General features: G+C 36.7%; 1 protein-coding gene across 4 annotated transcripts; it reads right to left on the minus strand.

Annotated features, from left to right (window-relative positions):
• Positions 1–1,351: 1,351 nt before the first annotated feature.
• On the minus strand, positions 1,352–50,133 carry LOC110699561. 4 transcript variants are annotated; one of them, XM_021877058.1, is made up of 5 exons: positions 49,489–50,133; positions 47,296–47,339; positions 45,347–46,603; positions 45,002–45,199; positions 40,558–41,242 (listed from the first exon to the last, which is right to left on the minus strand). In XM_021877058.1, exons 3-5 carry the CDS (start codon positions 46,589–46,591, stop codon positions 41,024–41,026), a joined length of 1,662 nt encoding a protein of 553 aa, XP_021732750.1. In that variant the 5' UTR covers positions 46,592–46,603; positions 47,296–47,339; positions 49,489–50,133; the 3' UTR covers positions 40,558–41,023. The 4 variants fall into 4 exon arrangements, with proteins under 4 accessions (XP_021732749.1, XP_021732750.1, XP_021732748.1 ...); XM_021877056.1 differs by having other exon boundaries at positions 46,758–47,339; positions 49,489–50,132; XM_021877057.1 differs by lacking the exons at positions 40,558–41,242; positions 49,489–50,133 and adding an exon at positions 1,352–2,046 and having other exon boundaries at positions 46,758–47,883.
• Between the last annotated feature and the right edge of the window lie 14,518 nt (positions 50,134–64,651).

Here is a 64,651-nt window from a genome sequence, read left to right on the forward strand (position 1 = left end):
CATTTGAAGGAGGACCAAAAATACAGGGTACCGCCTAAGTTGGGGGCATATAAGCTCATCAAATAGTCTGTTATATTTTGCGTATTGTATTAAGGTAAGTCCCATCCCATGCATGATTATTGTTTTCAATATTTATTATCAATTTAATTAATACTTCTTCTATTTTTATTTACTGTAGTATGAGTGATTTTACACTTGTCGATGTATTAGTTTGGCTATTTTTTTTTGAAACATACTTTGGCTATTAATATATCTAATTTTACTTTTTTTAAAAAATATTAAAAATTTGATATTAAAAAATTAGATTTTGAGACGAATTTAAGTGATCCCACATGACTATGTTTTTTCTTATGGATAAATTTCCAAAGATGGTCAAAGAAGATTATGTGATTGAATAGTGTTAAAGTCTTTATGGTGCAAAAAAAAGAAAAACGGAGGAAGTATTATATATTTAAATAAAGGAAAATTTGTGAAAAACGACCTTTTAAGATAGCGACTTTGTGAAAAAGGACCTTTTAAGACAAAATTTGTGAGAAAGGACCTTATAAATTGTGTGAGGTTGTGAAGAGGGACATTGGTTGGTTTTCCGCCTAGTCAACGCCTGATTCTAGTGTTGATTTTCACGTACCTAGCATATGACACTGAAAAAAGACCCCCAATTACTTTTTTTCCGCACGTTTCCCCTCATGTGCCTAGCATGGGATTGTTTGAAATCGAGGAAAATGTGGGAAAAAAGTATGAAAGGGTCTTTTTAAGTGTCATGAGCTAGGAGCCTGATAGTCAACGACGGAGTCACACGTTGACCAGCCTGAAAACCAACCAAAATCCTTATTCACAACCTCACACAACTTATAAGGTCCGTTCTCACAACTTTTGTCTTAAAATGTCCTTTTTCACAAAGTCGACCTCTTAAAAGGTTCTTCCTCAAAAAAATTCCTTAAGTAAATATTATGCACAAATTTGACTAAAAAAATAATTATTTTCTTCTCTATGTTATTGTATTTACTAAATGGAACATGAAATGCAGGAATGACGGAATATCATTGAAAGATCAAAATGCCTCATATACCTTGTTTGAGGAATGTATGAACTTTTTTTTTTTTAGCACGAGTGTAAAACTGTAAGGTATGTAACCTACAATTACACTGTTGCTCTTCAGCAACTGAACCTTAACAAATGACTGTACAAGTCCAATCGAGAGATGCTAAAATGTTAAAACTGATATATCTAAGTATTCTTTCACTTAGTCCATATATATCTTGTGAAATGTGACTGAGTCAAAAATCAGTTATTCATTGAAAATATTGCAGCCCTGATGCTGAGAATTTTCCATAACTTTTCAAAATTCCTGCAAATTATTAGCCTGATGTACTGTAAAAGATGTTGACAACTCGTTCAAGGGAGGGACAGGGTCGTTTGGCTGCTTGTAAGTTGTAACACATTCGCATATGAGGTGCAGTACTCCGTAATTCTTATTCAATACACTTGTACACTTTCAGAAAATTTCATTATCATTTCAGACCAAAATGTGAATATTTTGAAACTTTCTCAGCTTCTCGATTGGCAGCAGGATCCTAAATATGATGACAGTTTCAACAACATTTGAGAAAAACACCTAATATTAACAACTCGTTCATAATCCCCTAATAAAATCAAATAAGAAGATGGAATGAACTGTCTATCCAACATTGTTCCAAAAAAAAAAAAAAAATATATCTTGTATAAGGAAACCTTCTAAAACCAAGGAAATACAAAAACACCAATATAATAGAAGTGAAGCTCATAATACATAGATCTTCCCCATTATTTGGGAAAAAAAGGGGGAAATCCAATTCGATTTCATCCAGGCCTTACGTTCTTAACAAAACATACATTATTCCCATCAACCCTCGCCTTAGAAAATAAAGTCGCTAGTTCTGTATCGTCTTCATCTCCCCACCGATTCTCAAGGGAAACTTCAGTAAGTGCATGCTTCCAGCAGTAGATAGGGAGAGATTTCCAACAACCACATTTCTTCTTGCCTTCCACTGGTTTCTCGTATGTGAACTGGAAAAAAAAAGACAAGACCATAATTATCCTCTCGTTCAAACCATGCTCCCCAACGTAACCCCAATAGGCCCATTTCCTGTCTTTTTCTTACCAACAAAACATGTTGAATCATTATAAGATTGACAAGCATACAAATTGAATGTCAGGAATGAAAACACAACACAATAGATCGATTTACACATTTGCTTGAATGAGACAAGATTCATCAAATTTATTAGGAAGTATGAGTCTTTGTTACCTGTGCTAGGTGCAAGAGACATACTATTAATGGTAAGGAGGATCCTAACTAGACCTCAACCCTCGTGATTTTTTGAGTCTAATATTTACGGGTCAGCCACTTGGGAGTAGAGGGGGGTAAGGAAATCTCTACCTTCAATTACTCTCACTTTATAAGATTTGAACTCCACATCTATAGGATCTGAGATAAGAATTTTACCGGGCCAAGTGAGCCAACACTTTGTTGGTATATACTCTTTTGCTTTAATAAGATCGAAAATGAATCACTAGGAAAACATCCTCACGGCTACAAAGAATCGTTAGATTGTCTCTCCAACAAGGCTGTATTTTCCAGCGATATAAGCGGGAGATGTTCCACGGTGCAAGATCTACTCGACGATCGTAGTTTTTATGAAGAAAATTTTTATTTGATTCAATATCTTATGTATTTGTTAAAGCCGAATTTCATTTATAGATGTCGTATGACTTTTTATTAATAAAATTTTACTAAAAAAAAAAAAAAAAAAAAAAAAAAAAAAAAGAGATCGAAGAATCTTCTCCATAAAGCCATAAGCCCACAACTTGCCCAAATAATTCTCACCCCCACAAAACAAATGCAAAACAAAAATCCAGGGGTGGGGAGAACAAGAAGCCTAGCAAGTAGCAACAAGAGAAATGACATCATACTTCATACTTTACGTCGACATACGCAAACAAATCCCAGAGAGCACATAGAGAAGGTATGGTGAACCTATAGGTATATATTAATGCCGAAGCTAAATATGTGGTGACTGCTCTATGTTGATGTACAACTAAAAAAAAGTAACTATTTTTGAAAGGAAATAGTTGGCTTTTAAGTTATTAAACTAAAATGTTTGAAATGTCCTGTACAGCCACATCCGAGACCCATAGAGGACTTCCGTCGCGACTCTTAGACTCCATAAAACATAGCTAACAATAAACATGAGTTGAAATAAGCCTTTAACTATAAGTATAATCAGTGAAGATCCTTCTTAAGAGCGTAACAAAGTAAAGAAATGTATGGATGAAGTTTATTACTTTATATCCAGTAAAGGCAGAGAAAACAAGGAGGAGGATAGTTTGGCCCGCAAACAAGGCTCAAGGAGGCTCCATAAACAGAAATATGTGTAGATCAAGCATTTGCCAAGATAGAAATAACTTAAGATGGAGAAACTTGCAGACTGGAAAACAAATGTTATTGATAGATTGAGACTCTAGGCACGGTGCAAGCCAAAGAAGAGCCTGAACAAGTTCGACTTGAGTATACTTTAGTAAGAAATATTCGAGATGCACCACCAATGCTTTGACTCCATGAAGGGGTGGGCGGGATTTCATCCTCACTGATTCAAAGATCATAAATTCCTTGTTTTTCAAATATCATGCCAAATAAAACACCAAAAACAAAAAACCGAATCAGCTAATTAATAGATAGCACTAGGGGTGGTTATTGGGTGTGTCAGTGCGGGTCGGTGCGAGTCATTAGCGGGGCGGGTCGGTTGCGGGTCATGATGAATATTTAGCGGGTCAGGGTCGGGTCAGGGTCAATGTGGGTCAGGGTCTAGGTAAAAGTGAAACGGGCCATTAACTTTCTGCTATTAGATTTCAAGTGCTTTCAGTTGGACAATTCCTTTCAAAAAGAAACACAGTATGAATTGGGGGCAGGGGGGTTTCTATGGTTGATGACATTTGTTAAAACTTCTACAGTACATACTAGCTAACTTACACTGACAACACAAGAGAACACCAGGCATAATCTTCTGCCAAAGCAAAAGATTTCACCCACAATACAACTCACAGAGATCCATGCAAACTACCCAACACAAATGAACCCCATGCCTTTCAAACTAATCAATTTTAAAATAGCATACTCAACAACATAAACAGGAAAAAACATCCAAAGAAATATCACTATAAAGTCCAATATCAATGTTATAAAGTCCATTGTTCATCGTTCAGCTTTTTTTGGTATAATATGATCAAGTTCAAGTGATTAAGTGCAATTTAAGAATATCCGATGTATCAGCAACAAGCATAATAAATTTCAGAAGTTCAGAACCTCAAAGCCGCAATAGGACATAAAAATGTTACATACTAAAGAAAACAAAAGAATTTCAGTCTAACATTTCATGTAATATATTTTAGTTTACATGTCTGACAAATCTTATACTACTGCAGGTTTTCTTTGCACTTGCAATGGCAGCAGTAGGAATATCGCAATCAAGCTCTTTGGCTCTGAGTGCTTCATGAACTCAGAACAACCTCCAGCAACAGCAGCAGCTACAAAGCACCTCCCAGCCACACCAACACAAGCAACTGCAGAACCAAAAGGCCAGCAGCACACAGAAAACAAGACCAGCAGCCCCCAGCAGAAAAAAAAAAAAAAAAAAAAATACAGAAGCCAGACAAAATCTGCTCCCAGCAAGGACAGAAACAGCCAACAGAGCAAATCTACACACTGCCAAGCAAATCTTTACTACTTTAATGTAATGTGACTAAAAAACAGAATTATAAGTAGAGAAATGAACAGGAGAATATTACCTAGTAGAAAGGGTCTGCATCATCATCCTCTTCTTCTTCAATGATTTCATCTTCAAGTTCACTATCAACCTCTACTTGATTGCTTTCACGATGCCAATCTTGCATACATACTAAAGCTTGAATTGTTTTTGACTTTAATGAACTTCGCGATGCCGAAACAATCTTTCCTCCAATACTAAAAGCAGACTTCGAAGCTACAGTACTTACAGGAATAGTCAACAAATCCCGTGCCATCTTAGATACCACAGGATACCTCACAGAACCACTACAACAAAATAAAGCAAGGGTAACAATGAAAAACCATTGCCTATTATAAAAAAAGTGTTGCCTTGCAGCTAAGGCAACGCATATGAGGCGTAGTTTATACCCCCGTTGTCTATTATTTCTAAGGCAACATATTTTTATCCAAAGGTAACAATTTTAAAAGACAAGGTAAAATGTTACCTAAGGCAACAATTTTACAAAGGCAACAATTGAAAACTGTTACAACCTTTAGCAACAATTCAAAATCGTCACCTTCTGTAATAATATACAACAACCTTTCACTTGTTATATTTGCTAGTAATAATACGAAAGTGTTGTCAAATATTATAAAGGCTACACCTTTAAAATTGTTACTTATAAATTGGACGAACTAAAATGAATCCACTATTTTTATTATTTACTAGAGTAGAACGAAAAAGTTGAGCATCAAAATATGTAACAAGCAGTTAACTAGATAATCTCAAACTAGTAAAATTATTAAAATATAATCAAAAGTAATACCAACATGTTTCAACACCAAATCCATCTCAAATTCTCAATACATGTCTTAGAGTGTATTGCAAGCTATTAATTAATAATACTATCCTAACTAGTAAACTGAAGAAAAAAAAAATGAAGTCCAAACGAAGAATAAAATTGGAGAAGCGAGCTAATGCATTTCAAATTAGTTTATGTCGTCACATTCTTCTTCTTTTACTTGTTGTCTTCTTCTTCTAATTCACCCTCCATATATTAATCACACCCTGTAAAAACAAGAAATAAAAGTCGAAAATAAATATTTGTCCAATGCACTAATATAACTTCATAACTAATGACATTATGAAAATTAACAAAAAAAAAAAAAAAAGTATAAAATACTCATTATAAAGGCATGGGAATGGTGATAAGGCGTTGCCATTACCTTTGGATCAGATTAGCTCTTTCTATTGATTTTGAAAATCTGTAAAACATGCATAAAGAAGGGGAAAAAAAAAATGGATGTATGCAAAATCATTTTTCAACATAATATACTTTGTATATGTTTGAACATTCAAATAAAGAAAGCAATGATACTTTAATCTAGCCATAAAGAGGGGGATTGGGGGAAAAAGATTAAGAAGCAACTAACTACCTCTATGCTCATTCATCCCACCCTACTTAAATAAGAGGAGCTTTTTTGGATTTTCTTGGTAGAAGATTTAGCAAAGGATTATATTGATTCTTGTTATATATGTTAGTTATCTTCCCCTTACGCTTGATTTTGAATTATTATCTTATTAGTGTCTATGATATTAATGTATTACAAATTGAGGAGCTTCTTGTCTCTACTTCATAATATATGATGGTGGGTATGCAAGGAAGTCCTAATACATCAATTTTAGACACAAGCAAATGCATAACAATGACAATTTTGTAAATAATGACATTTTGAGATCGAGTACTACTGAAAAGTAATATAGTACTGCTAAACATTATCAATAGTACTACATATGCTTCTAGTAGTATAAAAGACACTCTTAAGATATGCTTGGATTGGGAGTAATATATTAAGAGGGTAATAAAAGTCAAATTTGAAAAAACATAATTAATTAGAAGTTTTATTATAAGAGCTAGGTGTTTACAAATGCCATAAGGTACTTGCTCCATGAGGAAAAGAGAGAAATGGAGGAATTATTACCCTCATAATGATGGTAATATTTACACACCCTTCCCCTAGTGTAACTATTACCCCCAAAATAAGCCTCTTTCTTCACCTCATACCTCACCATCACTATCTCCCCCTTCCCTATTTACTTTCATTTTGCTTAGTTTGACTTTTATTACCCTAGTAATACATTTCCCTCAATTCAAGCATGCCCTTAGTAGTATTTAAAAAGAAATCTCAGTAGTACTATTAGGATTTCCAGTAATATAAAATGTTTTATGCAAAATTACTTGTGTCTGATGGTGATGTACTAGGACTTCCTCGTGAATATACAAACTAAAACATCCCACATATGTTCAGAAAATATAATAAATTAAACCGAAAAAAATAGTGGGAGAAAATTTATATATAAAAACAAATAAAATTACAATCTCTTTTTATCCCATTCATAATGTTTCTAAATCTATTTGCTGATAACTTTCTAAGAATTATTTAATTTTAGCATAATAAAACACCTGCATTGGTAAGTTTTCCAATGTTCTTGACATACCCAAAATATGAAAATTTTCTTCTGGCATGATTGAAACTACCAAGTAATTATAAATTATTTAATCACTATTATGCCAAGACCATATAATATTCCATGAATCTAACCATACTTTTGACCATGCTCAATTTTATTTAATGTAGAAGTAGTTAGATTTCTGGCAGCAACATATATAAGCCAAAGAAAACAAAAATTGAGCCTATAATTCAAGCATAATCTAAATTTAAAGATTTTTTAAATTATATTCAAAGTAAACCAAATTACAGCAATACTTCGATTTCATCAGTCATTAACCAATCCAACATCAACATTAACCAATCATAAAATATAAATTCACTTGAGAAGTAAAGGGGCAATGGTGGCTTACTTGTGGAATTCGGAGATCAACGGTGACTTCGCCGACATCAAACCGAATAAGGAAGCAGTTGTGTAATGTACTACTTTGTAGCCGAGTAAAGAAAAAGTTAAAAATGGGTAACTGATTCTTAGTGGAGGAAAGTGTTGGAGCGAAAGAAATTTTCACTATTTTTGCGCGTTTTGAAGATAAATTCATGATCGAGATCATGGATCTTTGTTTTTATTTTTTGCTTTCTTTTTTATTTTTATTTTTTTGGAAATAAAGGTTTAATTTCTATGTCTTATATTAGCTAGAGTATTTTTTTTATATAACTAGATTAAGCCCCGTGTCGCGCAAAATTTTACAATGAATTATAATATTAATTTAAAATCTATCAAAAAAAAATCCTCATATTTTTGAATGAAATTAAAAAAGTTTGAATCTTAATTTATACTTAGAATTGAGCCCCGGAACTGAATTAGCCCAAAGGGTGAACCAGGTGAAACACCAAAAAAAGTAAAAGATAATAGAATAATATTTCATACCATAAAAGATATGTGAATATGTTATACAATCTGAATTATATGAGATTATGAGTTGGTGAATATTTTTTTTTAAGAAAGTGAATCACAATTATATTAAGTAATGAATATTTTATTAGGAAGTGAATAAAAAAAAATTAAAAGTTTGGAGGAAAAAAAAACAACACCAGAAAGTGACACGTGTCATTCCTAGTGTTTGTTTTAGTATTATGTTATTATTGATTTGTGACAAAATATTAGTTGGAGTGTTAGTCTTCGTAATTTCGTATGACTAGTAAATCCTACAAGGCTACAACTATATATTAGCTGGGCATAAAGCCATAAGGCCCATAAAGGAAAACTCTGTATTATCATTCCTTCATCCTTATTTTTTATTATAAGCCAAAGACTAAAAGTTTCAGAAAATTTTAGTAAAGCATAACCAAGGTACAATATGAAATACTAATTTTTTTATACTCCTTCCATTTGGAATTAAAAGCAATAATGAACATTGCACAATGTGTTGTAATGAATAAAAAAATAATGTTCGAAAAAAGACTAATAAGATCTTACAAAATTAGGATAGCTACATAAGTTCTGATAATTAAATTTAAATAAAGTGAAAAGAATGGACCCTCTATTTGTAACGTACTATATTACGAGTGGTATTGTTAAAAAAAAAAATGAAGCTCACAAATAAGTTTATTCTATTTTGACTAATTCTCTAGAATTTTCACCATTTTAAAATTCAGTTTCCATATATGGCACTTTGAGATCGGATAAGAAATTATGAGATTAGTTATACTTATCTAATCCTTTTTTGAGGAAAATACTTATCTAATCTTAACATAATTATCTTTTCAAAATTAATCTTACCTGAGTATTTGCACCATTAATCCTTTACCCTTATATAGGGCGTGTTCAGCGCTAGCTTTTGAGTAGTTTTTAGGTAGCTTTTAGTGGTTTGACCAAGTTAAACCACTACTTAACAAAAAATATGAGTGTTTGGCAATGTAGTGGTTGGGGTAGCTTTTAGTGGTGGAGTTAGCTTTTATCAAAAGTTAGAAATGCTAGCTTTTGAAATTAGAGGTAGCGGTTGCAAATTTAATATATAGTTTTAATAAAAATATATTGATTTTTATATGTAACAGCTAGTCAACCGCTACTTTGCCAAACACTCATACCTAAATCATCTATCTTCATAGCTAACAGCTTGTTGACAGCTAACAGCTACCTTCACAGCTATATTTTTCCGAACACGCCCATAAACTTATGTGAACTTTAAATAGTAAAAATAAGGTCAATAAAATTAAGTTCTTTTGTAATATTGTTTGACAAAGTTTCATACAAATGTTTGAGTTTTACTAATTGTGAAAGTCAAATTGTATAGATTAAAAAGAAATATATAGAGCATACCATGTAAGTATATATTGTGTAATTATGTTTTGCTCTAGTCCATCCATTCTTTTATGCATTAATCAATCTAACTCTAACTCAACTAGACATTGGTACGATCCAATCATAACTCAACCTGACACTAGTTTGACCTGTCCGAATCAACATGGCTCCATATTGAACCGACTTGTTATTGTCCATTTTTTTTTTACTAAAAACATAATTACTTTGATTCGTGTACCATGTTGTTTCATTAATACTTAAGAACTTATTTTATGAAGGGTGGTGAACAAAACAAATTTTAAATTGTTATGTTAAATAAATTTAAGATATGTTTTTCTTTTTATTTTTACAGAACTTAAGGTTTTTTTTTTTTTTGTTTTTTTTTTTATTCAAGTTCTTATACTAATTGTTTCGGGGTTTTCTGATGTCCTGCGGGAGAGTTACAATTCCGAGACTGGAACCGGACGCCTGTACCTGCAAAATAACGGTGACTCCTGAGAGCTCCGCCTCCAACGGTCAAGTTAGTACCTGATTAAGGAGTAATTAATACGGAAATTAAAGTAATAAGATCTCTCTAGGTGAGAGTGTTTAATGTTGGTAATCTGCGTCGTTAGCGAGATTAGTCGGTTATTAGTATTCCGTAATGTTTCTGTTCTTCTCTTGATTTCTTGATCTCTGGATTCACTGCTTAATTAATGAGGATTAATTGAGTATTTATAACCTTGAGAAGCGTGCCACTCTCTAGGTTTAGGGTAAACCTAGGGCTGACCGGGCCTCTAGACAGGATTGGGCCTTGATGGCCGGTTTTCCCATTTGGTATGGGTGGACACGTGGCGTGCCTCGATTGGTCCGTAGAGGACGTATCTGCGGTTGACACGTGGCAGGCTCCTATTGGCCTTCGTGAAGGACACGTGGCGGAACCTGGTTGGTCCACTTGTCAGACGGTGATTGGTGGATAAAAATCCCCTAATCATTTGCCCCTCACAGGTGGCACGTGACTGGTCACGTGTCGCCTGTGACAGGTGTCGCACGGTGACAGGCGACGGCCTGCTACAGGTGTCACCTTGCAAACGGCCGAGAGATTTTCCCGCCCAAATTTTGAATTTGGAAGCGACCTTTTGCCTTCTCACCTTGCCTATATAAGGAAGTGCTGACTTCGGTCATTTTCACATTTGAGAACTTTGCGAGAACATTCGGACCCCTGAACTTGCTCTGACATTTCGGACCTTTTCTGCCTACCGCCTGTTCTGACAAGCCGACTGCACCGGACTTCCAGAACTTCATCAACCGTCACTCGTTCAGGTAACTCAGTTCTCTTACTCTTAATTTTCTTTTTATTTTTTGAAATGGCACCACGGAAGCACACGACACGACCTAAGTTAGTGATCAGCCGGTCACCGGGGACGGCTGAATCTAGGACTAGGAGTGCCGCCTGCCCTTTTCTGGACCCATCTTTGCCCTTTATACAATGTCCGACTGTATCTGTGTCTATGCAGAACGTGATGGCCAAAACAAAACAGACTGCTATGATATCAAACTCAGACGGCTCTTCCCAAAGGGTGCTCATTAGTGAAACATCTGACCAGGCGCCAGATGTAGAATTGAAACGAGGCGACTGCCAAGCCGACAGTTCTGAGAGAGGGGCCAAGGTGGTCCCTTCCCATCTTTCCGTGGACATGTCTAATTTTCCTCCTGCTCCTTCTAAGGGAGAGGAGGCGGGCCCCTCTGGGAGAGGGGAGGAGTCGTCCTCTTCGGACTCGTCAGAGGACGAGTCCGAGTCCAGCTCTTCTGGCCACAGTTCTTCAGGCTCAGAAGAAAGACATAGCCGCCTACAAGAGGCGAGACTTTCTCATGCAGTTGAGAAGGGGGACAATTGGGCGGAGCCGTCCGCCTCTTACAGAGAGGAAAACGCCCCCTACTACTGCATGGTACCCCGGGGCCGGATCGCAACCATGCAAGACAAAGTGGCGAGCTTTATTGCTAACCACAGAATGGGCCCGGAATTTTTACTGTTCGTGCCGGATCCAGAAGACACCGTCGTCTGGCCGGCTGGTACCAGCTATGATGACGGCTGCTTTGGCTGCTATGTGGCGGCCATCAAAGCTGGACTGCGCTTCCCATTACATCCGGCTGTTCAGCGGATTTTAGATGGGTATGATTTGGGGTTATGGCAGTTAGCCCCCAACTCTTGGGTAAACGTACTCGGCTATGTGGCCGGGTGCGAAATGTACGGGGTGGAGCCAAGCTTTGAGGCTTTCGCCCACATGAACTATCTCAGCCGGACCCCTAAGTCGGGAGGTACCAGCTGGTATCAATTAACAAGCCATAGGGGTTACCTCATGACGAGAGGTAAAGCGAACAAATGGAAGGATTGGCGGAACACCTTCCTTATCATTGAGGGTTCAGACACGGAGCTGAACCAACGGTTTAACAAGTGGAATAGGGATCCGCCTTTTCTCGCAGGCGGCCGCAGCATGCCGCCTGTTCCCCCAAAGGCTAAAAGAGAGATCCTAGACAAAGGACTCTTCAAAGTAGAGACTAGGGTGAACCCTACTTCAGGGGTACGAGAGCAAGTACCCCTAAACTGCGTCCCGAGCTTCAAGTGGCTCTATGACGAGTACTTTTTGGCCGCCTGTGGCCTCAGCAGTCGGTGCTCTAGAGGTAGCCGGCCTGACAAATACTCTGTTTTTTCACGCCTTGTTTACTTGGGATCTTTACTAACTTTGCTGTTTATTTTTTGCAGCTGACGCCATGAGTAAAATAACAGCATCCAAGACTGCGGCGGCCATGTTGCGGGCCTCTCTCATGCAACAGTCTTATGCCGACTCCCCCAACAAGGGGGCACCCTTGGTAGGCTTCGAAAACTCTTCCTCTTTTAGTTGTCTTATGCATATGCTAACTCTTTTTGTTTTCAGTCTAGCACTCCAAGGGCTTCTTCCTCGCAACAGCCGGACCCCAAGGCCCGGAGGACGACTGTTGCAAGCTCTCCTGGGTCTTCCAGGAAAACAGTGGAGGCTGAGAAGCAGCCGGCCACTTCTTCTAAAACCCCGGCGGGGCCGCCTAGAAGTATGGACAATCACTTGTAAAAACTTTCACACTTGCTTCCTTCTTGACTAGGTCTAACTTGCTTTTTTCTTACGCTTGATGCAGCCGGCCCTCAGGGGCTTGACTTGGTTGAGGTAGCCAAGTCCATGGTCAAAGTAGTTCCTCCATCTGAAAGGGAGGCGGTCAGGGGTGCCGGCACCCTTGACCTTGATGGGATTTCAGGGGTCCTTGCTGAGGTATACTTAGCATATTTTTGAGTATTTGAGTTCCAGGACGCCTGTTATCTTTTTTGTTTGGAAACTGACGCCTGTTTTTTTTTTGTACTTAGGCCCTGCTCCGAGTCAACAGCCTTCGCAAGCCGATTGATCGGAAAAACAAAGAGGTAAAGGCCGCAAAAGCTATGGCCGCCTCCAGCTGTGATAAGGCAATGTTTCAAATTGCCCAAAATGAAGTACTGACCATTGATCTTCTTTATTATCAGGCGCAGGCTACCGCCGCTGTTCGGGCTCAGTTAGAGGCGGCCCAAAAGAAGAATGACGAGCTGGAGGCGACCGTCACAAATTTTTAAGGCCGAGCTGAAACCTCTTCGCCAAAAAATGCACTCTTACGAAGCCATGGAGAAATCTTTGGCCAACGTAAAAGAACGCCTGGTGAGCCAAGAGAAGAGTCTTACCCAAGAGCTCTCGGAAAAGGCCGAGCAAGAGAAGAAAGAGCTCGTCCGGGAGATGGTGGAAGACTCCGCTCAAATCCAGTGCATGACCTGGGGCCGACTGTTCCCCAGTGTCGACTTTGCCTCATGGGAAAGAACGTACCGCCAGTGTTCGGAAACATATAATCAACAGATCCTGGCGGCTGCTGAAGAAGAGGCGTTGGAAGGTACGTTGGAGGAGGAAGAGCCGGTTGTGGCGCTTGTGCCACTTGGGGGTAAGGCATCAAAAGAGGGTGCAGCTAAAGCCGAGTCCAGCAAGAAGAGTGCTGACTAGGCGGCAGCTGCTAATACTGAACTGCCCCCTTCTTAAGCTTAAAGTATATTTTTTCCACGGCTTGCGTGCCGTTTGCTTTGTATTTACCCGGCCAGGGGGCCGGGGTTTTGAATATTTTGCTGGTCTTTAATGACCGGCTTATTTTTAATCAAATTTTTGTTTTGATTTAATTTTGTCTAAGTATTCCATATCTAATATCCCATTGTTCACTAGACCGACTGTTGTGTATGGCCGAACGTTGCAGACAGGTACAAATAGTAAGTACGCCGCCTATGCCCCTGGACGACTGGTTGTCTGTTTCCAGGATAGACGATCAGTCGGCCATTTATTCAATCGGTCTGACCAAGTAAATAGTATTACCTAGTCGCCAAGGAATTAAGTAGGATAACAAGCGGCGGGTACCGGTTGTTTCCCTTTATTGCCAATGTTGGCTTTTAACTCGTAATTTGTTAACCTAGCAAGAGTAGTGGTTGAGAGTCCCTGTTTGTTAAAAACAGGCGGACGACTCATACCTTTTAGGCTCCATACTAAGTTTGAGTGACTATTAAGTTAACATAGGAGTTACTTAGTCTTCGTCACAATCTAGATTGAGAAGTAGAGGTACCAGGCGGCGTAGGCCGGCTAGACCCCTTGATTCGCCAATGTTTGTTGGCTATTAACTCAATAGGTACCCCCTGCATTTATCCCAAGTAATACAGGCGGTCATCTGACTCAGATGTCAACTGCTACCACTGGTTTGGTTAGTGATAGAGTTATCCTTGTCTCAAAAACGGCTACGTGGTTGCCCTTGAGGACAGTCGTATAGGTGTCGTGTAATTAGTTTATAGAACAATGTTCCACCCAAAAGGGAGCTGCTCTCTGCGACGAATTTCATCCGGAGGGATGCCGTCGGACGCCTGCTATGATGTTGGGACAGGTCGTATTAGTTTTGTAGATTTGATCAGGTGGCTTGGCGCCTGGTCTGATCATTCGGCCGGTGGCCTTGGTAAGTTCTTGGTGAACGTAGGTGCTAAGTAAAAGAAGGGTAGCCGCCTGTTAGGCACAGGGTCGGCCAGGCCCTAATCTTTTTAGCTAAGTATTGTGAGTAAAATACTCAATGGAGAGTAGCCGACTGTAAAGGTACAGACGGCATTCCCCTCTGAAGATAGAGTGAAAAACTCAATGGAGAGTAGCCGACTGTAAAGGTACAGACGGCATGCCCCTCGTAATACAAAATTGAATAGTAAGTGCAAACTTTATTAAGTAGCTCTTTACTTTACATCTTTCAGAAGAAATATTTTTTAAGGTTATCTACATTCCAAGTTCGAGGCAACGGTTGTCCGTCTGGTGTTTCCAGACGGTAGGTACCGTCCCCGACTTCCTCATAGATTCGGTGGGGTCCTTCCCAGTTGGGAGTTAGTTTGCCAGACTCATTAGCCCTACCAACTGCTTCCATTTTTCTAAGTACAAAGTCCCCTACTTTGAGTGGACGCCTGTGTACTTTTTTGTTGTATGATCTAGTCATTCTCAGGCGATAGATCTCATGGCGCAAAACAGCATTGCCCCTCTTTTCAGGAAGTGAATCTAATGCCAGGCGCATGGCTTCCCAGTTTGCCTCTTCGTCATACAGCATTACTCGAAGAGTCGGCTCGTAGTGTTCTATTGGAAGAACAGCTTCCGCACCATAAGTTAGGAGGAATGGAGTTTCTCCAGTCGCCCCTTTTTCAGTCGTCCTAATGGCCCAGAGAACATGTGGTAGTTCATCCGCCCATAGGCCGCCTGCTCGTTCAATCTTTTTCTTGAGACCGTCTGAGATGATTTTATTAAAGGCTTCTACCTGGCCGTTTGCTTGTGGACGGCCGACAGATGCAAAGTAGTGTGCAATTCCTTGGTCTCCCAACCAGCTTTTGAGAACAGGCGTCTCAAATTGGGGACCATTATCAAAAACCATAGACATGGGAACCCCGAACCGAGTGATGACGTTTTTCCAAATGAATGAAATTACATCTTTCGTCTTGATTCCCTTTACAGCCTCCGCCTCTACCCATTTAGTGAAGTAGTCAACGGCAACAAGTATATACCTTCTGCCGCCTGTAGCAGGCGTATATGGACCCAGAATGTCCATGCCCCACTTAGCAAACGGTAGTGGGCTGTGAATGGTAGTGAGGTCAGTAGCCGGACGGTGAATTAATTTGCCAAACCTTTGGCACTTGTCACATTTTTTCACCATCTCCATTGCATCTGCTTCCAAAGTAGGCCAAAAGTAGCCATGCCGCCTTGCCCTTTGAGCAAGCATCCTACCACCTATATGGGAAGCACAGAAACCAGAGTGAAGATCATCTAGTATCTCTCGTCCCTTTTCAGGAGTAACACACTTTAAGAAGGGTTGAAGGTACCCCCTCTTGTGAAGTTCTCCCTGTATCATTTCAAAACAGGAGGCTCGTTTTTTCAGTGCAGCCGCCTGTTGAGGATCATCCGGCAGTGTACCGTTTGTCAGGTATGCCCTGATTGAATCCATCCAGGTTGAGCTTCTGTCTAGGATTCCAATAGGGTTTTCCTCGATGCTTCTCTTCTCCATTACTTCCCAATAAACAGTTCGAGGAGTATCGGAGGAGGCGGATGATGCTAATTTTGACAGTGCATCTGCCTGGTTGTTTTCTGATCTCGGCACTTGGATCAGATGGAAATCCTCAAGGGAGCCGACTGCTTGTCGGACCGCCTGTAAATACTTGATCATGGCCGGATGGGTTGCTTCGTATTCGCCATTGTATTGACTCACTATCAATTGTGAATCAGAACAGGCGTCTATTTTTCTTGCCCCTGCCGCCTTGCACATGCGGATCCCGGCTAGTAAAGCTTCATATTCTGCCTCATTGTTTGAAGCCTGAAAACTGAAGCGTAGAGCATACTCGAACCTGTCGCCCTCTGGAGATTGACATATGACGCCTGCTCCACAACCATTTGAAGTAGAGCTTCCGTCCACATATACCTTCCAGACTTGGTCTGGAACTTGAGAGTCAGGAGGACGAGTCATCTCTACAATAAAGTCAGCAAAGGCTTGCCCCTTCACTGCTTTTCTAGGCTCGAAAGTAACTTCGAGGCTCTGTATTTCTATGGCCCATTTGATCATTCGTCCTGACGACTCCATGATGGTAAGGGGCCGCTTGATTGGTTGGTCGGTATACACGACGACTGCATGTGCCAAAAAGTAGGGCTTCAATTTTTTAACAGCCATGAAGAGTGCAAGACCAAATTTCTCCACTAGGGGATACCTCAACTCGGCATTTTTCAGTACGTGACTGACAAAGTAGACCGGGAGCTGACAGCCGTCCCTTTCAGCAAGGAGCACAGCGCTTAACGCATGATCAGAGACAGCAAGGTACATGTAGAGATCCTCTTTGGGAAAAGGGCTGACCAGCCTCGGCAAGGAATGCAAGTGAACTTTTAATTTCTGGAAGGCGGCCTCAGCATCCGGCCCCCATTCAAACCTTGCCTTTTTCTTAATTGCCTGGAAAAAGTATAGGCATTTGTCGCCTGATCGGCTTAGGAATCTCCCCAAGGCCGCCAGACAACCTGTTAACTTCTGAACCTCTCGGATGGTACGAGGCGACTGCATGTCAATGACCGCCTGTACCTTCTCAAGGTTCGCCTCTATTCCTCTCTGATTGATAAGGAATCCGAGAAATTTCCCAAACTCAACTCCAAATACACATTTCTTGGGATTGAGCATGACATGGTGCCGCCTGAGTGTGGCGAAAGTTTCTCGGAGGTCCGTCAAATGATCTTTCTGAAGTTTAGTCTTGACAATCATATCATCAATATATGCCTCGACGTTTCTCCCAATCTGATCAAAGAACACTGTGTTTATCATTCGTTGGAAGGTAGCCGGGGCATTCTTAAGACCAAACGGCATGACCGTGTAACAGTATAATCCCTGATCTGTGACAAAGGCCGTCTTCTCTTGATCTTTCTTCCATAAAGGAATTTGATGGAAACCAGAATAGGCGTCCATAAAACTCATCAAGGCATGGCCGGCTGTTGAGTCGACTAGGTTATCAATTTTAGGCAGAGGGTAACTGTCTTTGGGGCATGCCTTGTTTAAGTCTGTGTAGTCTACACACATTCGCCAGGTGCCATTCGGCTTTTTAACAAGCACCACATTTGCAACCCAGTCTGGGAAGTAACATTGCCGAATGAACCCTGCATCAAGTAATTTTTTAACTTCGGCGGCTGCCGCCTGACTTCTTTCTTCGCCATGGTTCCGCTTCTTTTGCCGCACCGGCTTCTTTTTCGGATCCACAGCGAGTTTATGTACTGCCAGATCAGGACTAATGCCTGGCATTTCATGGACTTCAAATGCAAAGATGTCCTTGTATTCTTTCAATAGGTTGTGAAAGTCGTCACCAAGGTTTCTCAGAGCAGTCGTCCCAACTTTGACTGTTCGGTCAGGACGGGAGTCGTCTAAGATCAGGTCCGCATGCTCACCAGCCGGCTGAGGGCGGAACTCATCCGGCCGCTCCTCTGCCAATGATTGCTATTTTCTTGCTTTTCTTGCGGACTCTGTCTGGGACGCCTTTCTCTTTTTGTCGCCTGTTTCTTGAACAGGCGCACTCTCCTTGACATTGTCAAGGTCTGTTTTTTCTCCACTTGACCCAGTGGCCATAACAGTGGGCTTGACATCCGAGAGATATCACTCTCGGGCCATCCTCTGATCTCCCCTTAGGGAGCCGACTGTTCCATTATCCCTCTCAAACTTAAGCAGCATAAGAGACGGGATTATAACAGCCTTGGAATTATTCAGGGTTGGTCGACCCAGAATCATGTTGTAGGCCGAGAGTTCCTCTACTACTAGGAACCGGACTACCATGTGTCGTCCTTCCCCTTTTTCGCCCAGGCGAATGGATAAATCTACTCGTCCCAGTGGGTGGACGACTCCTCCTCCAAACCCTATTAAAGGGTGGGAGGCCGGATGTATGCAGTCCGTCTGATATTTCAGTTTTGACAGACATTTGCTGCTGATGAGATCTGAGGAGCTCCCGGTATCTATGAGGATTCGGCCAACTCTCTGGTTGGCCACTTTACATTCAATAACGAGAGGGTCGTCATGCGGCCCCCTTACCCCTCCTAGATCCTCTTCAGTGATGACAATCTCAGGAAATGTATATTTGGACGGTCGTTCTTGGTGAACGGAATTTACATCTAACCGCCTTATATTATCTTTGTTGCCCCTAATAGTGGGGCCGCCTCCTGAGAAGCCGCCTGCAATGGTGTAGACGACTGCATCATCTGTATCAGAACTGTCGGCCTGTTGATTCTTTTTGGCCGACTGCTTTTTTGAGGAAGTGTTCCCCGTAGATTTCTTGACATAAGTGTCAAGATCACCTTGCTCAGCCAAGCGGTCTAGGTACCGCATGAGACTGATACAGTCATTGGTGTGATGACCAACGTCATCATGATAAGCACAGATTTTGTCTTGGTTCCGGTTGTTTGCAGAACCCTTCATGGGGACCGGCTTCTCAATTGAGAACCGTCCCTTTATTTCTTTTAGGATAAACTGGTTATCCTTGTTAAACACATACTTTGGGGAGTATGGTTTGAATTCTTTTTTCTTTTTCTGGGCCGGCTGTTTAGAGGAATCAACCGCCCAGACCTCTTTTCTTTTCTCATCTTTGTTAGACGACTGTTTCTGTCGTCCGTCTCTTTTGTCGAACCTTTTCCCGTCCGACTGTTTTATCGTACGCAGATCAGTCGCCTGTATATAGGCTTCTGCTTCAATCAAGGCCTCTTGAAGAGTCGCCACCCTTTTTCGAACTAAATCAAATTTGAAGGTAGACCCGTCTTTGAGACCTCTAAAAAAGTCAGTATAAGCTACCTCATCCGGTAACCCTTGAATCTGTATTCTCATCAGGTTGAACCGCCTGATGTAAGAACGAAGCCCCTCCTTCTCGCCCTGCTGAATTGTTCCCAAATCAAGGGTCGTTTTCTTCGCAGGGATGTTCATGGCGAAGTTGGAGGCAAATAAGTAAGCAAGCGTCCTGAAGCTGTTTACACAATCAGTCGGCAGGTTGCCGAACCATTGCTGTGCGATTCCCTTGAGAGTCGCTGGGAAACACTTGCACCAAGTGGGATCATCCAACCCTTGAAGGTACATCAGGTTGGTGAATGCCATCAGATGGTCTTCTGGATTAGTAGTGCCGTCATAGGCGCCTACTAGTACATTTTTTACTTTGGCCGGCTGAGCGGCTTCAGTGATTTCCTTGGAGAAGGCCGACGGCTGTTCACCAAGTCTAAGCAGCCGTAGCTGCCAGTCCATAGGTTGGACGTTTTTTGCTGCAGGTCCACCAAATGGAGGTGGCTGCATAAAATACTGTTGTTGCGGCACAAATGGTAAGTTTGGTACCGCTTGGGCACTATGAAAGCCGGACTGACGGGAGGTGCCGCCTGACTGACTCTCATGGTACGACTGAGTATGCCTCATCGAGGCATTTCGCAAACTGTCTTGAAAATTTGAAGTAGAAGCCGACTCTGACAATCGGTCACTCTTCTTCTGCTCTAGCAGTAGCCGAGCATCTGTGAACGTTTGCTTTGACCCGTCCGCCTGAATATGACGAACCGGTTTCCTATTTCCCGTAGGGTAACGGAGTTTTGTGAAATCAAGAGCAGGTGGCTCCCGCTTCTTGGATTTAGGATGAGGAGTCGCCTCTCGCCCTTGAACTGGCTTCCTCTTCAGTGAAGTGGAAGGTTTTTTGCCGACTGCTCTTTGACTGAAGCAGGCGGCTTTTTGTTGATCAACTCTTGAATCTCTCCCTTGAAGTCCCTCATGAAGGTCATGAGTTCGTTCCTTGTGATGGGAGCAGACCCATCAGTCGGCTGTTGCCGAGCAGGCGGTGCGCCTGCTGGCTCGCTTCCTGTTTGAAGATGCTCCCGTTCCCTCCTTTCGGTATGACGGGTACGTCGGGCCCTTAGGGTCCCGTCTGGAGCTGTATGAGTTTCCACTTCAAATTCACTTTCGGTATCATGGTCCGACTGAACTTGAGGGTCGTCTAGGGGACGCCTCTCTTCAGGAGTCGGTACAGACTTGGATGCCATCTCTGAAGTACTCTCCCCACAGACGGCGCCAAATGTTTCGGGGTTTTCTGATGTCCTGCGGGAGAGTTACAATTCCGAGACTGGAACCGGACGCCTGTACCTGCAAAATAACGGTGACTCCTGAGAGCTCCGCCTCCAACGGTCAAGTTAGTACCTGATTAAGGAGTAATTAATACGGAAATTAAAGTAATAAGATCTCTCTAGGTGAGAGTGTTTAATGTTGGTAATCTGCGTCGTTAGCGAGATTAGCCGGTTATTAGTATTCCGTAATGTTTCTGTTCTTCTCTTGATTTCTTGATCTCTGGATTCACTGCTTAATTAATGAGGATTAATTGAGTATTTATAACCTTGAGAAGCGTGCCACTCTCTAGGTTTAGGGTAAACCTAGGGCTGACCGGGCCTCTAGACAGGATTGGGCCTTGATGGCCGGTTTTCCCATTTGGTATGGGTGGACACGTGGCGTGCCTCGATTGGTCCGTAGAGGACGTATCTGCGGTTGACACGTGGCAGGCTCCTATTGGCCTTCGTGAAGGACACGTGGCGGAACCTGGTTGGTCCACTTGTCAGACGGTGATTGGTGGATAAAAATCCCCTAATCACTAATATTTACTTATTAATGAGATTACTCCATAAGGTCATACGGTTGTATCATTATGTATCATCTTGCTTATACAACTATGATAATCACCAATAATTCAATACAAATAAGATATATGTGTAAAGATAAAATTGATTCAAAAACTAATATGACAAGAAGATGAATTAATATTAACGACACATTATAAAGAATGACCCATGAATGACTAAGTAATAATTAAGTTAATACTCAATAAAATTACTCTATTTTAAAAGTGACATTCTTTCAAAAAAGAAAAAATTACAAATGACTTTATTCGAATATTGAATTTGATCAACCCTTTATCAAAATCATTCAAACCCGAAAGGATTTGATTGAAATCCACTCAATATTGAAGCGAAATTAGCCGGATTGGAATCAATCCAACCCAATGTCATATGATCTAAAATTGAACTTACTCAAAATTGATATGACCTAAAATGAGAAATGAGGTGGATCAACAGGATTTTGACTCATTTTGAATCGTCTAATAAATCGATTTGACACTTCTACCTCTAATTTATTATCAATAACAGATTACTTATATTTTCATCTAACCATGTCAATAATCATATTTATTAAAACAAAATAGATAATACATATATATTATAATTTTTTAATCTTTATTGATATCACTCCAGACAAAAATATATAAAATCGTAGAGGGAATTAACATCATATTTTTATTTATTTATTTATTTTTTTAGAGCCACAAGGGGGTGATGAGAATTGATCCCAAGATCTCTTGAAATCGAGAGGGCAGCTCTAACCACTTGAGCTATCCCTCACTCTCATTATCATCATATTAATAGGTGCATATATAGGTAAACAAACATTTTGAGGATATAATTGTCCTCATACTATGAATAACCGTTTTCTCATACTTTTTAAAAGGCAAAGAAGTAGAGTGAAATCGAATCTAAATTGATATTTATTAAACTTAAATTATATTGACATTTTGAACTTGTTCCTTAAACTTAACTTACGATTTGAAGTAATTAGCCCTTAAGTAAGACCATGTAATTTATTTTAGAATAAATATGTTCATATAATTAAGGTGGTATTCATAATGGTGCTCATTGCTCAAGTTCAATAGACAGTTTATGGCTAAATTAAGTTTGCCTAACTGCCTAAATTTAGAATTATATAAAAATTTCATAACTTCCGTTCAAAAAAATAAAAAATAAAAAATTTATAACTTAACAATGGGCTTGAATTTATAAACTAATCTTATGATTCTTATCCATTTAATAGTTGACTATATAACATTTTTAATAAAAGTAAAAAGTTCAAAAAGAAGTAATCACAAATTCATACGGAGTACTATTTATCTATGTAACAGCTTTCTATATATACTAACTCTAACAAGTACCCATGTGGCTATATTTTCTTAATATAAATCACTAATATTGGTCAGAGTAGGTTAGGCAAAATGTAAAAAGTCTAAGTAAAAAATACTTAACAAAACGAACAGAGTATAACATTTATTAGTAGTACTAATCTGGATATGTTTTTAGGCCCTATCTAGGGGCCTAGGTTGTACCAGGTGAGGGTCGACCCTAATATGAGTCAAAAGAGTGGTCTTTTGATAATACATGAATAAAAAAAAATAAAATTAGATAATATATTTTCTGTAATTTCAGCTTAGCTTTTTTAATTCTTAGTATGTCAGGTTTACGGAGGCATATAAAGCATTGGAATAATTTAATTTTGAGAACAGAGATAATTTTATTTATTTATTATTATTATTTTTAATCACGTCTTACCAAAAAAAAAAAGAAAAAAAAAAAAAAAACCAAGTATCTTATAACAACATATTTTAAAATGTTGCTTAGACAAAAAGTTTAATGTTGTTATTTTTTGGGCAACATTTGATATTAATGTTGCCTTATGTAAGAAATAGGCAACATTTTGTGATATTGTGGTCTTACATACTCTAGTGCAACACATTTTAACTGTAGTATTGTAATGTAGTGTAGAATGTCTAATATCAAGGCAACAAAAAAGGATTGTTGCCTTTTACTACAAAAGATAACAATTTTTAAAGTATTGCATTGCTAAATGTTGCATATTCTCATTTTTTTTGTAGTGAACTTTGATGCCAAAACTCCAAAATATCTAATTGTGAATTGAGATCTAAAGCATCATCATCTAGGTGCATCTCAAGTTGTGACTTTCCTACTTGAGATCTTGCACTAGTACCGACAAAATGGTCATAATCATCAAAGTGGTTTCTAGCTCCGGAAGTACTAGGAGGAGAAGGAGCAACTACAATAGGTGAACTACTAGCATATTGCAACTTATAGTCCTCAAACATTGACTTCATAGGCTCCAACACCAAGTTAATTCGTCTTGAGACCTCTACACTTTCATATAACTTACTAAAACAATATTCCACAAATTTCACTTTGTACCTCGGATCAAGAATGGTAGCACATGACAAGTACAAATTGTAATCCGACCAATGCTTGTCAAATTTTTCAAGCATTGGTTTCACCATTTCCTTTAAATAATCATAAGGACCTTTCTCCGCCTCAAGCAAATGGCGATGCACCATCCATGCACCTTAAAATACACATTAGAAGTAGGATAATTCACCGCCGAAAACATACAAGTAACCTCATAAAACAACTCCAAAAAATTGTGAATCACGCTTGCTTTTTCCCACTCATCCTCAACGGAATATATGATTGAAATGAAGCATGACTAGATCTCAAGTGAAGAAAAACATCTTTGAAGTAAAGAGAAGTGCCAAGCATTTTATACGTGGAATTCCAACGAACATGCATATCAAGGTTCAATTTCCTTTTTACATCAAGGTGAAGTATCTTCTCCGCACAATCATAGAATTCTTCACTTCTATGAGAAGATTTGATGATCAACTTTATAATTGAACGAATTTTATCCAAAATTCCACTACAAGTCAATCCTTTTTGCACAACAAGAATAATAATATGGGCACAACACCGCACATGAAACAATGTCTCACCACAACTTAACCCTCCTCTAGGAACAAGACATCTATTCAAACAAAATATCATTGGATCATTATAAGTTGCATTATCAACGGTGATAGAGAGTATCCTATCATCTAATTTCCATTGGCAAAGAAACATACAAATCTCATTAGCAATACTTACCCCATCATATGGAGGAGCTAAGGCCCTAAACCTAAGAATTTTTTTACGGAGTTTCCAAGAATCATCAACAAAGTGAGAAGTGACACAAATGAAATGTTGTCTAGTATGATTTGATTTCCAATTATCGGTTGTTAAACAAATTCTACCCAAAACATTAGACAACAAATCTTTCAATTTATCCCTCTCCAATACATAAGCCTTCAATAAATCTCTCTTTGTGGTTGCAAGGTCAAATGGTTTAAACTTAGGGGTAGCTCTTTTCATCATTCTCCTAAATCCTTGTTCTTCAACCATAGTGAATGAATGACCTCCCTCAACAATGAAATTAAAAATCTCTTTTCGAAGTTCATTCATGTCAAAAACAAAATTTTCTTCATCACTATCTTCCTCAAATGTAAGTCCTAGAGGCCTATTTGCACACCTCTCTAAATGACGCTTCAAATGAGATGTACCACTATCACGATGTACAGATAAAATAGAATTACAATGTGCACATGTAGCAATTCTCTCACCTTGAACATTCTTCCCTTCAATAAGCTCTCTCCAAATTTTAGACCTCTTCTTTCTCTTTCGTTGCGGGGTGATGTATTCATTATATCCATCATCACGTGCCGTAGAAGTAGTAGTAGTAGTAGTATCATCATCCATATTAATTGTTTTGCCCATGGCCAGCACATTTAGGAGCTCGATCAGGAGAATAGCAAAACCCGAAAACAGAATCTTAATTCTATTACCCTCCTTCCATGTGATTCACATTTCATATCGTTTGTTATAAGGTCATAACAACAGAAAGGTCCTGTGTCAATAACCTTGGTAAATTGGTTATATGGTCTGAACTCTCATTCATAAGTATATGTTATCTTCATTATTTTCAAGTATATATATCTGTTGTGCTTTGCTAAGGTAATAAAATAAATACTACTTGTACTACATAGTTAAATTTTATAAGTGTCCAGCCTCCAATTCAGTGTAGTAGTAGTAGTAGTAGTATCACAACTACACTGAATCTTAACAGTCAACACACAGGTACCACATATGCTTTCTCGTTCTATAATCATGCTAGTTTAGTTAATTCTTATACTACTATAATCAAATCAAGCAAATATCAAATCAAGCAAAAAAACTCCCAAATTATAATTAAATCATACGAAAAACACCAAAATAAATCAGCATTAGCAACACCAAGAACAACAGACTCATAAGTAGCAAAATTACCCACAATCCTTTTATCACTCTCCAAGCTCAAGTAAGTAGCAAAATCACCCAAAAGAAAATCCAATTTGAATTGATTTTCGATCACATCATATCCAAATTCATCAAATTTTCATAAAAATTAAATCGAATCCGCAGACAATCATGATTCTCTAAAACTAAAATCAAGTAAAAAAAATAAAAAAAATAAAATTTCAGGAATTATGCATATCAGTAGCTAATCAAACAATAGTAATTCTTAATATCTTCAATCAGATATTAAAATTACAAATTTTATAATCATATTAACCTATATAACCTAAATCAGATCTTCAATCAGATATTAAAATTGAAGAACAGATTAAGAGAGAGAAAATGATGTTACCTGAGACTCTGAGTGCGCGGCTTCAATGGAGAACTCTGAGTGCGCTTCAATGGAGGAGAGAGAAAGGTGGGCGGAAGAACAGAGGAGAAGAGAGAGAAAATGAAAGTGATGGCAGTGGCTAATCCTTACCATTATTATTGGGCTTTTTAGTTTAATTATTAAATTATAGGGCTATAAAATAAGACCCTATAAAATTATTATACCTCTTCAGAACCAACAAAAAGTTGTAACTTTTCACAGTGACGAAGCATTGCAAAAAACCTGATGAAACGAGCATACCACTTGCCATCTCTGATGTTTGGTTTTATGTCAATGCTTGCTTCAGTTAACTTGAGAGCATGACCACCCTTGGGTTTAATAGTCATAAGCTCACCATTCCAACAACCATTTTAAGGGGTTTACAGGAGAAAAACTCGACATTGACAAGATGTTGATTTGAAACAAAAACCTTTCTAAGCGATTGCAGCGATATAGTTCCAAGTTTTCAAGGACAAAAAGTTTTTCAAGTATCAGTTTAAAAACGTCATCACCCAATTGAGCACCAAGTAATCTCAGACTTCTCATCTTTGGACAGGCTAGCACCTTGATTGCACACGTCTGAGCATTTATATAGTGGTAATTCTCAAAACAGAACTCCAACAAATTAGGTGCCTCGATCTCAATCAACTCAAGGACATCAGTAGATGTCTCAAAATCCATCTTTAACACTACAAATCTTGTCAACTTGTGACATCCAAAATCTCGAGATTAGGACAAACATCAACTAAGCTCCCCATAACTCCATCATCCATATAAACATATTCAAGGTATATCTCTCGTAAGGAAGGTAACTGAGCATCCACAAAACGAGACGAATTTAACTGACATTTTTGCAAGTGCAGTTCTGTGAATGAATTAGCCTTAAATACAATCTTAGGCAAATAATATCTGGGTTTTTTCCATGAACTAAAGTCCAAGTCCAATACTTTGATATGCCGCCTAATTACACATTCAAGCCAATGGTCCAAGCGAGACTCCAACTCCAACTTCAACCCGTAACCAGGAACATAAAGATCAAGCGTCTTTAACTCCGAAATCGAGTCAAGAACCCGATCAAGAAATCCATAAAACGCCTCCCTTTCCCTAAGAATTGCCTCTCTCTCTTCACGCTAGCACCATCATTCACACCATAAGGCAATTTTTCAGCCACAAGTAAGGTTCTAAATTTAAATCCATTCAATTTCAATTTCGGAAGTTCGGTCCACAACCCCCGCCAACTGCTCGACAAAATGCTAGTTTTAACGGCATCAACAGTTGGCAAAAATGAAAGTATGTACCTTCTAATTGGTTCTGGCAAATCAGAAATTCTATGTAAAATCGTCTCTATATTCTTCTTCTCCATGCTCTTGTTCACCTAATGCAGAAATTAACATCAATAAAAATGCAAAAGTGACAATTAAATCTGATTTTGTGCCCAATAAAAATATAAATCTAGATGTTGTGAGAAATAACTTGATAAAAAAATGTTATAAGTAGGGGTGTCAATTCCGTTTGACCTCGGTTTGAATCGGGTCCGGTTTGAAGCGGTTCAGGTTGAAACGGTTTCATTTAGCTGGCGGTTCAGTTCGGTTCGGTTTTGATTAGTAACGGTTCAGTTCGATTTCGGTTTATTTTGGTGTACTTTGAATTTTGTTCGATTCAATGGCGGTTCGGTTTATAAACAGTTCGGTTCATTATCGGATCGGTTTGGAACGGGTCAGTTCAGGGGCAGGTTTGCCCGGGTCAACGGCGGTTCAATTTATAAACGGTTCGATTCATTATCGAATAGGTTTGAAACGGGTCGGTTTAGGGGCGGGTTTACCCAAACCCGGGTCAATGTCGGTTCGGGTTATAAACGGTTCGGGTCATTATCGGATCGTTTTGAAACGGGTTGGTTTAGGGGCGTGTTTACCCGGGTCAATGCCGGTTTGGTTCATATCGGTGTGGGTCATTATCGAATGGTTTGAAATGGGTCATTTCATGGACTGGTTTACCCTGTTCAATGTCGGTTCAATTCATATCAGTTTGAGTTATTTTCGGATCGGTTCGAAACGCGTCGGTTTAGAGGCGGGTTTACCCGGTTCAATGCCGATTTGGTTCATATCGAATTATATACAATTACACAAATCCTTAATCATTCAATTATTCTAAGTCATGTTAATATATTATATTTCAAGTTTGGTTATACTATTGTTGCTGTTTATTAGATATTAATATATTATCATATTAGTATATTAGCCTATTACACATTTATAAGTTATTAATGTAATATATTTTTTCATTATCAATTATTATCAGGCTATCAGCGGCCTATTTGATTGTTTTAGTGATCGCGTCATGATCATTATTTGATGAGTTGCTACTTTGAATACGATAAATCGATTTAGACACCGGATTGTATACAATTACACAAATCTTCATATATTTTATATCATGTTAATATGTTATATTTCAAGTTTGGTTATACTCTTGTTGCTATTTATTAGATATTAATAAATTATCATATTAGTATATTAGTTTATTACAAATTTATATGTTATTAATGTATTATTGTTTCATTATCAAATATTATCAGGCTATCAGCTTCTTGTTTGATTGTTTTAGAGATCGCGTCATGACCATCGTTTGATGAGTTGCTACTTAGAATATGATAAATCAATTCAGACATTGGATTGTATACAACTATACAAATCCTCATTTATTCTATATCATGTTAATATGTTATATTTCAAGTTTGCTTATAATCTTGTTGTTGTTTATTAGATATTAATATATTATTATGTTAGTATATTAGTTTATTACAAATTTATAAGGTATTAATGTATTATTATTTCATTATCAAATATTATAAAGCTATCAGCTTCTTGTTTTGATTGTTATAAATATCGTGTCATAACCATGATTTGATGAGTTGATACTTTGAATACGATAAATCGATAATTGAGGAAGTAAAAGTATTTGATTAGATCGTCATGAAGTGTTTTAAGTTTTAATAATTTGATATGTTTATCGATTATCTGTACATACCAATTATAGTATGATACCAATGGTACCATACATTATTATTTATTACATATAAAGATATACATATACTGATATACATTAACTATGTCATATTGAATCAATTTTAATTTCTAAACATTTGCGTTTCTTACAATTTATAAGTTACATAAGGTTAAAATGTTAAATGGATTAGTTTGTTAGTTTATTTAGATTATTACTCACACTCGGACACTAAATGGACGAAAGTCACGAAAGTGACGAAACCATTATATAGTACAACTGTACAAATGTACAACGAAATAAGAATCGTTTAAGGTTACATTTTGCAATTAAGATAAACTATAAATCGCATTTACCTCGAAAATATCAATAATAATAATAATAATAGAATTATAGGAAATAATATATACTTATATAAATATTTTTTTGAAATAAATATATACATATATATTTATAATATCTTACTTGGTTTTTATTGGAAAATTATGTTGTTTGATAAACTTAAAAAAAATAATAACATTTAAAAATAATAAGAAAAGAAAAAAACATAAAAATAAAAAAATAAAAAAATCAGAAGTTCATAATGGCCATATCTTGAAAAGCAACGGTCATAGTGACCTCGAAAAAAACAAAAAGAATACTACCGTTGGATTGTAAAAAAAAATACTACCGTTGGATTGTAAAAAAAAGGAACTTTCCAAATGATTATCTGCCACACATTAAAAAATTTTAAAATAAAATAAAATGAACGAACGGTTAGATTAAACAAGTTAAACAACCGTTGGATTTCATTAAAAAGTAAAAACAAAACCTAGAGTATAAGCTGGTAACCCTAATACATTCAGCGGCACCTCTTCTTCTACCCTCTCAATCTCTCCCTCTCAATCTCTCAGGTCATACCCTCATATGTTCATACCACCTCACACTCATACTCATTTCATCCATGTTTTATTTTTTTTGCGAATAATCTTTTTCCTGGTTTCTATTAAATCACTACTAGAAATAGGTCGTTTTCCGACGGAATCGTTCCGACGGACCTAAATTCCGTCGGAAAATTTGTACTTTCCGACAGAATTAGGATCTGTCATAAAATTCCATCGGAAAAGGTACGTTACGACGGAAAATCCGTCGGAATACGTGCGACGGAAATTAATTCCCTCGGAACAATAGGCTTCTTCCGTCGGAAAGTTAAATTATCGACGGAATTAAAATCCGTCGAAAATTTCCGACGGAATATTCCCTCGGAAATCCCGAATATTCCGACGGATTATTATTCCGACGGAATTTCCGACAGAATCTTATTTAAAAAAAAAAAAAAAAAAAAAAAAAAAAAAAAAAAATCCTTAAAAATTGAAACCCTAATGCAACTTCCACCCCCCTTGTCACTTTCCGCCTCTTCCTTCTCTATCTTTCCCCTTTTTCTTTCTCTCTCCTTATCTCCTTCCTTCCTTCTCCCCTTCTCCTTCTCTACCCCGCATCTTCCTCTTCTCCTTCTCTTTCCCTTTTTCTTATCTCCTTCTCCTTCTCTTTCCTGCATCTTCCCCTTTTTCTTTCTCTCTCCTTATCTCCTTCCTTCCTTCTCTTTCCCTTCTCCTTCGGCGTTAAGAATAGCGACATCAACAACGGCGCAACAACACGGTTACCACCACCACTGCGCAACCTACACAACCACCTGCGATGTTGTTTTGATTATTTTAAAGGTTTTTTAGGCCAAATTCGACCATAAAAGCCTAGATTTAGACTTTTTATTGCCGAATTTGGCCTTCTTAAACCGTTTTCGTGGTGAAATTCGTAGCCCATTTCAACTTAAGGTATGCTTTAGGTTTTAATTTTTCGTTTTTTTTTGAGTTTTTTTTTTTAATTAAAATTTTTGGGTTTCTGGGTTAGGAGATTCGGTGGTGGTGGTGGGAGTGGCTAATGTGTGTGCGTGTGGTGGGTGGTGATGGGATTGTGATGGTTGTGGGCTTAGGTGGGTTTTTGGCGACTGTGGAGGCGTTGGTGGGGGGTTTTCGGCGACAGTGGAGTTATTTGCGGGGGTTTTCGGCGCTGTGAGGGTGGTGGTTGTATTTTATGGGGTTTTCGTTGTTGTTGGGGATGAGGGTGAGGGATCTGGTTGTGTTGGTGGTTGTTTAGGGTGGTGGACTATGTTTAGGGTAGGGACTCTGGTTGTGTTGGTGGTTGTTTAGGGTGGTGGGCTCTGTTTAGGGTGGGGGCTCTGGTTTTTTTTTTGTATTTTTTTTATTAACATTTCCGACGGAATTTTCCGTCGGAATTAAGTAGATTCCGACGGAATTTACCGTCGGAAGTGGTTTTTTCCGACGGAATTTTCAGTCGGAAGGTAACTCATACCGACGGAAATATTCCGTCATAACCTTGCGACGGACTTCCCAATTAAGTCAAACCTGACTCCGACAGAACAAAATCCGTCGGAAATTCCGTCGGATTATACCGAAATTCCTACAAAAGGTAATGCGACGGTGCCTCCCGACGGAATTCCGTCGGAAAAGGGCATTTCCGACGGAATTTTAGGGTTTTCCGAAGGATTTTTTCCGTCGTTGATTGGTTATTTTCTAGTAGTGAATATGGGTGAAATTTGTTGGGTTTTGCATTGAAAATCCGGTGAAATTCGGTGACTTTAATTCGGTGAAATATGTTCATCTATTTTGTGATTATCATCTATTTTGTGATTGTCTTTTCATCTATTTTGTGATTGTTTGTCCATCTAGCTTCAAACCAGCAGCGACCATTTCAACCTTCAAACTCTAATCCCGAATATTGTGGGCTTTTCCTCGAAAGTTTTAAGGTACACGTCTGAAATTTGTGATTTATTTTTCTGAATTTTATTTATGTACAATGAATTTGATTTGGGTTTTGATTATTGTTGATGTATAAGGGCAGTAGTGTTACCCTTTTATTAAATCCTGTTGTATATTGTTTTTTCAAGCTGCTCAAATTATTATGGCATAGTTGTGTTTATTTTGCAATGAAACTTACAGCAAGAATTTTGTGTTGAACAAAATTTAACTCTTTAATGATGCTTGATTCGTATGGTTAAAGGTTTGTCGAGCCCAGAATTAATTGATTTGTAAGGTTTATAGAGCCCACGTTATGAGTATCTTTACTCTTGTGTTCGAGTTGTATGTCATAGAAAATGTCACTTGTTACTTCCGTTGTAGGCTCGGAGATAATGCAGTTGCTCATTGGAAAAATTAAAATGAAATCTAACAAATATTCTAATAGTTAAAAATAATAAGTAAAAGCTGATGTTGTTTTTTTTGGTAAATGTTGTTCTGATTTCCTTTGTATGTATGTATTGTATAAATGAAGTATAATTTAAATTGGTAAATGTTGTTGTTCTGATTTTCCTTGTATGTATGTATTGTATAAACAAAGTATAATTTAGATTGGTAAATGCTGTTTTTTTTTTTGGTACTTATACATCTGTTTTTCATTTTTTTTTTTTTTTTTTTTGGTTTCAGTCATGGCTCAAGAGTATGATGAATGTGTCTCTGAGAGGCAATCATATTTTGAAACTATAAACTCTCAAGCTAACTTTGCACCAGATGAAGGTGCTCAGAATCCAAGCATTAGGTACGGAAAAGGTAGAATATGCTTGTTGTAATTTGTGTGGCAAAGAATATAAAGCACCTGATAGATCAGGTACTTCAACTTGTAGAACTCATATTAATGCATGCTTGCTAAACCATGGTCTTCACCAAGGTGTAGAATCACCATTTGATCAAAAAACTTTTTTATATATGTTTGCTAAAGCTATAATCCGCCATGCATATCCTTTACGTATGGTAGAGCATAAATATCATAGGAAACTTCTTGTATATTTGAATCCTAATGTGAAGCATGTTTGTAGAAATACTATTTTAAAGTATTGTGTACGTGAGTATGAAAAGTATAAATTCTTGTTGCATGAGTCTTTGGCTAATGTTTCTTGTAGAGTTAGCTTTACATGTGACTTGTGGACTGCATGTAATAACCATGGCTTTCTCACTTTGACTGCTTATTATGTTGATGACAATTGGTCTCCTAGGTCTAAAATTTTAAATTTTAGATATTGTGGCCCTCCTCATATTGGTGTTGATATTGGAAAGTTTGTGTTCAAACTCATCACAGAGTGGAACCTTCAAGGTAAGGCTTTTTCAATGACCGTTGATAATGCTCGGTCAATGGATGTTATGGTTTGAATATTCGAAAAAAGAATTAATGCAAAGTTCTCCTCTCCCTTGTAATAGTAAATTCTTTCATGTTAGATGTTCTGCTCATGTTTTGAATACTATTGTTCAAAGAGGTTTAAAAGAAGTTAATGAAAGTGTTGTAAAATTGTGTGAAGTTGTTAAATATACTGATGCTTCTGATTCTAGATTAACTCAATCTGAGCATGTTTTGTCTGAGGTACAGTGTGCTTTTAATGGTAACTTGGTAAGCTATGCCTTGATGTTGTGACTCGTTGGAATTCCACTTATACAATGCTCTGAAAAGCTTTAGAAGCTAAAGAAGCCTTGATCCTATTTACTAATAGGTATTTAGGTATTGATCATAGACTTGATGCTAATGAATGGGATACCATTCAAAATATTTGTGATTTCCTTCAGCCATTTTATGATACTACTGTGTTATTTTCTAGTGTTGAATATCCCACTGCTAATTTGTATTTTTTTAGTGTTTTAAGAATTGAGTACGTTATTTATCAAGCCCATAAAGACCTTAAACTTGCACCCATGGCAGCAGTTATGCTTAAAAAGTTTGAGGGCTATTAGGAGGATTATTCTTTGATTCTTTCAATTGTTGTTGCTCTTGATCCTCGTTATAAGCTTTATCGAGTGAGAAAAATGTTAAAATTGTTGTATGTTGGTGAGGCATGTGACGAAAAGGTTAAGATGATTAAGGATGCTCTTTGTGAGCTTTATAAATTTTATTCTGCTTCTAGTTCTAATTCAAGCTGCAGAATTACTACCCCTTTCGTTACAGCTCAATCTGAAAATGCTAATCGTTTCTTGGATTATGGAAATGTTTTCAAGATAATTATGTTGTATATTATTAATGTCAATATTTAATTGTTTTTTTAATGTTATAATTGAACTTTTTTAAAAAAAAAAACTATTTCAGTTATGTGAGAGCGATGATGACGAAGATGGTGATCCAACAAGATGCGCTTTGGCTGATCTTGAATCATATTTGAATGGACCTCATACGCGAATAATTGAAGGGCAAAATTTTGATGTTCTTAAGTATTGGGAATCTCAAGCTTCTTCGTTTCCTATTTTAGCTAATATGGCAAGGGATGTTTTGGCCATTCCTATTACATCAGTGGCGTTCGAATCTTCTTTTAGCATGGGCGGTCGTATTCTGAACAAGTATAGGGGTAAGCTTTTGCCAAATAATGTTGAGGCATTGGTTACCACCCAAAATTGGTGTCTTGGTTATGAAGGGGATGCTGAGGAAGACATTCTCCTTATTAGTAAAGAGATGGAAGTCGAAAGTGCTTCATCTACATAAAAGGTATTTCTGTTGCGGTGTTGCCTCACTGTGGCTGTTGTTGTTTTAATTTATCTTGAATCAAATCAGTGCCTTTGTCATTTATGTTGTGATGTCAATATATATGTACTTGCTAGTGTTGCTTCACTGTGGTTGTTGTTTTAATTTATCTTGAATCAAATCATTGCCCTTGTCATTTATGTTGAGACGTCAATATATATGTACTTGCTAGCAGCATTTATCAAGTTTTAGTTAAAACAACTATTGCTCGGTGATGATATGATATTATTAAATCTGAGAGCAATTTATTTACAAAAAATTACTTCCGAAATGCCTATGATGAGTGGTATTTTTGTTGCCTCGTTGTGGATGTTATTGATGTATCATTGTTACTGCTTCTGCCCATAGTCTTCTAACTCTTCTCCACTGCTGCTGCCCTGATTTGTTGCTTTTTCTAACCCTTTCTGCTGCTGATTTACGACTGTTGCCTGTGGATGACTGCTTATTTTCTATGTCCGCTTACTGTTGTATTAATTTATCCTGAATCAAATCGTTGCCCTTGTCATTTATGTTGAGATGTCAATATATATGTACTTGCTGGCAGCAATTTTCAAGTTAAGTTAAAACAACTATTGCTCAGTGATATGATAGTATTAAATCTGAGAGCAATTTTTTTTTTACATAAAATTACTTTTGATGCCTATGATGAGTGTGAAGAGGGATGGGCGACAGGAAATGGTTCATTTTGGTAAGATTATTGCCAGGTTGAAGAAATTGAATTATGGCCTTAGTGTAGATCATTGTGTTCTTGATTTTGTTTCCTAGGAAACTATTGCTGTTTTACTGCTGCTACCCTGCTGATTTACTTTTGTTGCCCTGCTGTTGTATGGAGCTGATAAGATGATTTACAACTATCCAACCTGCCTGCCTGCTGATGACTGTTGTTCCCGAGCCTTTCTGTTGTTGATTTACCTTAGTAGAGTTCTTTTGTATGGAGTTTTCCTCCAGAATCACTATGTATATGTTACAAGATTTACACCTTCCTTGTACATCTTTTTATGATAATTAGGTTGTTTTCATACTCAATGTAATATATAGTCAATATTTTCATTAACAATTATAATTAGGTTGATTTTATGAATTTTTTTTTAATTTTGAAGTAATACAATTTTTTTTAGAACAATTTTTGTTTTCTTTACAACCTTCATAATTATTTCTTAGTAATATTGTACAAGTTAATGATTATAATTACGATTGTATGAACTATAACTATAGTGGGTGTTTTTTTTTTTTTTTTTTGAAGTTAAAAGCTTACAAGAGTTATAACTATATTCCGTGGAATTCTAACAAATTGTTAAAGGTTGTAAATAGTTCAATTTGAATGGAACGGGCTGTAAAAAGTTCGGTTTAAATAGTTTGTAATCTAATTGGTTTAAACGGGTTGTGGTTTGAAAACAGTTCAGTTTAACAGGTTACAACGGTTCGGTTTAAACGGTTAGCAGTTTACAATGGTTCGGTTTAAACGGTTTTTTCTATGGTTCAAACGGTTTTCAATTTATAAACGGTTCGGGTCAATAACGGTTTATAACACATTCGGTTCGGTTCGGATTGGAGCAGTTCAGTTTGTTATCGGTTTACGGTTCTTGACGAGTTAACATTAATCGATTCAGTTCGGTATCGGGTTGACTATATACGGTTCAGTTCGGTTTTCAGTTTGAAATCAACGATTCGGTTCTTGCTGGGTCGGTTCGATAACGGGCGATTCCATGATTCGGTTTGAAAACTGACACCTCTAGTTATAAGAAACTACAAGCCCATAAAATGTCGTAAGCCGCCTCCTTTTCTCTTTTCTCTCTCCTTCATCCTCTCTCCTCTAGGGTTTTAGCGCTCTAGGTCGTTTAGGTTGGAAATAGTTTAATTTCTTCGGAAAATAGACTAAAAAAAATTAGACTATTTTCAACAGTTTTTCTTTAATTTTTTTTTGGGCTTGACTGTTTGACATCGTTTTTTTTTCAGTTTTTTTTTTAATAAAAAACCAAAAACAAGAAAAAGATGTTTTCACTTTTCCGTTGTCAATTTTAAATATTTTCATGATTTCAATAAGTTTGACTGATTTCATATAGATCAAAGATATATGTTGAGATTTAGAAAGATGTTAGTCATACTTCATCACCAAACATGTAATGTACTCTTATAATTATAAATTAATAATTATCAATCAACTCAAGGACTAATTTTTGATTTATTATATATCATATGACTTTGAAAAAACAAAATACAGAAATCCACAGCGATTCCAAACATACTTGGTTTGCTTTTTGTTTTGTTTTGTTTTGCTTTGCTTAGTTCTCTCCATTTATAAGTCTTTTTTTGAATAGCCATGAATAAGAGTCTGTACTAATTTTTTTGGGTTTTTCCAATTTTTCTAGGATTTTGATTCTCAATTTTAGAGTTTTGATTGATAATAATTGAGAATGTGATTTGAATTCATATAGATTTAGGGTTTGACACCAACTCTACGATCAAAGACATCAAAATTCACTATACGAATCAAGCTTGAAGTAGTGGAATATGAGCTATGCATATGCAAATTAGTTATGATATTGATTGTAAATGTTATGTTAGTCAATCAATCAATAACATAATACTAAAATAGACAACAGGAATAACACGTATCACTTCCCGGTGCTGTCTTTTCCGTCCAACAATTTTTTAAGGAAAAACTTAGATTTTTTTTTTAAATAATTTCACTTATACCATATATATCATAATAAAACCTAAAATTGAGTATCAAATTAATTATCTCAATTACATATAATTATATTAAAAGATCACCTATAACTGTCATATTTCAAAAGATATATTTTTATCGATATAACAAGCCAACCATTACTATAATATGCCAAAATATATATGCATTATACTTTGATTCCGTAATTATGTAAGATTTTATATTTCCATTTTAATTTAATATAAACTTTAACTACTAAGATATTTTATGAAACTTTGATATTTTAAAATAAACTTAAACTTCAGTTCATCTTGTGCGCAGCTGACCACACCATGTGCCCGACTAAAAACTAACAAAGTAATCCCTATGACTTTGATTGAGTAACCCCTATACCACTGATGAAATAACTCATGTAATAATGGTCGTGTATCCTCTATAACACTAAGAATTAATTTACCCCCATCATGGTTGGCCACACCGTGTGACCAACCACATATATAAATGTGTGTTTAAACTCTTGTCAAAAATAAAATAAAAATTAAAACTTAGATATTTTATATAATTTTAATATGGAAAATTCACTCATTTTTATAAGTTAAATTATTTTCACGATTATTAGTGCTCATATTTGTTTAAATAATATGTATACTAAGTATATAATATGCTTATGATAATTAGAAATTTATAATTATAAGAGTACATTACATGTTTGGTGATGAACTATGACTAACATCTTTCTAAATCTCAACATATATCTTTAATCTATATGAAATTAATCTATACCAATACCTAAATATTTATGGATTATATATAGTCAGATGTAATCAGTTCATTTAGTTGTATGACAATTATTGGCCTCTCCTCTCCTCTTCTCTCCTCTTCAATCTCTTCTAGGGTTTTTCCAAATTCTTAGCAATTTAGGCCGAAATAGTCTAATTTCTTCGAAAATTAGACTATTTTCGACCCTTCTTCTTAATTTTCTTTAGTTTTGTCATTTAGATTTCAATAAATCTACACAAGTAGTGTAGATATTCGTCCGTCTTCCTATGGTGGAGTCGTTACTTTTTGTTACTTTAGTTGTTTATTTATGTTTAGAGTTTGTTTGTGTGTTATGTTTTATCAAAAAGGTAATCATCTTTTACTATCAGTTCGTTGGTAAAGATTTTTTTCGGGATCACAACAGGTGTCAAATTTTCAAATGCGTTCAAATTAATCAGATGAAAATCATCCTTACGGCTACAACAAATCGTTAGACCGGCTCTCTTTGAAAGGTTGTATATTCAAGCTATGTGTGCGAGAGATGTACCACGGTGCAGGATCTTTTCAACGGTCATAGCTTTGATGAAGGAAACCCTTGATTCAATTTTATGTGTTTGTTAATTTAGATTTCATTTGTAGATGTCGTATGACTTTTATTAATGAATTGATTTGTTTCAAAAAGTTGTATGACAATTGTGTTATTGTTAATGACACAATGCTTAGGAAAAAATATACCACCTACTACCCTACTGGTGGGTAAAATACTCTACTAGTGGGTAAAATAAAATAGTTGTTATTTTGGCTAGAAAAATTGGTGAGTGCGACTGATAAAACAGGTATTATTTATTAGAATGTTGCCTACTTAAGCAAGTGGTCATATGAAAAAAATATATATATAATTTCGGATTTGTTACCCGCTAGACCGCTACTATGGTTATGTAAATAGATGAATCTACTTATGTTATACAAAGTAGTCTTTTTTTACTATAAGTTTATTTGTATTTCAAAATTGAAATTTTATTTAAACTCTGATTCTATTTATGTTAATTCAGTTGTTGTAATAAAAATTAAAATTTTATTTTGTATTAAAGCTCACATAGAAAGATCATTTTGTTAATGTAAAGGAGTCTATCACTCTGTAATAATGGTGCATCGCACGGGCACTATATATACTAGTTTCTTAAAATTTGTGGTTTACAAATCTTTATTATTATTGTCGATATTGTATTGCTATTCATTAATGATATTATTTCCCGTAAAAAAAAAATTGTGAAATACTACCTCTAACTGGATTTCCCACCTAATTTCCAAGCGTTAGACCTATCTCAAAACACCCCCTCGAAACTAATGAAGTACGCGGTCCGGTTTAGTGCGGTTTGAGGTATAACCCAAATCATACTGTAAAATACGGTTTGACATTTTTCCAAACCAAACCATATTAGGTGTCAAACCAAGTCATTCGGTATGCGGTTTAATAATATTCTAATTTTTTTTTTTTTTGGTGATATTTTTTTACTTCTTTCGTGTTTATATAAGTGAAAAGTTTCACTTGTGTACTATTCCAATGCAACACTTTGATTGATAATATCTTTAATTATCAATAAGTAACAAACTAGGAAAAAATTTCAACAAGTACACACAAAAACAATATATATTCTAATGTATATATGATTCACAAACATTAGTCAAAGTGAATTAGATGAATTGTGCAAAAAATCAAACTGTTTCACTTATATTAACACGAAGGGAGTAATTATTAAAGTTAGCTTACCTTGTATCATCAAAGTTTAACTTGACCAAAAAAAAGACCTAAAATAATAATCACAATAATTATATTCTAGACTAAATGTGTTGTTTGTACAACAAAAAATTTGTCGCCATAAAACAATTTTTTTTTTTGTAAAAAAAAAATAATAAGATAAATATTTAAAAGAGGAGGAAAATCTAGAGTCTTACTCCCTTAACAACCCACCAACAAAAGAGAACAAAAACAAGAATTTTTTTTTTCTTTTTTTTGAGAAACTAATCAATAGTCTATATACTAATACTAAAACAAAATATGCTGACATCATCCATTCCTCAAATTGTACACGTGTCTTTCTCACATGAATTTTTTTTCCCGTCAATGATAACATCATTAGTTTTTTTTTTTTTTTTTTTTTTTTTTTTTTTTTTTTTTTTTTTAATAAACCTCTCATATGTTTTATCCTTTGTCCCCACCGATTTTTTTTTTCTATAACTATAACTAAAGTAATAACCGTTGATATCATCTTTGTACACATGTCATTATTTCATTTCATGAGTCTTGATTTAACCTACAATGCATTGTTGCTCCAGCAACTGAACCTTAACAAATTGTTGTACAAGTCCAATCGAGAAATGCTAAAACTGATACATCTAACTTCTCTGCATTCTTTCGCTAAGTCCATATATCTTGTGAAAGTGACTCAGTCAAAAATCAGTGAAATATTGCAGCCCTGATGCTGTGAATTTTACATAACTTTTCAAAATTCCTGCAAATTATAGCATGATGTAAGGGCAGGGTCGTTGGGTTGCTTGTAACAAATCTGCATATGCAGTACTCTGTAATTCTTATTCAATGCACTTGCACACTTTCAGAAAATTAATTATCATTTCAGAACAAAAAGTGAATAGTTTGAAACCTTCTCAGCTTCTCTGCATGATTCTAAATATGAGACAGTTTCAACAACATTTAAGAATTCAGACAGTTAGCTGTAAGTTCATGAGCCTTATACAACCAATCTTTCATAATCCCTAATATCAAATAAAAAGATGGAATTGTCTATTTGTCTACCCAACATTCCAAAACAACAACAACAAAGCCTTAGTCTCTCAAAAAAAAAAAAAAAAAAAAAAAAAAAAAAAAAAAAAAAAAAACAAAAAAAAAACACTTGTTTAAGGAAACCTCCTCAAGTCAAGGAAATACAAAGACACCAATAGAAGTGAAGCTCATAATACATGATCTGCAGCTTTGGTCCAAAATGCTACCCATCCAATTATATCTAAGCATCTTCCCCATTTATATATTCAGGAAAATAAGGGGGAAATCTGCCCAGCATTATCTTCGATTCCATCCAGGCCTCACTTTCTTGACAAAACATACCATTTTCCCATCAACCCTCGCCTTAGAAAAGAAAGTCGCTAGATCTGTATCGTCTTCATCTCCACCCCAATTCTCAAGGGATACTTCAGTAAGGGCATGCTTCCAGCAATTGATAGGAAGAGATTTCCAGCAGCCACATTTCTTCTTGCCTTCCACTGGTTTCTCGTATGTGAACTAAAAAGAAAACAACAGGACCAAAATTATCATCTCAATCAAACCATGCTCTCCAACCCCATTTCCTATCTTTTTCATACCAACAAAACATGTTGAATCATTATAAGAATGAAAAGCATACAAATTACACAACAGATTTACACATTTGTTTGAACAAGACTAGATTCTACAAATTATATATATATGAGCCTTTGTGACACATGCAAGGTGCAAGGGACATATACTAGTTTAATAAGAAAAATCTCCTCCAAAATGCCTTAGCTTAACTTGCCCACATTTTTTTCACCCCCACAAAACAAATGCAAAACAAAAACCCAGGGGTAGGGGGGCAAGAAGCCTAGCAACAAGAGCAATGATATCATACATCATACCTCACATCGATGTACACAAACAAATCCCAGAAAGCACATAGGGACATCATAAGCCAAAGAAAAAATTAGTAATTATTTAAGGGAATCCTAAAACTAAATATTGCAATTTGTAGCTTTGTATGTACAAGCAGGTTCCAGACTGGTTATCCAACCACAACTGTAGATAAAAAATTTCTCATCCGTCATTAACGTACAATGGATGGCTACGACGCCATCCAGGTTTTCAAGCTGTCTTTAAACACAGCCTTAATTAAAAAGTGACAAACGATCTGCATAAATAAGTACATACTAGATGTACTCGCCAAAGACATAACAATGTGAGGAGGTGTGGTGAAACAGTAGGATTCGATTTAAGGATTAACACTAAATGAGTATCACACAACTAAGGCCAAGCACAAAGTAACAACGAATTTGCGGAGCCCTTAGCAACTTAAAAGTTAAAACTCCCACAACCTGAGACATGCAGCTTTCTTCCCTGTTATCCCCAGTGTTCCAGTTTTATATGCACAAAAGAAAGCTTCATTTTCTCAGTCCTTGTCCTATGTACCATCATAACTCAAATCATAAAGCACATAGCTAAATATGTGGTGACTTCTCTAGGTTGATGTACTACTAAAAAACTATCTATTTTTGAAGGAAAAAAGCTGGCTTGAGTTATTAAACAAAAATGTTTGAAATGTCCTGTACAGCCACATCCGAGATCCATAGGGGCAGTGGCGGTTCCAGTATGGGTCCAGTGGGTTCTGAACCATACTGGATTTTGGGAAAAATTCATAAATCTGATGAAGAAAAATTAAGTTAAAAGCAATTGCAAGCTGCAATATTAACTATACAATTCCGTGGTTCAGTGGTCAGATGTAGAAATGAATAGCACATACTCAAGCTGACACGCGGGTTCAATTCCCCTGCCTATCATATTTGGGTCTGTTTTTTTACATTTTACATTTAATAAACTACTAGTATGACTTTTTTGGGCTTGATTTGATTTTTTATGTAATATTATTTTTTCCTTTTCTTTCAAATCAGAGCATATAATTTTTAAGAAAGCCAAATTTTATTTGAACAAGCTTTATCAAAATATATACATTTAATATTTAATTCATTTTTGGATTTTATATTTGTTCATTTTTAATTGCAATGTTGCATTTTTAACGTTTGTCAATGCACATTTAATATTATCAATATATATTTTTATTCATAGAAATAGTTTATCAATATATTTAAGTATACATTAATTAAGGAAAAATGAAAATTAAAAATCCAACCTTTGCACTTTCTTCTCTAAAAAATCCAACCTTAAGTTTATTCCACAAAAATCCAACCTTTATACCCCATCTTCATCTAAAGATCCATTACTTGTTGGTGACTGGTTTTATAAGTTATATGCCACGTGTCAGCTTTTTATAGGTCTATTATTTTTTAAATTATTAAAAAAAAACAAAAAATAATTAAAAGAAGAAAAAAAAAAAAAAAAAAAAAAAAAAGCACCCAGCCCCCTTTTACAGCCTAAATGACTACCACTTCGCTGCCGTCCCAATCGGAACGGCCCACCGCCTTCCCCTCCCCATCCCCACCTTTTCTTCCCCGGCAACCCTAGAGACCTCCTCCCCGAAAGCACCACAATAATCAGCTCCAAAATAATCAGCTATTTCCCCTGTTTCTCTTGGCTGCTTTGCGATCTTCACCACTCAACCATCATCATTATCACGAAAATCGTCCAATTTCATTAATTCCGAACAATCTAAACTCGTGGTTGTGGTTGTGCGCGGGACTGGGATTGGTGGTGGGTGGTGAGGTTGCTGTTTTGTGGGCGATGAACGGTGCTGGTGTTGACGGTGAGGTGGTGGAGATGCGAGGTAATTGCTACAGTTGTGATTTGTTAATGTGGGTTGAAGTGGGCTGAATTGGTGATAGTAAGTTGGGTATGGGCAGCAAGGAAGGGAAGGAGGAGTTGGTGATGCAGGGGCTTTGTGTGGGGCAGGGGCTAGATGTTTCGGCGAGCGGCAGGAAGGTGGGTTGGGGGTTTCAGGGCGGCAGGAGGGTGCTGCTATGTGTTTCGGGGCGGCAGGGGAGTGGGCTGGGGGTTTCAGGGCAGCAGGGGGTTGTGGCTAGGGGTTTTAGGGGGGGCAGGAGGGTGGCAGCAAAGGGGGGAGGGGCAGTTCAGGTGGCAAGGTGTTTTTGGGGTGGTGGTTATGGTGGGCATGGAAAGGGGATGGGGAGGTAGGAGGAGAGTGAATAATTAAAAAAAAAAATCCATTTTAACCTGTTTAACAGGTTTCAGGTCAAATGGATCTGTTGGTGAAGATGGGGTATAAAGGTTGGATTTTTGTGGAATAAACTTAAGGTTAGATTTTTTGGAGAAGAAAGTGCAAAGGTTGGATTGAAGAGAATCTAACAAGACTTCAATGACTATATTTTTCCTAACACATAAAATACAAAATGCGGTACAAAAAGTGTACATAAATAGTGCAAAATTTCAAACGTTGTGAATAAAAAGAACTGATGAAGTATATCTAATGTTCGAAACTCTGAAGAGTCCGAACCCATATGTCCAAATTTCTGGAACCGCCACTGCATAGGGGACTTCCATCTCGACTCTTAGACTCCCTAAAACATAGCTAAGAATAAACAACATGCTCAAATAAGCCTTAAACTATAAGTATAATCACTGAACATCCTTCTTAAGAGCGTGAACAAAGTAAGGAAATTTATGCATGAAGTTTATTATTACACATCCAGTAAAGGCAGTAAATTTGAATAAATTTCTTAAACCATATAAACAATGAAAGTAATTAACCAAAATTCTTGTGGGGCTCTAAGTAATTTAACCTACAGCAAGGAGACATGTAGAAGAACAAATGTGAGCTCAACTCTGTGCAGTTCAATTAGATGAACAAATGCAAGTTAATTTTCTGTCATTATCGACTTTATCTTCTTAGCTAAATCATTATATAGGCAGCTGGACATATAAATGCTTTTACAAGGTTTATTACAAGTAAAAAGTCATTAATTAACCTCAAGTAACTGAAAAAACTTCAAATAAATAAGGCCATCTAGTTATATATTCTTATCAGAGTCACCACAACTTGTTTTCTGATTCGAAATGCCTATGCAACAATAGTAGCAATGCAGGACAGTTTGATTTTTACCAACTCTAATGTATAACTTAATCTGGATAATTGTTTGTGGTGGTCAGTTCCTTTTTATACTTCGAATTATTTTGCAATGTTACTGGAATACTACTACAGAAACATCTTTAAACATGAATTTTTACACAAAAATTCCAAGTTATGATTGTAATAAATATAGCAATATCAGCCTATCAGGACAAACCACCTAAAATAAACAGAAACATGAGCAGATTAAGTATTTGCCAAGATAGGAATACCTTAAGAAACTTGCAGACCGGATTAGAGTCGTTATTGATAGATAGAGACTCTAGGCATGATGCAAGCCAAAGAAGAGCTTGAACAAGTTCGACTTGAGTATACTTCAGTAATGATGAACGAAGCTGCACCACCAAATTTTTGACTCCATGCAGGGGAGGGCGGGATTCCATCCTCACTGATTCAGGGATCAGAAATTCCTTGTTTTTGAAATATCATGGTAAACAAAACACCAAAAAAAAAAGGTAGAATCAGCTAATAGATAGCATGATGGAATTAAATTAAAAACTTATCATGCAACCAAAAAAGAAATACAACATGAAAGAGAAGGAAAAACATTATTATACCTCTTCAGAACCAACAATAAGTTGTAACTTCTCACAGTGACGAAGCTTTGCAAGAAACTTGATGAAACGAACATACCATTTGTCACCTCTGATGTAGGGTTTTATGTAAATGCTTGCTTCGGTTAACTTGAGAGCACAACCCTTGGGTTTAATAGTCATAAGCTCACCATTCGAATATTGAAAGGATTTTAAATTAGGAGCATCAATTTCAACCATTTTAATGCGTCTACAGTAGGAAAACTCGACCTGGACAAGATGTTGATTTGAAACAGAAACATGTTCTAACCAATTGCAGCGATATAGTTCCAATTTTTCAAGGACAAAAAGATTTTCAAGTATCTGTTTAAAAACATCATCACCCAATTGAGCACCATGTAATCTCAGACGTCTCATCTTTGGACAGGCTAGCACCTTGATTGCACACGCCTGAGCATCAATATTGCGATCATTCAAATAGAAGAACTCCAACAGATTAGGTGCCTCAATCTCAATCAACTCAATTACATCAGCAGATGTCTCAAATTCCATAGTTAAGAGCTTATTGAGACCAGAGACTACAAATCTTGTAAACCCACGGCAACTTATGATATCAAAAACCTCGAGATTAGGACAAACAGCAGCTAGGCTCCCCATAACTCCATCATCCATATAAACATATTCAAGGTTTACCTCTCGTAAGGAAGGTAATTGAGCATCCACAAAACGAGACGAATTCAAATCACATTTTTGCAAGTGCAATTTTGTGAGTGAATTAGCACCCAATACAATCTTAGGCAAACAATATCTGGGTTTTTCCCGTGAACTAAAGTGCAATTTCAATACTTTAATACGACGCCTAACAACACATTCTAGCCAATGATCCAAGCGAGACTCCAACTCCAACCCGTAACCAAAAACATAAAGATCAAGCTTCTTGAAATCCGAACTCGACTCAAGAGCCCGATCAAGAAACCCATAAAACGCCTCCCTCTCCCTAAGAATTGCCTCTCTCTTCACTCTAGCACCATCATTCATACCTTTAGGCAATTTTTTAACCATAAGTGAGCTACGAAATTGAAATTTAAGTTGAAATTCACTCAATTTCAATTTTGGAAGTTCAGTCCACAACCCCCGCCAACTGCTCGACAAAATGCTAGATCTAACAGCATCATCAGCTGGCAAAAATGAAAGTATATGCCTTCTAATTGGTTCTGGCAAATCAGAAATTCTATCTAAATTCTTCTCCAAATTAACCTTCTTCTCCATGTTAATGTTCACCTAATGCAGAAATTAATACAAAAACATCAATAAAACGGCAAAAGTGAATTTTATTTGGATTCTTTTGTCAAAGTTACCTAATAAATTTCAGATTTTGTGAGAAAGTACCCAATAAAAAAATTTTACAAAAAAATATAAAATGGTAAGAAATTACCTGAGATAAAATATTGTAACATACTACATATGGCCGGATTTCCACCGTTGAACTAATTTTCATGCATTAACCCACCTCAAAACATCTCCTGAAACCACCGCTTCATCCCCAAAACCAACACACAACTCGCTTGAAATTGCCTCCATCACGCCGAAACCACCCTCCAACATCAAAACCACCCTCTTACCCCAAAAACCATCATCTCGAATCCCGATACCAACTAACTCGAAATATCCCCTAACAATCCCAAAAAAAGCCTTACCACCTCAAAAACCAACCCTCACGGTGGTTTCATGGGTGTTTTGAGGTAAGTTAATATAAGAAAATTAGGTAATGGTGGAAATCAAACCAGAGTTATTCCGTCTTTTACTACCTCTTATTAGGTAATTTCTCACAAAACCTAGATTTTATTAGGTAGTTTCTAACAAAAAAATCCAATTATTTAAAGAAATTATTTAGGGAAATCAAAATCATAATTCATTGATTGTATAGACAACAAACTTTAAGTGAGAAATGAAGAAATTAGGATTTTTATTACCTGAAAATTGAGAATTTGGGGAAGATGGATGCAGAAGCCAAACCCTAAGCAAAAATCATATTGCTAGATGTGTCTTTAAAAGTTGTAAATAAAACTACTAATTGTATTAGTAGTGATTTATCATACTCATTTTATAGAAGATTTATTAAACACCAACTTAGCCAAGAAGATTCAAATTAGTGGCTTTATAAAACTGTTGATTGTATTAGCTGTATTACTTTGCTAACCGATAATTGAGGGCTTGTTTGGCGTTACTATAGATTTCTGTTTTTTGATTTTTTGTTTTTAAAAACTATATAATATACTCCCTGCATTCCTAAAAGTTCGACTCATTTTGCAATTGTGCGGTCTTCAATAGACATCTTTGACCATGAATAACTCTGGTTGTGTATAAGTGAAATTTGTAAAATTTTGATATTTGGATTATTTTTAATAAGGGGAATCTAATTTATTTATAGTGTATAGCTCATAAAATGTGGTCTATTTTAACCACATGAATAGTAAGTGAGTCGAACTTACAAACAGAGGTAGTATGGCATGTAATGAATCAAAAATTAGTCAAACTTACTAAAAATCATGATAATTTTGAAAACTGACAATAGAAAAGAGGAAACACTTTTTTTCTTGTTTCCTATTTTTGGTTTTTTTATTTAAAAAAAAAATAGAAAACTAAAAACGATGTCAAACAAGGCCTCAATTATCGATTAACAAAGAAATACATTTAATACAATCAACAGTTTTATAAAGCCACTAATTTGAATCTTCTTGGCTAAGGTGTTCATCTTATTTATGCTGATCTGATCTGAACTTATTTTTTCTGATCTGATCTGAACTTATTTTTTCTGATCTGATCTGATTGTCTTATTTGACCAAACTTTGACCTTAAGTGTACGATAATCTATAAGGAAAAAATATATCAAGTGGGATCTTGTTAGATTCGTAATAATGTGTAGTTTATTAATATGTAATTTTCACAATTTTTTTCATTACGAAATTAAGAATATTTAGCGATAAAAAACCGCACATAAAACGATGTTCTGATATGAACTTATTTTTTCTGATCTGATCTGAACTTATTTTTTCTGAAATAAGTAAAAATAAGGTGAACTAAACAAGGCCTAAGTGTGTTTAATAAATCTTCTATAAAATGAGCATGATAAAATCACTACTAATACAATTAGCAGTTTTATTTACAACTTTTAAAGACACATCTAGCAGGATCAATTAAATAAGACACATTCGTTAAGAAAACAGTTAAAACTAACGTTTAAAAAAAAAATTCTTCGAATTTCGTGCTAAAAACATGTTCTTTAGAGGTTTAGGGGTCATTTTTGTCCAAAGGAACCGATTTAATGTCAAAATTTACAAGAAATAATTGAAATTGCCTCATTTTGCGTACTAAAAATAACTCAGTTTACGTGACACATGCAATATGAAGCATTTTCAATAATAATAGCATGTTTTTGGCATAATAGTCGAAGAAATTTATTTGAAGCGTTATATTTAACGGTTTTTCTTAACCGAAAATGTCAAGTGGTGGTGAAATCTATTTTTTTAATATTATATCTATCTCCTCTAATGGTTTTCACGTACCCAAACCCAATACTACTTTTTTTTATTATTTTTTGTCTCTTACATTCATTACTTTTTAATAAATTATTAATCAAACTACGTGTCTTTACAATTTTTTAATACTCTCACAACCCCATTTACCTCTTATTTTATTTAAATTAATTAAATTGCCTAAAACTATTTGCCGATTAAAGTGTAACTCTTATTAAACCACAAAGGTAGTATTAATTTATACTTTCATAATACTTCATATTAGATTTTTCAATTATACTTTCATATACTTCGTATTAGATTTTTCAAACATTTACTAATTGATGATTAAATATATTAGTATTTCAACTATTGCATTAATAAACTTAAAATTCTCTTTAAAAAAAAATTATTTTTACTAAACTTAAATTATTTTTACTAATTAAAATTTATTTTTACCAATTTATGATTGAATTTGTTCTTTAAAATTACTAATTTTAACTAAAATTAAATTATTTTTTGAACTTCAATCATTTATAGGCCAAAACATTTTATCTTAAAACATTTATATTTAGTACAAATAATTTAATTTTAATAAAAAAAAATTAGTTTAACAAAAAAATATAGGAAAAATAGAAAAGAATATCTTACCAATCTTTGGCCTTTCGATAACAATTCAACCTTAAATTTATTCCAAAACAATCTCACCTTTAATGTTCAACAGCCAACTCCTCCCACCCCACCAACACCCATGTCTTCCGCTTCCTGGCAGCCACACCCCCGTCTTCCACTCCCACGGCAGCCCCCACCAACACACCAATCACCGACGACACACCATACATGCATCCACCGTCGCAACCCCATCACAACCACCATAATCACCACCAATAACAATCACCAATTCGCCATAACCACCACCCCTCTTTCTCTATGCTTTTTTTTTCTGCCTTGAATATTTAATTTGATCTATGGATTTGTTCACCATTCACCATATTCAACCCCGGAAAATATTGTTGCTGCTTTGAATCTCTGATTTTTTGGCTCTTTTCCTTTCTTTTTCTTTTCAATTGAGATTTGTGGGATTTTGATGCCGTTGTTGGGGTGTAAGATGAAGGAGATGGGGTGGCGGCAGATGGTGGTGGTGTTGTTGGCGGCAATTTCGGGGTGGTGGTGGCTTTGGTGTTGGCCATGGAAGTGGGTGGGGAGGTGGGAGGATAGGGACTTGAGAAAGAAGAAAGAAAACATTTACCTGTTTAACAGCAAGTCATTTAGCTCCTTAAAACAAGATGGGGTCAAAGGTTAAATTGTTTTGGGACTTTTACCAAATTGAGTTTTTTTGGCAAAGTATTTACCAAATTGGTCTCGTGGCAAAAGTATTTCCCAAACTAAGCATCTAGGGTAAAACGCTGTCTCGAACAGCGTTTTACACCCAGTTTTTAAAAAAAAAAAATTCAAAACATAAAACTCTGTGTCAGACAGCGTTTTATGGTTAATTGACTTTTTTGTATGTATTTTGCTAAAATATATTGGAATACACGTATTTTGTGTATGTAAAAAGTAAAACGTTGCCCGAGGCAGCGTTTTACTTACAGCAAAAGTATTATTCCCAATTAAACGCAGCTGCAATTCGATATAAGTCCCGCAATATTGTACGGAGGAAAATGCTGCCTCATGCTGCGTTTTATTCTGTACAATAAACGCTGCCTGAGGCAACGTTTATTGGGTTTTTTTTTATAAAATATGAAATACGAAGTTTGAGAAAAAAGTCAAACAGGTAAAACGCTGTCTGAGACAGCGTTTTACTTCTTGGATTTTTTTTAAAAAAAATCTGGGTATAAAACGCTGTCCGATACAGCGTTTTACCCCAGAAGCTTAGTTTGGGAAATACTTTTGCCACGAGACCAATTTGGTAAATAATTTGCCAACAAAGCTCAATTTGGTAAAAAGTCCAATTGTTTAACAGCAGAATAAACTAGTTTTTTTTGGCTCGTTCTAACTTCTAAGTATGGGTTGTGCATACGTTATTACTCTATATTTATTTATTCATCAAAAAATTTACAAATTACTTGAATAACTTAAGTCGTTTGGTTGGATCATTTGGAATGAATTAGAATGCAATTAGAATCCATTCCATCTGATGTTTTATTTAGTTGAGGTTTTTAGTAATTGAATCTCATACCTAAAGGATGCCTGAGATGTCGGTAGGAGAAAAAATTCTGATATTTTTTAAGTGCCTCGATTGAAGGTAATGTTGTATAGGGGTAATACTCTGGATTAATACAATTTTTTAATCCCAACTTTGACCAATTTAATTTTATTAATCCCAATTTTGGATTATTCCTCAATAATCCCAACTTTGATATGGCCTTTCATTCCTCAAACCCAAAAATTGGGAACCGGCTAAGGAAGCGAATGTTGAGTCAACAAACCTCAATATTGACTTTGATCACCAATTCCCTCCTAAAATGATGTCCAGTCAGCATCTCCTTCCAACTACTCCTTCTTGACAAAATTAAAATCCCGCCATTAATACTCTGCAACTTTCACTTTCCCCCCAATTACGACCCATTGTACTTCTCTGAATCCCAAAAATCGCAGCGAGAAGGCGAAATTGTTGTCTAGGGTTTCCATTTGAGGAAGCAGCTCAGTTGATGAATGCGAAGCAGGGGACGCAAGAAGGAAGTAGAGGTAACCCTGAATTCGTAACTTTTTGGTCATTCTTTTGTTTAGTCAAGCAATTTCAACATACAATAATGGTTTATAGTTGTGTGAATTCTTGTTTATGAATTGAAAAATGCCATAAAAATCAAAACTTGGAATTACGGTTTCTTTGATGTGAATCTTGTTTATGAATCGAAAATGCCATAAAAATCAAAACTAGGAATTAGGGTTTCTTTGATGTGAATTCCGCAGCTGTTTGTGTTTCTATGTTGGTATAATGGTTGATTTATGTTGCGTTGTCTGTAGTTAGTAGTGTACTACTGTTTCGAAATTGAATTTTGATAGTGAAATTGTAGATTGAACATGAATACTAATTTTAACAAGATCAGCTTGAAGTTTTGGCATTCTGGGGCTTTTACTATAAAGTCTGATGGTGAATTGGTGTATGAGGGAGGGAAGGGTAAAACAAAGCAGGTTGACCCAGATGAGTTATGTGTGTAGGACATTGTACAGATGGGGACTGAGTGTTGTGGTGGGAAACATGTTGAAGCTGTGTTATATTTGACTCCTGGACTAAGTATGAGTAATGGTTTGAGGAGGATTAATGGTGATGAAGATGTGAGGGAGGTGACAAAATTAGGTGCTAAATACAGAGTTGTGGAGATGTAAGTACACCATGGTGCTGAGTCACCAGTGTTGGACCCCACAGACCCACCTGAGGTCCAAACACATTTTCAACTATTACCCCAAGAAGAAGAATCTGATGAGTGTGATTCCTCTAAGTCCCAGGAAAAAAAAAAAAAAAAAAAAAAAGGGGACCACCTAAAGGTAGTTTGACTCTAAGTCCAAAAGAAAAAGCTCCCACCCCCTCACATTTAATAGGTAAAGGTAATCCCACATTGAAAAGAACAGTTTCCAGCTCACCTAAAGTTAAATTTGTCTCTAAGTCAGCCCAGCTCCCTCCTTCCAGTACTTCTAATCCAGTTTTAGGTTTAAGGAACCCTCTTCTTTCACAACATTCATCCCAAACACAACCTCCTGTATATGAAGATTACAATTGGGTTGATGACAGACCTGAGTCTCCAATTCCCTTACATAAGTTAGTAGGAGGTGACACTGATATTAGTGAGGACACAGACCCTCCATATGATCCTAAGACTGATAAAGGGAAGGGAGTTGCAGTATCTAGTGAGAGGAGGGTTTTTGGTGATGTGTACACTGATGAGGATAGTGATGAGGACAGCTATGACCCTAAGACTGATAAAGGGAAGGGAGTTGTAGTAGCTAGTGAGAGGAGGGTGTATGGTGATGTGTACACTGATGAGGATAGTGATGAGGATAACTATGATGTAGAGAAGAAGAATTGGATGTGGGGTTGGAGCAGTTAGATCCAGAGGTTGAGAAAGAATATGAAGATGCAATTTTTAATGAGACATTACAGACAGATTCTGATGTGAGTGATGAGGAGTACAACACAGCTAGAGATAGGGTTAAAGCTTGTAGTTACAGTTAATTCAGGTTGCATCTAAAGTTATACATGAAGTAGCTGAAGGGAAACTAAGTATCCAAGATCCAGTGACTGAAGGTGAAAATTTCAGTGAATATGAGGACTCTGATGAGGATATGCATACACCACCTAGGAGTGAAGATGAGGGAGGTGATGGTTTGAGGAAGAGAAGATCTGCACTGCTTGTAAGCCCAAATACAGATTTCAGTCAATTCAAGTGGAAAGCGGGTTTAAGATTTGCCAAAAGGGAAGATTTTAGGGAGGCAGTTGCCAAATATGATGTGTTACAAGGTAAAAACTTAACTTTTGCTGTTGGGAACAAGAAGAGACACCAGAGGGTAGGAGTGAAATGCAGTAAAGGGTGTCCTTTCTATGTTTATGCATCTTGGCATTCAAGAAAGGCAGCCTTGATTGTGAAGAGGGTGAGGGGAGAGCATACCTGCCAGAGGAACATGAAGAAGAACAGGCAGTTGAAAGCTACCTAGGTTGCAAAATAATTCCTTGAAGTATTCAAAAGCAGACCAGCAAAGGAAATAGTGGAGTGCATTAAAAGAGCTTTCAAGATCATTGTGAATAAGGTGTTTGCTTATAGAGTGAAATATGTTGCCCACACTCTCCTATATGGTTCAATGCATGACCACTACCAAAAAGTGGGAGCTTATCTTGCATCATTGCAGACAAGCAGCCCTGGCAGTACATCTGAGCTAGTGACTGTACAACAGAAGAAGGGTCCACCTGTGTTTTAAAGATTTTTCATGTGCTTTGAAGGGTTGTCCAAAGGATGGATAGATGGTTGTAGGAAAGTGTTGGCTGATGATGCAAGCTTTCTGAAGACCTTTCTAGGTGGTCAATTGCTTTGTGCTGTTAGAAGGGATGCCAGTGACCAAATGTTCCCAGTGGCATGGGTTGTTGCTGAGGGTGAGAATAATCTGAGTTGGGAATGGTTTTTTGTGCATCTATAGATTGTTGGAGTTGGGAGATGGTGAAGGTGTTGCAGTCTTGTCTGATGAGCACCAGGCATGAACACTCTACTTTTATTCACTCTAAGCACAAATGTATCTCCAAATAATTTTTGTAGCTTATTACTTATTGCACTTACTTTGATGTTAGGCTATTGTGAATGTTGTGTCCTCTGTTCTGCCCAAAGCAGAACACAGGCATTGTGCCAGGCATATATTTGCCAACTGGCACAAGACATATATAGGAGATGAGCTTAAGTTGCAATTATGAAAGTTTGTTAAGTGTTACAACAAGGCAGATTATGATGATGCATTGAATGAGCTCACTGTAATCAATCCTGAAGCAGCTAAGGCATTCAAAGCCTATAATCCTAGCCATGCAGTTGCTTGCATATTCTTTATGAACAAAGAAGCAGAAGACTATGTGGAAAGGTGGTACACAAGGGAAGCATATCTACAGGCTTATGCAGGTATACACTAACTCTTCTCCTCTGTGAGACTAATTTACCAACTTCTACTATTAGTTTACCTGATGATGCTTCTATAAATTGACTGGGACAGGTTCAATTCCACCCCTTGAAGATGAGAGGTTTTGGCCAAAGGTGCAATGTAACACCCTAATAATTCTCTCTTTAAAACCTGTATTAACCTATAATACTTTTAATAACCTGTGAGAGAATTACTGGTGTGCTACCGCCACGTGTTGAAACGTTAAGGCCGGTTTCAGAAATCAGCAGTGGAAAACTAACTTAGTTTTAAAAAGAATATAAGTTTCAAAACCAAAAAGTCAAGACTCAATTTAGTCTTACAAGTTGGAACTAGAATGGCCCTTATTCAAAACCCAGTAAAATAGGAAGCGAGCAGAATTAGAGTCAAAATAACATCAATTTATGAAATGAAATAAGCTAAATGATTAACCAACGCTCCACTCAAATCCCATCACCCTGATGCAAATCAGTTTATGCAAAAACCTGAGATTAATCTGCTCCCCAATATTACAAGTGTAAGAATTGGATCATTACAGGGTCATTGAAGGCGAAGGCCATGACCAAGAGAAAACACACAAAAGCACGCAATCAGCAACGCTGAGTACATACAAGCTACGAAATATAGTAAAGAGTCTTAGCATGATACTATCAATCATTCCATGCACTCACAATATTATCATTGACTCGAACACATGACTCAATAGTTACTCAATACTAAGTTTTTATTTAAGTAGCATTGATCACTTCATTAATTGATTGGATTAAGCAATAGACCGGGTTGTCCCCCTTTGCTCCATTCCGGAACATTAATCCTTTCAGAAGACATTAATAAACATCCAATGGCAGACGGGCGCGACTCCGTGGCCATAGCTAGTATGAGATCTCATCTAACTCATTATAATTTTAAAAGAATTTAAAACAAGAGACTCGTAGATCAGACGACCTCTGAAAAGTGCACGGCTAATACCCCGTGAACCCCAACCCCTGTTTGTCATTACTCTAGATGTGCACAAATCTAGAGTTTTATTGCTCATCCTTCTTGCACTTTACGTGATTTACCAGTTTAAATTTGGTGATGACTCATATGAAAACAACACAACCAATCATACATCAATCATTCAAATCATTCAAGTTTCCAATTCAATTCTTAATTTATCAGTGACAAACAACATTTATTATTGAATCCTTTAACTACCTCGGTGTATAAACACCTTAAATGCATAAGGCACCTCATATCCACAATCTTGTCTTATAAGACTTTAACTCTACCTTTACTCATTCCATTTCAATATAAATGAACAAGTAACCAAAATAATTCATTCCATATGTATACTTGTAGCTTTGCCTCTAAGCTCACTTTGCAAATTATTGCATAAATAATGCTCATAAGGAAAAATCAATGTAATTTCTCATACATGAATTAAACCAATCATCACATTTATCATCAATCAACTCATTACCAAACAATGTCAACCAATCCACAAGTTCCCTAGCATGGTTCTAGGTTTTTCCAAGTCCCTAAGCATGCTCCTAAATCAAGGTTCTTCGTATTCTTGTACGTACCTTAATTAAATCATCTAGCCACAATGCTAGAAATTACTCAACTTAAAGTCTCCACCGCAGTGGCTGGCCGCGGGTTGCCGGCGGTGGCTAGGCGGCCGAAGGTGGCCGGCGTCGGCTGGCGTGAGGTGGCTGCAAGGTGGCGTGGTGTTGGTGGCTTCAAGCACTTGAAGTGCTGTGCGGAGTTTTCACGCATGAAAACTCCAAGGAAAAGAAAAAAAAATAAGGAAAAGAACAAGGAAAAAGAAAAAGAAAGAAAAGAAAAGAAAAAATAAGGGAAAAAGAAAAGAAAAGTTACTTACCCCCAAAATCTGATTTTTGATCTCTTGTGTGGGAAATTTTTGGGGTTTAGAGGAATATTTATAGAGTAAAGAGTAGGGATTGTATTTGGGCTTAATAAATAAATGGACTTTAGTCATGAAATATTTGACTCATAAGGGTTCAAATAAGAGAATTGGGCTTACTTAAATAAAATGGCTTGGTCCACTAGGAGTACGTAAGAATTGTTTAATACTATTATTTAAATGAGCCCAAACGATTAATAAACGTTTAGCCCAAAATAAATTATACTTTTATAAAACTCAATAATTTAAATACTTTAGCCATTAAAATATTTAATTAAAATACTTGAGTACTTTACAAATATATTTTATAACAAATTAAATAATTTATAAAATACATAAAAATACGGAGTATTACATGCAATGTCCCCTGGACCCACCACCAATTAAAATTGGTCCAGGGAGGCCAAGGAAAAATAGAATTAGTGACCCTTTTGAGAACCCTAAAAAACCTGGTTGTTTGACCAAGTCTGGTGTTAAGATGACCTATTCCTTGTGCAAACACAAGGGACACAACAAAAGAAGATGTCCTAACAAGAATACAATACCACCCCCTACTGAACCACCTACAAAAAGGCCTAGGGGCAGGCCCAGAAATGATGGCCAGCCACCTCATAGCAATGTGCCTGAAAACCCTCAAACTCAGCTCACAATATCTGCATCAGCTCCACACCATTCATTCATTGCCCAGCTTGCACAGCTTGGGAGAGGTGGCAGAGCTATAAGAGGAGGGTTAGGATCAAGAGGAGGTGCTCAGAGTTCTGCTACATCTGCAGCTTCTTCTGGTGGGAGAGGACAAGCTCAGAACTCTATAAGGAGAGGAAGAGGCCAAGCTGAGAGCTCTGCAGGGAGAGGAAGAGGTGGTAGGTACAGTGGTGGTAGGGGAAGACAGAGAATTCCAAGAGGAGTGGGTGTGTACATTGCTGAGGATGGGAGTATACAACCCAATGTATGTGTTTAAAAATTGCAAATTGGTTTTGATTTCTCTGTTGTTTCATTCAGCTATTCTAACGTAGCCTATTTTTTCATGTGATAGGTGCGTGGCCAATCCAACAGGAGAGGAGGACTAACACCTAGGCCAAGCCATGACCAAAGTTTGAATTTCATAATCCCAAGTCAGCAATCAACCGTCCATCAGCCAACTAAGTAAAAAGCTTTTCATGTCAAAGATAGTTTAGTTAGCAAACTCCTCCTTTTGTGTAGTAGTTCCAGACTAATTACTATTAGCTTAGGTTGAAGTGGATATTGTTTCACTTAAGAATTAGGGCAGAATTTCCTTTTGTGTATGAAACTATTTATTACAGCCCTGGTATTTTAGATTTGTCAACTTATATGTTGGGTTGGTACATAATGTACGTATTTTGCCAATGACTTTGCATGATTATTTGTTTATGCGCAAAAAAAAATTACAAACATGTTGTTCAGGAAAAAACCATACTTCATTTCATTTCATTTCAAAAGGTACACACCATAAATCCTACTTTAAGTACAACACCATTATGGAAAAAAATACCCAGGAAAATAAAAGGGCCATAAACAAATTAGTCTCATTCCTTGAACATTTCATGAGCTCAGTCCTCATGTCACATAGCTCTTCTTTCAGTTGCTGCACCACCTCCATTTTTTCCCGTTGTCCTTGCATTATCTTCAATCTGTCTTCAAGGAATTTGTTTAGCATCTCCAATTCAGCAATTGTAGTGTCCCTTTCGAATATCTCTAATCGCAGATCATCCCCATTAGTACAGTCAACCCACTTCATAAAATTGTAATTGGTATCCTGCACCAAAAAAATACCCCTTTTAATCAAAACCCTAATTACAATTGGGATTTAATTTTGCCAAAAAAAATTAAATAAATTTGGACTAATTAGGACTAATTAAACCTTAAATAACTACATTTTAACCATTACCGACCATTTTGGGCATCCATAAAATCTGGATCCAATGTTATGCCCCTTCTTCACAGTTCGCACAACGGCGTCCAAACCACAACTGCATTTCGTCGTGGTGTACAAACCTCGTCGCGAGTTTGAAGAAGACCCAGAGGAACAAACTGGTACACTTTTACCTCCAGCCATTGCCAATGGTGAACTATGAGAGAAGAAAAAAAGGAGAGGATGCTGAAAAAGAAAGAAAACAGAGAGGATGGGAGAGTTGTAACGGGAAAATAACAGAGAGGATGAGAAAGAAGGAAGTAATAAAGGAGTTTATTATCCTAATTTTTTTAAAAAAAAAGAAAAAAAAATTAAAGTAACAACTCTTGCCACGTAGGACAGCAACCTGCTACAACAGGTTAAGAAACCGGTTGGGTATGAGGAATGAAAAGCCATATCAAAGTTGGGATTATTGAGGAATAATCCAAAGTTGGGATTAATAAAATTAAATTGGTCAAAGTTGGGATTAAAAAATGGTATTAATCCTAATACTTTCCCCTCAAAATAGAGGTAATAGTTACTCTAACCCCCTAGGGTAACTTTTTTCCCTCTTGCTTCCTTCTCTTTCGACACGTCATTCATCTCACTTGGTCACTCCTACCTTCCACCATTGTCACCGTCACCACCCCCATCACCGTCACTATCACCGTCACCACCTCTGTCCCCGTCATCAGCACCACCATCTCCCATCTATCTCCTCAACCTTTGTCTTCCTCTACCTCTATCTCTCCTTGTTCTCTCAATTCCAAATGAGCTTGCCGTTGGAATGAATCAATTAAGTAATATCTTACTCTATGTTGGTTAAAATTGACCAAAGATTTCAGTTAAAAACCTTCAATTGGAGTTGGATTTATCCCATAATAGAATCTCAATTACAAATTTGGTATTTATCTCTCTCTCTCTCTCTCCTCTCTATTTCCTGTGGTTTGTGAAATTGTGATGTTGGAAAGTTGTTGCGGTGATGATGGCTAATGTCGCCGGTAATAATGGTTGATGGTTGCATCTGTCATGTCCCTCAACTTTGTTCTTTAACCCTGCAATAGTGCCAAACTTGAGAAAATGAAAATATTAACCCATTAATTGATTCTCCTGTAAGATTTATCCCATTAATATTACCCCCTTAATTATTTAAGGAAATCCAGGCGAGGCTTAACATTCACAATCCATTCTATTAATAAAAGATAGAATCCATTCCAAACGATAAAATCAAAACATTGGACTAGTATGGGTTTTGGAATCCATACCTCTTTAATATGAAATTCCATATCAATCCATTCCAATTTGATGAACCAAACACCCCCTAATTTCATTGACTTTTTTCACCTTTTTTAACATTTTACAATTTGTTTAGGTTTAAATGTTTTATTATTGTAATTAACCTTTTTTGTTTTTAAAAACTTTTGATATAACTAGCCTTTTTTGTACTATGTTTTTTTGGATTTGATAAATAAAAGTACCAATAATGGATTAATTTGGACGAATTTGGATAGTATGATTTATAGAAAAAGAATATTGAAAGAGTTGACATAGCTTTTGTGTTCATTTGTTGACTAATTGTCGATGATATTTTATAATTGTTGTATATTTCCAAGTTTCAAAAGCCTAGCAAAATTATAGCAAGATTTAATCTTTCAACATATAATCAACAACATATAAATTGGAAAAAAATAGCTTAATTATAAAATCAAACCCTCTAATTTTGTTTTTGTTTTTTTTTTCTGTTTTTATTTGCCACGAGGGCGAGTGATAAGAATCAATCCCAAAATCTCATGGAACTGTGAAGGAAACTCTAACCACTTGAGCTATCCCTCACTCTCATCGGTTTTGTTTTTAAATACCAATAAAGTATAGATTAAAGGTAAAATTGCTTACGAAAGACCGAGCAAAAGTGGAATTATTTATTTCCATTTTCTCAAAAGTGTATTAAATTACAAGTAAAACAATTTTCATTCAACAAAAATAATTTAAGTTCATTAAATATAAGGTGAAAGAGTATGGGACCTTAATCAATACTCCCTTCATCCTTAATAGTTTTCTATATGTTACTTTAATTTTTGGGATATTATCAATGGTACAGACAAGGTTTGAGCCTTTATCAATGGTACACCTACTTAACTATTGTTTATCAGCGGTACACCCAAGATTTCATACAATTATCAGCCGTACACCTACCGTACACATTTCGTTAAAAAACATTAGATTTGGTTTTTAATTACAATGAAATGACTAAATTGCCCCCCTACCCCATAGACATTCACTCTCTCCCTCCAAACTCCAACTACCTAAATTAAAATCACCCTAAACAAAAGATCGTTCATCTTCTTCTTCCTTCTCACCCTAAATGAAGCTAATCAGGCTCAACCACCACCTCTAAATGAACCACCAACACCTCCTCAGCAGCCTACAGATGATGGTGCATCACCTACTGTTGGTCTTGAAAAGAACCCCTCTTCTGCCCAACCTTCAAATGCTCCAATGACCAAACTCAAACCTAGGAGGAGATTGAGATTGACATACAGGTCCACCAATGATGCTATTGCTACTACTGTTAGGGATACTGACATACCTTTTATTAGATGAAATTGCTACTCACCCCTCATTAGATGATATGTTCCCTAAGGAATTTAATTATGATCCAACTATTACTACTGCTGATATGAAATAGGAGCTTGAGGGTATTGGTGTTAACATTTCTAGTAAGGAATACACTAAGGGTAGGAAGGCATTTGAGAAGGCGTGTGAAAAAAGTGCTGCATCTAAGGGTAAGGGCAAGGGTAGGGGGAAGGGTGATACTTCTGCTACACCTAAGGGTAAAGGAAAAGGTAAGGGGAAGGGTGAGACTTCTACTGCAGCAAAGGGTAAGGGATAGGGCATAGAACTAAGTAATGTTCTTGGTCAAAGAATTCCCCCATCTCTAGAATCACCACACACCATCTTTAAAACTCTTACTGGGAGGAGGAGTCCTAGATTTACAGTCCCACTATCTAACCCCAACATCTCTTTACCTGAAACCACCTTATTTGATAGGAAAAGGCCTAAAACCATAGCTATTAGGAAGGGTTTGTGGGAAAAATCTGAAAAAAAAAAAAGTCCAAATGTTAGTGTTGTGAGGAGAATGGTGAATTTTGATGATGCAAGTGATGAGGGTTCTGATGATGCAAAGTGAGGGTGCTGATGATGCAAGTGGGGGTTTTGATGATTCAAGTGAGGGTTCTGATGATGAAAATGGGGGTTCTGAAACTGATGATTTTGACAATGAAGTCATCATATCTTATGACATTCAACCTGATGAAATGGAAGAAATTAGTGGAGTTCCACATGTAGAAGAAAATTGGGAGCTTGAAGAATGGTATGACTTTATTGATTCTGATGATGATGTCGGCTACTTGAACAAGCTGTACAAAAATGGAGAAATGTATGAAGAGAAAGACTTTGGGAAAATCCAGCTGAAACATTGGATGCTTTTCATTGATAAGAGTCATTTGAGGGAAACCTTGAAGGACTATGTTGTCCAAGAAGGGTTTGCTTTGAATGTGGTGTATGCAGACAACAGGAGGTACACAGTCACTTGCTATGCTAAATGTTGTGACTGGAGATTACATGCAAGCAGGCTGCCAGATGGCAGGACATGGGCTGTGAAGAAAATATGGCCTGATGTGCACATATGTAGGGGTTTGGAGACATACAACCCAATGTGCACTGTAATGGGTTGCATACAAAGTGATGGAGGATATTAGGGCTAATCCAGATATCCCTGGGAAACCTTTGAATGAGCTGCTGTTTCAAAGGTATGGTATGTACATGAAGCAAGCTTCTTTGTACAGATTGAAGAGGTATGTGAGAGATGTCCTGTTTGGAGGGCATGATGAGTCTTAAACTCACTTACCTACAAATAGGTTAGGTGATTACAAGCACTAACCCAGAATCAGTAGTATTTGTAGCATGGCATGAGAGTGAGAGCATCCCAAGAGTGAACTTGTTTAGCAACATCTTTATATCTTTTGCTGGGCAATGAAAGAGGCTCCTAAGTAGTTGCAGGCCATTAATTGGTGTTGATGGGGCACATTTAAAAGGCAACTATGGGGGTATCTTGTTGTCTTCCATTGCAATTGATGGAAACAATAAATTTTCCCTGTGGCATATGCAATAGTGAGTGCTGAAGACAAGGAAAGCTGGTCATACTTCTTTTGGAATTTGCACAACCTTGTTAAACACTTAGACATGACAGATTGGACTATTTTATCTGATAGACAAAAGGTACATCATACTTTTGCTTTCCATTATACAGTTGCATTCATACTTAGAGTAGGACTAACTGATTTGAACTTGTTCTTGCAGGGTGTTGACATAGCTTTGAAGCAAGTTTGGCCTGCAACTAGGAGAAGGTATTGTTGCACACACTTTAGCAGAAATTTCAAAAAGCTCTTTCCAGGTCCATTGATGTATACCTTATTCTAGAGGGCTTGCAATGCAACCTGTGCATTCAATTTTAGAAAAGCAATGGAGAAGCTTCAAAAGGAGGGAAGTGAAAAGGTGATGAAGTGGTTTGCAGACATTGGTGATCAGTCCAGATGGAGCAAATACAAGTTTGATCCAAATGTTTGTAATGACTCAAACACATCAAACTTTGTGGAAAGTTTTAACTCAACCCTTGGGGTTGACAGGTGCAGACCTATCCTAAATCTACTAGAGGGTATATTCTCAAGACCCTTGATTCATTTTTACCTATAGTTGCATATGCTATGTTTTGCTGAATTGATATTATTCTTGTGATAGGAATTAGAAGGGTTTGTATGGTGAGGTTGTCAGCTAGGCATGAGAACTCAAAGTCATGGAATGATGATGACGTTTGCCCTATAGCAAAGAAGGTTAAGGACATCAGCAAGGCAACCACCACTTGCAAAGCATACCAGTCTACTTCCAGGGGAGTATGAGATACACGAGGGAAAATCTCAGTTCCCATTAAGCTTGAACAGCAAGATATGCTCTTGTGGTGCTTGGCAGCTATCTGGCATACCTTGCAGGCATGCCATTAGGGAAATGGTCCATGCAAGATTGATCCCTACAATTACATCAGCTCTTGGTATTCTGTGAAAACATACAAGCAACTATATAGCCACTGCATACATCCAGTGCCTGATATGAGTCAGTGACCAAGCATGGATGCTTTCCCTCACATTGATCCTCCAAAAATGAAAAGAGGTATTGGTAGGCCAAGCAGGAACAGAAAAAGGGAAGAAGGGGAGGATCAACCTAGCAAAAGATCAAGGACAGTCAAGTGTGGTAGCTGTGGTTCTTTTGGACATAATGCTAGGACCTGCAAGGGAGGTTTAACCAGTAAAGAGGCAGCATAACAGACGACATCAGTGCTTGATGCTTCACAGCTGCAGAGTCAACCCCCTCTTAGCCAGTCACAGTCCTAAAAATAGAGAGCTTTGCATGTTCTTGCTTAGAGTTGCTTAGATTTTTGTGTATTGAAACTTTGTGTTGGTTTATGTCTCTAGTAGCTTTTGATAATCTAGTTTTAATTTCAGCATTTTGAATTATGCTATTGACAATCAATTTGGTACTCTAAGCTTTTGAATTATGCACTGAATGGCAAATGCATTTTCTTTTGGTCAATATTTGTGTATTGAATTATGCATTTTGATTTTTCAACAATTGTTCTACTTTAAATAAGAAGTTCAGCAGCAATATTTCCATAAAAATAACATACTTAGCTTTATTCATATCAAATAGCAGATTACAGCAGCATTACATTATTTCAAAGCTACTAATAATAACACCAAATACATAACAACACCAATTTTGACCACCAAATGAACAAAGTAAGCAAATTCATCTGTTTTGTGCATAAAGTCATTGAATTCTCTCCTCAGAAGTTGAACACTTGTAGCTTCAGGTGTATTACCCACCGTACCTGCTGTGTCACACACAATTTGCTCCTCCTTTAACCCACATGAAAAATTCACACAACCTGCACTTGTAGTAGGGCCTTCCTGGGTTTGAAACAGAGTTTGTGAATCGTATATCAGCAGATCTTGAGGGGTCACAGTTGCAATTAACTGATTTGAACCACAAACTCCTTCTATTCCTGTTACTTGAAGAACTCATGCCAGAAGAAGACATTGAGAAGCAAAAATAAAAAAAGGGAAAAGGGAAATTCGAGAAGAAGAAGAACAGTAAGCTGCAAATGAGTGGGTGGGTTAGTTTAAATAGGAGGGAAAGTAAAGAGGGAAAAAAGGAGGGAAACTAAAGAGGGAAAAAAAAGGAGGGCGTTTTTTAAGTTAAAAAAACGTAAAAAAAAAAACAAATCTAATGTTTTTTTAACGGAATGTGTACGGTAGGTAAACGGCTAATAATTG

Source organism: Chenopodium quinoa, unplaced genomic scaffold (genome assembly GCF_001683475.1).
Source record: "Chenopodium quinoa cultivar QQ74 unplaced genomic scaffold, ASM168347v1, whole genome shotgun sequence".
NCBI classification, from domain to species: domain Eukaryota; kingdom Viridiplantae; phylum Streptophyta; class Magnoliopsida; order Caryophyllales; family Amaranthaceae; genus Chenopodium; species Chenopodium quinoa.

Excerpts from the sequence above, each read along its gene's own strand:
- LOC110699561 (XM_021877056.1), bottom strand. The coding sequence starts at position 46,820 with ATGAAAATTAGTTCAACGGTGGAAATCCGGCCATATGTAGTATGTTAC. Across the intron at positions 45,200-45,346 it reads TTATTGTTGGTTCTGAAGAG|GAATTTCTGATCCCTGAATC; the intron begins GTATAATAATGT and ends TTCAAAAACAAG. Across the intron at positions 41,243-45,001 it reads CGGTCTGCAAGTTTCTTAAG|TTCACATACGAGAAACCAGT; the intron begins GTATTCCTATCT and ends TTTTCTTTTTAG.